The 71,725-nt window shown below is 37.0% G+C and overlaps 5 protein-coding genes and 1 pseudogene across 6 annotated transcripts; 3 read left to right on the top strand and 3 right to left on the bottom strand.

Annotated features, from left to right (window-relative positions):
* Window positions 1-14,096: 14,096 nt before the first annotated feature.
* LOC113272675 lies at window positions 14,097-15,467 on the bottom strand. Its single transcript, XM_026522481.1, has one exon. The coding sequence runs from the start codon at window positions 15,465-15,467 to the stop codon at window positions 14,097-14,099; it is 1,371 nt and encodes a 456-aa protein (XP_026378266.1).
* A 1,663-nt stretch (window positions 15,468-17,130) lies between these two features.
* LOC113275854 (chaperone protein ClpB3, chloroplastic-like) lies at window positions 17,131-23,301 on the top strand. The gene is made up of 10 exons (XM_026525420.1): window positions 17,131-17,569; window positions 18,283-18,501; window positions 18,676-18,913; window positions 19,399-19,594; window positions 19,786-19,840; window positions 20,466-20,616; window positions 20,734-21,042; window positions 21,347-21,612; window positions 21,748-22,674; window positions 22,792-23,301. The coding sequence occupies exons 1-10, from the start codon at window positions 17,291-17,293 to the stop codon at window positions 23,119-23,121; spliced, it is 2,970 nt and encodes a 989-aa protein (XP_026381205.1). The 5' UTR covers window positions 17,131-17,290; the 3' UTR covers window positions 23,122-23,301.
* Window positions 23,302-23,925: 624 nt separating this feature from the next.
* On the top strand, window positions 23,926-31,002 carry LOC113275855. Of its 2 annotated transcripts, XM_026525422.1 has the most exons (9): window positions 23,926-24,132; window positions 24,254-24,327; window positions 24,556-26,070; window positions 26,212-28,026; window positions 28,255-29,265; window positions 29,428-29,532; window positions 29,680-29,769; window positions 29,944-30,054; window positions 30,154-31,002. In XM_026525422.1, the coding sequence occupies exons 2-9, from the start codon at window positions 24,265-24,267 to the stop codon at window positions 30,709-30,711; spliced, it is 5,268 nt and encodes a 1,755-aa protein (XP_026381207.1). In that variant the 5' UTR covers window positions 23,926-24,132; window positions 24,254-24,264; the 3' UTR covers window positions 30,712-31,002. The 2 variants fall into 2 exon arrangements, with proteins under 2 accessions (XP_026381207.1, XP_026381206.1); XM_026525421.1 differs by having other exon boundaries at window positions 23,926-24,327.
* On the bottom strand, window positions 30,963-33,551 carry LOC113275857 (pentatricopeptide repeat-containing protein At3g29290-like). The gene is made up of 3 exons (XM_026525423.1): window positions 33,437-33,551; window positions 31,756-33,309; window positions 30,963-31,426 (listed from the first exon to the last, which is right to left on the bottom strand). Exons 2-3 carry the CDS (start codon window positions 33,301-33,303, stop codon window positions 31,202-31,204), a joined length of 1,773 nt encoding a protein of 590 aa, XP_026381208.1. The 5' UTR covers window positions 33,304-33,309; window positions 33,437-33,551; the 3' UTR covers window positions 30,963-31,201.
* Window positions 33,552-33,764: 213 nt separating this feature from the next.
* On the top strand, window positions 33,765-35,264 carry LOC113273975. The gene is made up of 5 exons (XM_026523532.1): window positions 33,765-33,922; window positions 34,090-34,163; window positions 34,253-34,332; window positions 34,576-34,730; window positions 34,829-35,264. The coding sequence occupies exons 1-5, from the start codon at window positions 33,808-33,810 to the stop codon at window positions 35,128-35,130; spliced, it is 726 nt and encodes a 241-aa protein (XP_026379317.1). The 5' UTR covers window positions 33,765-33,807; the 3' UTR covers window positions 35,131-35,264.
* An 11,100-nt stretch (window positions 35,265-46,364) lies between these two features.
* LOC113272676 lies at window positions 46,365-55,084 on the bottom strand (annotated as a pseudogene).
* Between the last annotated feature and the right edge of the window lie 16,641 nt (window positions 55,085-71,725).

Genomic DNA, 71,725 nt, shown 5'->3' on the forward strand with positions numbered 1-71,725 from the left:
CCTAGTACTATCATCCATGAATGTGATAAAATAATTTTTACCACCTCTACTTTGAGCCATTTTCAAATCACATAAATCTACGTGAATTAAGTCTAATGGCTCTGTATTTCTTTCAACATCAGAAAATGGGGGCTTTGAGAATTTAGATTCAACACAAACTTCACATTTTTGTGTTGTATCTACGTCAAACTTAGGCAAGTGCTCCATATTCATTAAATTTCTTAAAAATCATAATGAACATGGCCTAACCTTTCATGCCAAACAGCGCATGATGAGTCGACAATGTACGCAGAATGTAAGACTTTATTAACTGTAGGCATAACAGATACTACATTGGCCTTAAACATGCCCCCATCTAAATACCCCTTTCCCACATACATTGCATTATTTGATATTACAAAGTTACTTCCTTCAAATACTAGTTTGAAATCATGTTTCACAAGCAAACCGCCAGAAATCAAGTTTCTGCGGATATCGATCGGGAACATGTAACACTTCTATCAAAGTAATTTTATTACCCGATGTAAACTCGAGCACTATATTTCCCTTTCCTTGCACTATCGAAGTCGCGGCATTACCCATGTATACATTTTCACCATTTTCAATGGTCTCATAGGTAGAAAACATAGAGCGGTCAAAGAAGACATGTCTAGTTGCTCCGGTATCAACCTACCACTCATGTGGATTGCTCGCCATATTAATTTTTGTTACAACAGAAATTAAACTCAAGAATTCAGAATTCATGGTTCACTGTAATAAAAATAGTCAATATGCAACGAAGGTATATTGTCAACAAAATATGTCACGGTGGCTGAATTTCGACTACACACAGTAACAAGACTAAACTAATAATAATTGCGTTTTAAGATTATTGTTTCTTAGTTACTATATGTATAAAACTTGTACTAATCTAATCAAAGGCAATACTAGAAAATTAGAACAAACGAGATATTCCTTACAAAAGTTATTGTGCCGCTAAACAAATCTCTAAGTTGCACAATCAGTAGATGATAGTGTATATTAATTGTTCAATGCAATTCTATCATACAGTGTACATACTGAATTTACTACAGGCACAAAAGAAACTTTAAGAATTATTATTTAGAGACAATAAGACAAGTACCTTGTGATCCTGATCGAAATATCCTCTTGATATAATAACTTCAAAATCTAGATGACCCAATCTTAGTATCAGTTTGCATACCGTGAACACAAAATAAACTCAGATTAAATTAGCAACCAATATCAATTAATCAGGCAGTATTGCAAATAACATTTCTGCACACAAGGTTAATTCTATGGATACTCTATAAAACAAAATTCAATAAACAAGAAATTGATTCAACAGAAAGTAAGACAGGAGATCATAAATCAAACTCAAATAACCGAGGCGAGGATCGCTCTTTCCTTAAACCGCAATTCACCATGTATACTATGCTGAACAGTTAAAGGTGATGGTTTCCCAGGATACAACGGTTCCTTTCTAAGTAACACAACACTTGAATACTTCGAAAGCAGCGAACGCAAGATGAAGAACAAACTCTCAGACTTTTTAAGAAGATATTTAACAATGACAATTTTCAGTGAATGAAAACCGAAAAGAGATGGGTTTTTATGCAGTTATTTGCGCCTCTTGGTTTTGGACTAAATCTCATTTCGTACGTGACGTTTAAAGTGGCACCCTTTCACAATGGTCACAAAGAAATGGGTGTCTTTAGTCGTTAAATTCAAACTCTGGGAAGAGGCACGATCCAACAAAAATGACCCAGGTCATTGTTCGATCAAAACCCATACTTCTCATTCATATAACCAACAAGAGGGTACACAAAGTGTTTGGTAGAAGACAGAGTGGAGAAAAATCAAGTTGCACAATTTCTGTTGTTGCTGGGAAGAACACAAAGAACATAGGCTGCACAGAGCAGTCGTTTATTTAGAAGTGTCGTTTATTTAAAAAATCTTGTATAAATGTAATTGCAACATATATCTTCATTCTGTGTCATTTATTGTAAAAGTTGGTTCTACAACGCCTATACATCATTGTGAGTTCTCTGTGTTAGTATTTTTCCATTTTGTAAACACCATTTGAGCTACGAAAAATCATTTTGAGTGTGTTTTCAACATGAGGAGCTAAACCCCATTTTGAGTATTTTTCAATAAATATGTAGTATTTTCTATTCAATTAATTTTTTACTATTTTTTTATAATTATTTGCATTGAATTAAAATTGAAGAAATGATTTTATTAATTAGTTGTGGTTTCTCTTGATGGAGCATGCTTAGTTTAGGGTTTTGATGTTCCATGCTTGCGATTAGCATCTATTGTTTTAAAAATCTACCGCATGAAATACTTTAGAATCATTTTAAACGTAAGAATTGCATGAATATTGTTATTAACTGAATCACAACAAAAATGGTTAATGATGAAATCCTTTATCTCGGCTCTTTCATATAATCCTGATATCATCTTTGTCAGAGTTTTATTTTATTTTCAGGGTTATAATTTAAGTCTGAAACAAAAATCTTCACAAGCCTTGAACAAATCCTTTTTATCACTTTTTATAACACATCAATTTTTGGCGCTGCCGACGCGGACTTGTTTTTAGGTTAGGTTTTTAGAATATATTTTATTTTTTTAGGCTTAGTTTTTAGTAGTATTTCTTTCTTATTATTATTTTTAGATTTTTATTATTTTGTTCTATTTTTTGTCTTTGGTTGTTGTACAGGTTTTGCATGAAACTGAAGGTGGAAGTTGGACTTGCCTACAAAAGAGCAGAAAATCCAAAAGTTTATCTCGTAATTAAATTTTATTTATTTTTGTTAGTTTTTCTTTTCTTTACTTTCTTGTTTATAGACTTTATATCTTTTTTCTTGCTTATTAATTTTTAGTATTTTATTTATTATATAAGAAAAAACACCCGCACATCATTATTGCATCTTCTAGCACCGATAATTGAAAAACAAGATCAGGATACACGAACTATCAAGCTAAAGAAAGTCGGACCTGGCTTCACGAATCCCCAAAGTGAAGTCTTATAGTCGTGAACCTAATTATGTTTCTCAGAAGAAACCTAGGTTCATAGAGGATGACTATAACTATCAACTATGACACAAAGTGTCGGGGATTGAATTTCCAAGTTGAAAGAGAATCTCTATTTATAGATTTTCAAGACCGAGGATTGCTTAAAATTCAAGCTAAGATAACTTGAGAATCAAGGAAACACTTTATCTGTTTAAGTAAGACTGTAATTAGGGTTTCAATTAAAACATATGAGAGTTAATCTTGGAAATACAGTGGAAGAATGTACACAGTGATCCGGTTACGAACCGTGTATAATGACCATTCTGATTTGGAAAATACTCCTTCAAACTATAAGTGAATTGACGTTCATTTAAACATTTAGGAGTTTAATCATGATGCACACACATAAGTATTTTAGTGATCAATGAAGTCTTAGAAGTGTATCATATGGAAAATTTAATTCATGTTAATGTTGAATCCGGACCAGCTGTACTACTATAAAGACCACCAAGTCCATTTTCCACCTAGAGCATTAATTCCCATTTCATCACCTCCATTTATAAGTTCAAACATCCAACAATAACAACAACAAATTATGGTGATTTATTTGTTATTTGTTGATGGGATTTACTCTGTTTTGGTTTCCATTAACTTTGGCACTGAATAACCAAAACAAGAAATCCTCGGTAAAAAAACATTTAATATTAGTTTGTTCATCATCGTGATTTATCTACCACTTTTTGTTATTAAACATGTAGAATATATGGCATAATGGATGCACAAAAGGAAAAGGAAAGAGATATTCACGGAGATAAGTAAATTGTACAAGCTATCTTTTCTATTTTCAACATAATACAAGGAAAAAAACCAAAATTAAATAGGGAATAAAAGTATAAAACGGTTCACTATAACTTAAAGCCTAATACTAATGGCCAGAATGTGCATCTTGGTTTTGAGGGGTTGCATAAATTTGGACTCTTGCTACTCTCATATGGAAGATAATAAATTTTTGGTTTTCCCTTAAAAATATAGTTGGAACTACAGAATGCTATAAAAAGTGAAACTTTTCACATGGACACTTTGTTACGATACAAGTCTAACTTTAGAGAAAATAAAAAAACACTACTGTGATTAATGGGTGCCTATTATATAAGAAAAGTGTTTCCAATCTGCGTTTTTCATACATTGTGAGGTTACAAAGTAGATATGAAACTTCTTCTAAGGTGTTGTTTCGGGACTGTATTAAAGCTATGTTGTGGGTATGGAGAATAAAGAAGCGCAAAAACAAAAAGGAGAAGTTTTATGGCTTTATCCCATTTGCTATCTGGTAGACGATTTGGTCATAAAGAAATAGGAGAACTTTTTAGGGAAAATATTTTTTTTTGATACTGAACTGAATTTATTGATTTAATCAGAATGAGAGTTTTGATCTTGGGCTAAAAGATCACAAAGTTCATGCCCAAAATTGTCAAACTTAATCAAATATGTAGCTGAAACTCGAACTCTTTTTTCTATGGACTTAGCTACTTGATTATCATCTCTAGGAACAAAAGTAAAATTGCAGGAATTGAAAGAGAACTTAAATGTTTAATATCTCTAACTAAGTTTCTGTTTTTCCAATGAGCTACCCATGGGTCTTCTGTAAAAGCTTTTATTACTACTTGAGCATCAGACTCAACTTGTATATCATCCAGGTTCATCTCTTTAGCCCATAAAAGAGCATCTCGTACATCTAGACACTCTCCTTTCTCTGGATTCAGGACTCCATGTTTGAAACTTCCTCTGATCCCATCGCAGTTGCCTGCATGATCACGTAAAACAACACCACTGCCATTTTGATTAGTATCATAATCGAAAGAAGTGTAAACATTAAATTTAGCAATGCCTTGTGCAGGTGGTAACCAATTAGACTTGGCATTATAAGTATTATACGGACCACAAATTAAATTTTCATGCAAATGAGCACTTAAATGATATTGTATCCTATTGGCTGTAGAAATAGGGTTTAGATTAACTCCCTGGAATATCTTCTCACACCTGTCTTTCCATATGATCCAAGCACCAATCATACATGTGAATAAAAATCGTTCACTAATGTCAGTATTACTTCCATTGAACCAGCTTAATACCATTCAGAGACACTCTCACAGTTAGCTTTAACTGCATCTATGTCTATGTTAATATTTCTCCACACTGATCTGACATGACTGCAATCAAAGATTAGGTGCTCTATTGTCCCTTCTTCTCTACCACAAACTCCACATTGTGTTTCCATGTCATGATTATGTGTTGCAAGTTTATATCTTGTTGGATGACATTCATGTATGCACTTCCATGAAAAAAGCTTGACCCTAAGCGAAGCACTGCAGCTCCACAATGCCTTCGACACTTGAGACTGAACAACATCTCCATTAACCAGAATATCATTGGAACTTCTAGTGAGATGGTTGTAAGCACTTTTAACTGAGAATTTTCCATATTTTGCAGGAGTCCAGAGCATGATATCTTCTTTGGATGTGTCAATGAAGATTTCTTGAATTTGACTAGAAGTATTGGCATCAAATAAGATATTTAAGTGAGTAACATTCCAGGAATTTGTATCTGAGTTGATTAGCTCATATACACTTTCATAGAATTTGTGCATATCATTCAAAGGGATGTGTGGATGATTCAATCTTGGAACCCACTTATCCTTCCATATTTTGGTTTTTCTTCCATTATTAACCTCCATAAAGTAGTTATCTTGAATGATTTTAAGACCTTTAGTGATGCCATTCCACATGTAAGAGCAATTTGTAGCTTCCATTATGTGATGAAGAATATTACCATATTTGAAGTATTTACTCCTTAGAATTTGAACCTAGAGTTGATCTTCTTCAGTGAAAACCCTCCAGACCAGTTTTGTGAGTAATTCCAGATTAAGTTTTTCCATGTCTATGAAAGCAAGACCTCTATGATCCTTTGACTTACAAAGTTTAGAATAAGAAACAGGATTAAAACCTCTATTAGAAGAGTGACCCCAGAAAAAATTCCTTTGTATGGTTGTTAATTTCTTCATAAGCTGATCAGGTAACTTGAAAGAGCCCATTTGGTAAACAGGTAGTGAATTAAGAACATGCTTAATCATTGTAGATGTACCTGATTGAGAGAGTGAAGTAGAGGACCATATAGACAATTTGTTATTGAAATTATCTTCAATAGACTTGAAAGCTTCTTGTTTAGAATGCCCAAGAATAAGTGGAGATCCTAAATACATCTCTTTCAAGGTCATAGTCTTGACTCCCAATATTTGAGTGAGTATTGTTGCTACTTCTGGCTTAGTTTTTTTACTGAAATGCATTGCAGATTTCTCAAAATTGATTACCTGTCCCGATTGGATGCTGAAGTTGTTAAGAAGTTGAAGTAGATTGTGAACTGAGTCCAAGTTTGCTTGAGCGAAAATCAAGCAGTCATATGCAAATAACAGATGATTAATGGCTGGAGAATTTGCAGCCACTTTAATGCCTTTGATGTTGTTGCTTTGTTGAGCAGCTATGAGTTGTCTTGAGAGAAACTCCATAACTAAAATTAACAAATAAGGTGAGAGTGGATCACCTTTCCTTATGCCTCTTGAAGGATGAAACTCTTCACAAGGAGAGCCATTGAGAATAACAGACAGTGTAGTTGTTCTGATGCATTGATAAATGAGTTCACATAATTCCTCACCGTAGCCAAAATATCTTAAGACTTTAATAAGAAAATCCCATTCCAATCTATCAAAAGCTTTGGACATATCTAACTTGAGAGCTAGCCATCCAATTTGACCTCTTTTTTTCTTCATAGAGTGAATAATTTCTTGGGCGATCACTGTATTATCACTGATAAGTCTGCCTGAGACATAAACAGCTTGATATGGTGAAATAATCTTCTCCATTAGAGCTTCATTATGTTCACAAGAATTTTAGAGATGACCTTGTAAGAAGTATTGCACAATCCTATGGGCCTGTAATCTGCAGCACAAAGAGGTTTCTTTTTCTTTGGTATAAGAGAAATATATGTCTTGTTGATTTGTTTAAAAATGTGTCTTGTTTGAAAGAATCTGGTAACTATAAGACATACATCCTCCCCTACAACATTCCATTGACTTTTGTAGAAACCAGCTTGAAAACCTTCAGGCCCTGGAGCACTCCAATTCCCCATACTTTTGAGAATGTTGTACATTTTTTCATTTCCTGGGATTCTTGTAAGACAGAGATTGTCTTCATGAGAAACAATAGTTGGCAGTACTGAATAAAGACTTTCTTCAAGATGATGAGAGGAAGAAGTACTGATGTCTTGAAAGTGCTTTGTCAAGTGTGATCCAATGTCTTCTCTAGAATGCAGCCAATTACCAGTGTGGTCTTGAATAGAATCAATGTTGTTTCTAGATCTTTTCCTGTTAATTTTGGTGTGGAAGTACTTTGAATTGTTGTCCATGTCTTTGATGGAGTTGTCTCTAGCTTTCTGCTGCAAGAAATCCTTTTGAATCTTGTGCCACTTATTTAAATCAGTGTTAATTCTCAGAATATGCTCACTGACTTCACTACTAGGTGGTTGATTTTGAGCAAAGTTGAGTTCCTGCTGAAGATTATCAATATTTTGGTTGATGTTCCCAAAATGTTGTTTATTCCATATGGAAAATTCTTTCCTTGCTGACTGTAATTTAGTAACAAGCTGAAAACCTGGAGAACCACTAACACTGACATTCCAAGCATTAGCTACAATAGTAGAGAAAGAGTCATCATTGAGCCAGGTTAGAAAAAATTTAAAGGGCCTCCAACATGGTTCACACTCAGTATCAGTGACAAGTAGAATAGGTGTATGGTCACTTCCTACTTGATTGAGATGTAAAAGCTTGGATTTAGAGAAATGCCTACTCCACTCACTATTGCCTAAAGCAAGATCTATTCTGGATCTTCTAGAACCAATACCAAGATTATTGCTGGTCCAGGTGTAATTTTTTCCTACATATCCTATGTCTTCGAGGCAACTATCAGCAACAGTTTTATTAACCCAACCATCTAGAGAGGAAGAGGTTTTGTTACTATCATCCAAAAGATGGAAATTTAAATCCCCTAGAAGAATCCAAGGATAGTTACTAGTTTCACTAGTTTGTTTAATATAGTTACATTGTTCTTTTTTCTTAGCATAAGGAGAGAAACCATATATACAAGTGAGTAAAAATTCTGGCTTACTAGGATCACTTTGAACCACAACATTAAACATATTTTGTTCATCACTTAAAATCTCACAGGTAAAACCATTTTTCCTTAAAGAACTAGTCCTCCAGATATACCAAAAGATTCTATGAAGGAACTATTAGGATAGTGGTATTGATTAAGTAAGGGCTTACTTTTAACTTGAGAGATTTTTGTTTCACAAAGGAAGACAATATCAGGGTTATGCACTCGCACTAAATCACTAAGATGATTTCCAGTGGATGGGTTTGTAAAGCCTTGAACGTTCCAGGAGAGAATCTTCATTGGAATAAGATAAGTATTTAAAGTGTAAGAGTGCACTGAAACTGATAGAGATTGGGCTGTAATAATGATGCTGAGAATTAAAACAGTTGTATGCAATGATTTAAAATAAATGCTAAACCTAGAAAAACTTAAAAGTACAATTAAATGGAAAAATTTAGAAAGATGTATAATTAAAGCAGTAGAGTTGAGAAATTTTTGTACATGGTTCCCCTTATTTGCATGTACTTTTGGAATATCTCCAGTTGAAATCATATGAGTATTCTTAGAGGCTTGGATTGGATTCAAAATGGTGCTCTGGGAAGATGAATCAGCAGAAGAAGAAACATTTGTTGCAGCTTCACCCACTCTGCGTCTCTTGCCAATTCTTTTATCCTCTTCCATAATAACTCCTTCATTTTTAAGCACATCTTCTAAGTTTATGGCTTCACCATCTTTGGGAGGTACAAATTAGGTTAATTTGATAAACTTTTTCTGGGACATCTTTACGGCTGGAGCTTTTGTAGTTGAAGTTACAGAGCTGGTGGAGATGATGCTTATATTCTTACGAATGTTATTAATATTACCAACAAAGTAAGGTTTTTCATGTGCTTTCTTCAAGAAATTTGTCGCATATCCACACACAGTTTTCGAATGATTGACAATATAACAATCAATACAGATACTTTTTGGCTGACGTTCAAAGAAGTATCGTTGCCACTTAGTTACACCAGCATTGGTGGAACATTTGACTCGTCTTCTCATGGGCATGAACAGGTCAACATTAACACACACTTTCACAGGAACACTTCCAATAGGTATTGCATCCTTGGGTTCGATTGCAATGACTTCCCCCATCACTTGTCCTATTTTTGTTACAGAGGTGACGTTCATATGCTTTGGCAATAGATATTTAAGTTGGATCCAAAAAATCTGAAAACCACAATGATTCTCTGTATACACCATTGTTGGGATGTAATCATGAAAAAATAGGAGATGCTTATTAATGCTCCATGGTCATTCATCAATTACCTTGTTCAGTAATTCCCATTGATTAAATTTGAAGATAAAAATATTTGGTTCCACTTTAATGATTCTTAAGTTTTCCAAAGTTAGGAAGGGGTATGTGAAAGTGATACCTTTCTCAACCATGTCATAACTCATTCTACCTTCTACAATGACCTTTCCGATAGCACTGGCTTCCCATTTATCTTCAGTTTCATCTTCCTTGTTGTTTCTCTTAATAACTTCTATTTCATTAATATCACCCAAATCCAATGTAGCCTTCTTAAACTTGTTGACCAAATCCACAACATTACTGGAACTGGTTTCCTCCATTGTTATAAATGATTGTGAGTTAGGATCAGGTTTTATGAGGGAAAGGGTTACCGTGTGTTTAAGTTGGGTGAAATTGGGTTCACAAGAGATGCAGGAAAAAGGATGAGTTTTTCTAGGTTTATGAAGATAAAAGTCTGCAAAAAATAAGTTATGAGTTGACTGCGGATAATCTTCAATCCTACTAAAAAGGTAACAATATTGACGAAAATCTTCCTTGTATTGAAATGTTGTATAGCTGTCTATAGTAAACCAACTAGCCAATATAAGGTAACTAATTAACCGCATGCAGCTGAGTCTGCAGTTTTTGAAATTTGAATTCCTTGATTGGCGGGATGAAGAAACACTGAGTTGCTTAGAGATGATACCGATTTGAAACATATTTCCTTGAGCACCGTTAGCAAAAGCTTTGAATCCAATCCATTTTGAACCTGTAAGCAAAAGCTTGTAGGTATACTCAGCAAAAGTTATGATTACAACAACAAAAGTGGCAAAAGCCATTAGAGAAAACTCCATAAGCAAAAGCAATAAGAGGAAAAAAATAGTTAGAAAGCCATTAATCAAGATAATAGAAAAAGAAAACTGTAAAGACCAAAAGAATAATCAAAAAAAAAAAAAACTAAGAATAGAAAAAGAGGGTTTATGATTTCCTAAGAAAGGTACTCATAACAGTAAGCAAAAATCAGATCAGAGGTTGATTAAGCATTTATGAAAAACGAAAATCGGAAAACTGATCTTCAAATCTTTCTGCCAAAAGATTTGATTTTTTTTAGGGAAAATATAGAACCATTGAAAGTGAGATCGATGATGTAAACTTCTTATTGTTCAAAAATTTATTTGAATCTAGTCATTAATAACTAATAATCTTTGACTTGTATCTTTTCTTCTTAACTCTATCACAATTGATAAGGCTCGGTAAGAATTCATAATTCACAATTGACATGCAAAAATTATGTTAATCTTCTTATCCAAAAATTTAGAATTCATTGGATTAAAGAAGGCTCGGCAAATACCGGTTTCTACCATGCAAATTTAAAAATTAGAAGAGCTCAAAATACCATTGGTGAACTTGGAAAAGAAGATGGTTTTATAATCACTAATCAAAATGAGATTGTTAACTTGCTTGCCGAACATTTTAGTAGTAAGTTTAAGTTTCAAAATGTTAATGATGCCTGTTATTCCTGATATAGTCACTGAAGATGAGAATGTCATGATGACGGAAGTGCCTGATGGAATTGAAATCAAGAATGTTGTTTTTGGATTAAATGCTGATGAAGCTCCGGATCCTGACAATTTCACTAGAATTATTTTTATAGAAGAATTTGTAATATTATTGGTTATCGGATGGTAAATGTAAGGAAAGAAAATTGATGCCACATGTTGGCACATAATTTGAGGAACATGAGGGCACACGTAAAATTTAGGACTTTTAACCAGAATAATGCTACTTTATGAGCCTGTTTAACTGGGGGCCCTGAAAAGAATTAGGGGCCCTGCACTACAGGACAAAAAGGGACATGAAATAGAAATTATGGGTTATCCCTTATCCCAATTTTTTTTGAAATGGCTAAACTACCCCTAAATTATTAGTGTTAATTAAGTTAATTAGTTTAGTTAAATTAAAATCAGATTTTGGATAAATTTTATGATAAAAGAAAAATTGTGTTTTTATGTTGTAGGGAAGGAGAAGTTGAGTTTTTGGGGAAAAGTTAGGGTTATTTGAAATGAGTGATTCTAGTGGAGGAAATGATGTTGGTGAAGCTTCAAATAACAAACATGATTGTGTTGATGGTGAGATTGTCTCAACTAATCCTATGGATTGGATGTTTGATGAAGAGATGTTAATAGAGGAAGCCATGAATATTGGTGCAAATAAAGATCCAATTGCTCAAAATGAAGGAACCAACCCTCAAAATGAGGAACCCGAATCTCAAAACAATCAGGTAAACATCTTATACCCTTCGATTTATCTGTTTGTTGCTCCAAGTGGTCGAATCATCCACACTATGGAACAACTCAGTGTAAGGGTTGTCATAGTCGGGGGTGTATACCCAAACAAATCTCTAATGTCGTCATTTTATCGACACTACCAATGACGACTCAAACCTGCAACTTTTCGAGGTTATGAAAAATCGTTAGGTAGCATGATAAACATTAACGACCCTTTTTAGCTAGGTCACTTAGAGTCGTTATGTTGTTTTGTTTACACAAGAACGACTCTAAAACTAAAACTCTCTGTAAAATATAACATTTAGGGTCGTCATATATGTAGTCACATGAAATGATGATTCTTAAATACACAATGACGATTCTACTAAATTAAGATAACGATCCTTCCATTTTTTTAGACAGAAAGGTAGTTTTTGGTCATATAGAGTCGTTAGTGTATAAAAAAGGGTCATCAGAGTAGGATCGTCAATTGGTTCTATAATACATTTACGACTCTATTCTAGGAAAAAAAAAACTTTAAAACTCAGAAAAAGATCGTTATCTCCTACACCTTAGACATCAACGATTTTTCATACCTTAAAACCCAGAAAAAGGGTCGTTAGGGTATATAACTATCGAGGTTGGCGACCCTTATTCTGTAACTGTTATTTTTCAGTTAGAAATTGAATTTTACAAACAAAAAACTTCATATTAAACGCAAATAGGAAGTAGATTAGTAAGTTTTAGTTCACTTACTTTATAATTGGGTGAAAAAAAAATCTAATCGGGTGAAGAAAAAAAAATCTTGGAGTCATTAATGGAGTCGTGATGGAGAGGCGAGAAAGAAGATATAACTGATTTTTTTTTTGTTTAGAAATGAAAATGAATTAGGGCTTAGAGTTAACGATTAATAGTTTTTTTCTTTTATTATTAGGAAAGGGCAAAATAGACCTTTCACTGAATTTTGGAAACCCCCTATGATTTATGGTGTGGGTATAAATTGATCAGGGCCCCTGATTATTTTTTGGGGCTCCCAATTAAACGAGGTTTATGAGCATCATTTAAAAGATCGTTTAGAGGCTTATTGATCCATAATTGCAAATACTACACCCACAAATGCATCTCCATGCCATTGCTAAGTGAACAGAACGAATGTATGGCTATACTTCTAAGTCGTTGAGTGCGTCATTTTGCTCGTCCTTTTCCTCCTTTTATAGTCAGTGTTGAGATTATTAGTCCCACATTGTCTGGGCAACCTAAGATCCTGCGATTTATAATTTTTAGGGCCTCTCCACTCATTGCCAATTGGTTTTGAGTTGGATGCCCGTATTCTAACATGAGTCTTTTGTCTAGGCTGTTTTCCTATTTTTCGTATAAAAAAAACAAAAAAATTATATCATAAAATTGTAGCAGAACTTTTTTCACGCCGACTTGTCTACCTAGAAACAACCTGTACAGAGGCAACATATTTAACATATTTAAATATGATCCAACACTATCAGGAAAAGAATTTAATCCAACGACATATTTAATGTTATGGTAATACATATAATGCTTGCTCAAGTTAAATAGATTGATTAAAATGTGGCTCAGATTTAAAAATTAGTTTGTAATGTTGTAGATCAAAAATGTTCGAATGACTCGATACTAGAAAAACAAAGCTGGTATAACCGTGGAAGATCTACTTTTTATGGGACAAAGGTAGTATTACAACAAGATTAAAACCTAAAAATCTTTGGCTTAAGAAATTGGTTTCATAAAATAGTTAGTGGAAATTTGTTCGGAAGTTCCCTAAGTTAGACTAACCGTGTACACATGACTTAAGCGCAAGTTGGGCTTTAAAATCTCTAATTGCAGAAAACGTGACGCGTTTTTTGTATTTGTTTTGTTTCTATTTACTGTCATTGTTTAACTACTTGGTTTGCTGACTGTTGAGATTATAAGTCCCACATTGTCTGGGAAATTTAAGATCATGTCGTTTATAATCCATAGGGTCTCTCCACTCATCGCCAATTGGTTTTGAGTTGGATGAGTGGAGAGGCCAACTATTTAAGATCCTGCGGTTTAGAATACGTGCATCCAACTCAAAACCAATTGGAAATGAGTGGAGAGGCCCTAAGAGATTATAAACTGCAGGATCTTAGATAACCCAACAATGTGGGACTAATAATCTCAACACGCCCCCTCACGTGTAGCCTCGTTGGGTCTAACACGTGGATAATAAATCGGGTGACGCGGAGTAAAGGCGCGGTCATTGACTCGTTGTAAATAGCCCGCTCTGACTGAATCCTCTATGATATTGAGTTGGTTCATCAGTTGTCTAAGTTCATCATTTTTTCATCTATCTAAAGTGATAGATTTGTTAAAATAAATAGCTAGATTTGCAGTCAGTGCATTGTTTTGTCTGTTAATTAAAATAAAAGAAGTAGCTTTAAAATTTAGGGGTTTGTTGTACTGGCTTCCGAAAAAAGAACTGTCTTTGAATCTGTTTGCTCTGGATTTAGCGTACATTCCAATCAGCAACATTAAAGTTGGTTCCGAGTCGCATTGAAATTCAATATTGTAGCCATTTAGTTCTGTTTCCCACTGGAAGGCTGATTCTGCTCCATTTAGTTCAAGAAGTTCCTTGGAGTTCCATCCCGATGATTCTCCTCTGGCTTCCTTGAAAGTGCCTGTATCGTCCACTAGAGTTAGAGCTATTGCGGAGTCACAGACATCAGTTATCATTGATAAAGCTATGTTTATTCTATATCTCATGAAGCAAGGATAGTGCCAAGTTGTCAATTTGGTTATATGAAGATTCTGGTCTATAAGTGGATCATAGTACATGCTTTGAATGATATCGTAATCCCTGCTGTTTATCGATAAATATGAATTTATATACTTCACAATAGTTTTGGCAGTCTTCCAACTATTTTGGTCTTTCTTGCTTAGGAGTTTGTTACATCGGGCCTTCCAAATGTGCCATGATATTGTGCTACAAAGATCTTCCCAGCTCATAGCCGTGCCATCTTTTTCAGTATTGATAAACCAATTATTCATCCATTCATGACAGTCAATGACATTCCCTCTAACATATGAAATACTAAAGTTTAAGTGGTTCCACACTTGAGTGACAAACTTACATTCAAGGAACATATGTGTCATCGTTTCATTGTGTTCATTACACAATTGACAAGTTTTATTTATGTTAGGTAGGATAGCAGCAACCTGCATACTGTTGGGAAGTATGGAGTTAGCTAGTTTCCATACAAACATCTTAATTGAAGGTGAAACTTGCAAGTTCCAGATTTTATTCCAGTCTCTGCCATCTGTTTCGTAAGAATTTAGGTTGTTATAGAGAGATTTAACCGTGAATTTGCCATTACTTGTTAAGTTCCAGACAAATTTGTCATCCCTGTTATCAACTGGTATTGGAATTTGTTGGATTTTTATGATTGTATCAGCATTGAAACATCTTCTAAGTATATTATTATCCCATGTTTTGTTTGAGTTGATGAGATCTTTTACGTAATTTATGTTCTCAGTGTTATTGTTAGGATCTGGGATTGGTGGCTTTACCCCTGGAATCCAATAGTCGGACCATATGCTGATTTTGTCTCCTTTTCCTAGATTCCAAAAACAGTTCTTTTGGATTTGTTCTATGCCACTTTTTATTCCTTTCCACACCCAGAGAGAATCTGTGTTTTCTTTAAGTCTCCAACCCATTTTAGCTATCATAGCCGAGTTAAAATGTTGGATATTCTGAATTCCTAGACCTCCATCTTCTTTAGATTTGCCAAAACTATCCCAGGCTTTAAGGTATACCCCTTTTGGTGTTTCAATATATTTTACTCACCAAAAGTCTCTTTGGATTTTATTTAGGTCTTTACAAGTTTGTTTTGGAATGCGAAAACAGTTCATTTGGAATATGCTCATCGTGGATGTGACATGTTTTATGAGAATAGTTTTCCCTGAAGTAGTAAGATTTTCTTTCCTCCAACCAATTATTCTGTTTTTCATTTTTTTACAAGTGGTTCAAAACATTTTATTTTGGATCTGTTGGTAAAAAGAGGGGATCCTAAGTATTTATCTTCTAGGGGGATTGGTTGGACATTAAGGATATTTTGTATTTGGTTTTTTGTGTTTGGATCAAGTCTTGGACTATAGAAAACTCCAGATTTAGTTAGATTAATAAGTTGGCCAGATGTTTCTCCAAAGTCATGGAGGATTTTTAACAGGTTAGTACTAGCTTCAGGAGAGGCTTTACAGAACATAAGACAGTCATTCGCAAATAGCAGATGACTGATAAAAGGGGCTTGATTAGAGATTTTGTGTCCCTGTATTAGATTTAGATTTTCAACATGAAGAATAGTTCTGGATAGGGATTCCATACAAATCAGAAAGAGGTAGGAGGACAGAGGATCTCCCTGCCTCAGTCCTCTTGTTGGTTTAAAGAATCCACAAGGAGATCCATTGAGGAGAATTGCTATGTTAGTAGTAGATATATATTGAAAAATGATATCACACCAATAATTAGAAAAACCCATTTTTTTCATGATTCTTATTAGAAATTTCCATTCGACTCTGTCAAACGCTTTTGACATATCGATTTTTAGTCCCATTAAATTTGTTTTCTTTCGCATATTATGAATTATTTCGTGCGCCACTGCAATGTTGTCGGAGATCTGCCTTCCAGGAATGAAGGCAGATTGGAAAGGGGATATTATCTTATTTAGCAGGGGTTTTATTCTGTTAGCTATGAGTTTCAAAATGATTTTATATGAAGTGTTACAAAGGGCTATAGGTCTAAATTCAGCAGGGGTTAGAGGTTTCTCAGTTTTAGGAATGAGCGAGATGAAAGAAGAATTGATTTCTTTCAGAATGTGACCAGTTTTGAAAAAGGTTTGGACCATATCTACAAGTTCTTCATTTATGATGTTCCAGTTTTTTTGATAGAAATTAGATGGGAATCCATCTGGTCCCGGACTTTTATTAGGTTGCATTTCAAATAAGGTGGTTTTTATTTCTTCATAAATTGATATGATTTTTTTTGTGAGATAAACTCTCTAGCCTACCGGGAACTTGTTTCTGAAGTCTGAACAGAAGACTCCGGTTCTCAGTGTCGGATCGGTGTTATACCCGAATGCCTCTTGCTGCCGAGTCCCCCCATGTATTTCACCAGCAGTAGAGGTCGGTCGAAGATGGCCCTGCAAGACTGCACCCATCCATTCCGTTCAATTCTAATCCAAGTGAAAATAAGAGGGACCCACAAAGATCTTTCTAATGAACCAAACATACACACGTGGAAGATGCGTAATACGCACCCTGCCTATCTTATTGGGATCCTATGTGCCGAAGAAGAGTTCTTGAACAATCTAGTACTCTTCTTCTTCTTCTTTCTTCTCTTTGTCTTCTCTTTCTCCCACAGTTCTTTTTAAGGAACACTCTACTTTCCTCTAATTACACGCAAAGTCCCCACATTTACTCCATATTTACATACATACAGAGAGTTTCATTTCAGTGAGTAAACCCTTTGAAGGTTTTCTTTGATGGAGACAATCTTCTCAGGTATTCAGTTAAGAGTTCCTCCTTCATCAACTAAGAATAGTAATGGAAGTATATTGCTTACTCACCCACAATTGTCTCTGGGTTATAATTTAAACCCTAAAAGAACGACACTTAAATTATCAAAAGCATTGGAAAAAGATGATGGTTTTATTAGTAATAAAGGGTTTAAGAGATTTGGTATCGGTAATGGTTCTTCTACTTCTACTTCAAGGCGTTCTTCTTCTTTTGTTGTTAGATGTGAAGCTCCTAAAGATGGAAAGGTAAACTCTTTCAAACACTTTTAGGTGAAATTCTGCAGATTTCGTTTAGTTTTTTGATGATTAATTTTTATGTTATGTTTTTGCTAGTGTGGATTGGGTACAATTGGGTTAATTTTGATGAATCTCGTTTGAATTTTTATTGGTTAATGCTGAATTTGAGTTAGGTTCCTTTGACTTAGTGATCACCAATGTGAAAAGTGCCTTGAATGCTCCTTCTGTTGGTTGCTGCTGCTGTCATTACCAGTTTTGCAGCGATTTAAACATCAAACTCTTGTTTATTCTTACCTTGTACCGTGCATTTTCATTGGCAACTTTCAATGTGATTGACTTTAACAAATAAGAAAACTGTTGCTTATTTGAAGAAAGATGGGAAAGGTAGAATATTTGATGGATGGAACAGCTCGGTGTACCATTGTTTTGTATGTTAGGTAGCGGATAGTTGTTCGTCTTTCCCATGGGGTAGTGATTTAAATTATTTTGATATTTATTCTATTTCGGTGCTTGTGGTACAAATGTTGCTAATAAGTTCAACTTCCATGGGCATGGGTGATTTGTAGGTTTTTCAAGTGGCTTTTATGTTTCCAGTGTTTATTGTGATAAGTGGAAAGCATATAGGTTAATAAGATGGTCTAGGATATTCTTCCCTTTCTCTTCCATAATAGGCGTTTAAAAATGATTTTTGTGCATTGATGTCAATCTTTGTTTCTTCACAGATTACCCAGCAAGAATTTACAGAGATGGCATGGCAAGCTATTGTTTCGTCGCCGGAAGTGGCAAAAGACAGCAAACATCAAATTGTAGAGACTGAGCATTTGATGAAAGCCCTACTGGAGCAGAAAAATGGCCTGGCTCGACGCATATTTGCCAAGGTGGGAGTTGATAATACCCGCCTTCTGGAAGCTACTGATAAATTCATCCAACGGCAACCAAAGGTAAATTGCTAATACTTTGGCCATGATTGGGTTTTCTAGGGATATATGAATTGGCTAGACATATAAGATATCTTTAAACAACATATCTTTAAACAACAACATGCTGGTATGTCGGCATATGAGTCGTATTCAACTGTTATACTTATCACTTCCATAACTTTTCCACTGTTTCAGGTTTTTGGTGAATCAGCTGGTTCTATGTTAGGGAGGGATTTGGAAGCTCTCATTCAGCGATCCAGGGACTACAAGAAAGAGTACAATGATTCCTTTGTATCAGTTGAACATTTGTTACTTGGTTATGTACAAGATCAACGTTTTGGGAAACAATTGTTTAAGGATTTCCAGATTTCGCTCAAGAGTCTGAAATCTGCAATTGAAGCTATAAGGGGTAGCCAGAAGGTTATGGACCAAGGTAAATATGGACCCTTAACTTTCCCTCTTTCAGTGACTTATTTCTCTTTGTTAGCATGAGTAATAAATCTCTTCTGAAGAAGGATTCTCATTTTCTTACTGAGTTGTCCACATGCATGTGACTGAACCACCATTTTCATTTTCTGCTGAGCCACCTGGTCGGCATGGATACCCTTACACTATTTATAAGTCATTGCCCGCAGCAATTCATTACAGTTTTTGAGCTGTAGAACAGTGTGCACTGTAAAATTGTTCTAGAAGATTGTGGTCTAGTGATGTCTTCGCGGTGGTCTTTCACAAGTTTTGGGTATTAATAGTTACATATGATGCTTGATTTCAGTTCCTTTTCAATTTGTCTTGTCAAATCAGTCTTCTTGACTGTTACGTCATCCTTCCAAGTAGAAATTTAATCGGTTAGTTGTCAAACATGTATGAGCTTAGCGGCTCCAGTGTAATGCTAAGGGTCACATTTTGAGTTTGCAACAGATCCCGAAGGGAAGTATGAAGCCTTAGAGAAGTATGGAAAAGATTTGACAGCTATGGCACGGGCGGGAAAGCTTGATCCAGTCATAGGAAGAGATGATGAGATACGCAGATGCATACAGATCCTATCAAGGAGAACTAAGAATAATCCTGTTCTTATTGGTGAACCCGGTGTTGGGAAAACTGCAATATCAGAAGGGTAAGTGATTTGCGATGACATCTTATGCAGGGATGGGCCTACTTGACTTGGCATGACTGGAAAGTTATATCATGCTCAAGTGGTCTTGGGTGTTGAGGCTCAGGAATGTCAAAGCCGTAAGCCCAACCTCGCCGAACATTTGTTGGACTTCTCAATTAAGTTTGCTTAATCAAATTATATTCTGTGTACAGGCTTGCCCAAAGAATTGTGCAAGGAGATGTTCCTCAAGCTCTTATGAACCGCAAGGTATGCATTATCGGAAGTTTTCCTAATGATGTTTGTTGCTCATTTTTTATTTTGTTGAAACTTGCTGGTCTGGGTAAACCGTTTGTTCCTAAACCATGAAATGTATGATAGTAGAGCCATAACTCGATTGGTCACGTGGAGATGCCAAGCCTTTTTTTTTGAACTGGGAACCCCCTACGCGGAGGGGGAACCTTTTTGATTGAAAATTAAATTATTACAGTAGGTACAGTGCCAAGCCATTGAATTAGATAGAGACACATGCTAATTTCCAGAAATTTTGGTAATATATTGAACCATAAGGAGAATTATTGTTCTGTCTCATCAGCTGCTGAGAAAGAAGATGGATTATTGGAAGACTTATATTCCGTTCTACCTACCCATATTAGTACTATGGGTTGCAACCATGACAACTGTTTATGATTTTGGCTTAGTGTCTCAGGCTCTCAGCTGTGTTGGTGTGACCACTGGCTAAAACCTGACAAATGATCAGTAGTCTTCAACATGATCAATATTACGTGAAGATGGTTGCTGTTTTTCCTGAACTAGTTCGATGAGCCAAAATGCTTATTTTTCCTGTGACGACCCTATGAAATTAAATCTTTCTTTCTCTAAACAACTTTTGCAGTTGGTTTCGCTTGACATGGGTGCACTAATAGCTGGTGCAAAATTTCGTGGAGAATTTGAGGATAGATTGAAAGCTGTACTCAGAGAAGTAACTGAATCAGACGGCCAGACAGTGCTGTTCATTGATGAGATCCACACAGTCGTTGGTGCAGGTAGAATTTTCGTACCATCCTTGTTCGCAAAGAGTATCTAAAAGTTTGTTCTTCAGTCCTCGGCCAAGTCTTTCTATTTAAATTTTGGTTGCTGATCTCCCTGGTATTTCTGGTTAGGTGCCACGAATGGTGCCATGGATGCAGGGAATTTGTTGAAGCCTATGCTTGGCCGTGGAGAACTGCGATGCATAGGTGCAACAACACTCGATGAATATCGCAAATATATTGAAAAAGATCCTGCCTTGGAACGTCGCTTCCAGCAAGTTTATGTTGATCAACCTACAGTTGAAGATACGATATCTATATTACGAGGGCTGCGTGAAAGGTACGAGCTACATCACGGTGTCCGGATATCTGACAATGCACTTGTTGAGGCTGCCATTCTGTCTGATCGCTACATCAGTGGACGTTTTTTGCCGGATAAAGGTAATCCATGCTATCTATTACCTATTACACCTCTTCTAGTAGGAAAAATTTAAGACTAACTTAATAGTGAACATTTTATCTCGGCTTTCTTGTGGAAATACTGCACCTCATACTTTCACTCGCCATCCAGGAATAGATGACTTTATTGTCAAATATATGGAACCACCTGCTAGATGTTTATTTTAATATCCCATTTGTGTTGAGCTTATATTGGTAGCATAAGTTTCTCTATATTCAACTCAATTGATTACGTTTTCCTGTAGTTTGTCCGGGTTGAAGTGCTAACAATTCATGGTTTTTACAGCTATTGACCTAGTTGACGAGGCAGCAGCTAAACTGAAAATGGAAATTACTTCCAAACCTACTGCCCTAGATGAGATCAATCGGACCGTGTTAAAGTTGGAAATGGAACGCCTCTCTCTTGTTAATGACACAGACAAAGCATCAAAAGACAGATTAAGTCGTCTTGATACCGAGCTATCTATCTTAAAAGAGAAACAAACTGAACTGACTGAGCAGTGGGAGCATGAAAAAAATGTCATGACACGTATTCAATCCATTAAAGAGGAGGTATCCGGTTTTATGCTCGTATTATCTTGATGTATTTTGGTAGTTCATCTTTGGTTCCTTGATTTTAATAGTCGATGGACTGCACCGATAGTAGTACAAGGGTTATTCATCTTTGGTCCTCATTTCTCAATGCAGGTTGACAGGGTTAATCTGGAGATTCAGCAAGCAGAGAGAGAGTATGACCTCAATCGTGCTGCTGAGTTGAAGTATGGAAGTCTCAATGCTTTGCAACGCCAGCTTGAAGTTGCTGAGCAAGAGTTGAGTGAATATCTTAAATCAGGGAAATCCATGTTGAGGGAAGAGGTTGCCGGAAGTGACATTGCTGAAATAGTTAGTAAATGGACTGGAATTCCTGTTTCAAAGCTGCAGCAGTCGGAGAGACAAAAACTATTACATCTAGAGGAAGAGTTGCATAAACGTGTTGTTGGTCAAGACCCAGCCGTGCGAGCAGTAGCTGAGGCCATCCAACGGTCTCGAGCAGGTCTTTCAGATCCTCACCGCCCCATTGCCAGTTTCATGTTCATGGGTCCTACTGGTGTGGGCAAGACGGAGCTAGCTAAAACCCTTTCTTCCTACATGTTCAACACTGAAGAGTCCCTCGTCAGAATTGACATGAGTGAGTACATGGAGAAACATTCGGTCTCAAGATTGATAGGAGCACCACCTGGCTACGTTGGGTATGAAGAGGGTGGGCAGCTCACAGAGACAGTACGAAGGAGGCCCTATGCTGTAATCCTGTTTGACGAAATTGAGAAGGCTCATTCTGACGTGTTCAACGTATTCCTTCAGATTTTGGATGATGGAAGGGTCACCGACTCACAAGGTCGAACCATAAACTTCAACAACACTGTCATTATTATGACTTCAAACGTGGGGTCGCAGTACTTGCTCAACACAGATGATGAAACTTCGTCAAAGGGTTCTGCATACGAAACCATTAAGCAAAGGGTGATGGATGCTGCCAGGTCTGTCTTCCGTCCTGAATTCATGAACCGTGTGGATGAGTACATAGTCTTCCAGCCCCTTGACCGCGAGCAGATCAACAGTATTGTGAAATTACAGGTAAGCTGTTTTACCTAGTTAGGCGGTTTTCTATTCGTTCTTCTTTCAAGTGTTTTTCTCCTTAGATTAATTCTTTTATTCCTTCCTACGACTGACTTTTACTTCATAACATTCCAGTTGGAACGAGTACAGAAGAGAATTGCAGATCGAAAGATGAAAATCAAGGTAGCAGAAGCTGCAGTACAACTTTTAGGAAGTCTTGGGTATGACCCCAGCTATGGAGCCAGACCAGTGAAGCGAGTAATCCAACAAAACGTGGAGACCGAGCTTGCCAAGGGTATCTTGAGGGGAGATTTCAAAGACGAAGACACAATCTTAATAGACACGGAAGTTTCTGTCTCAAATGGCCAATTGCCTCAACAGAAGCTTATCTTTAGAAGAGTAGACTCCTCTGACTCAACCGTATCTTCACCGGACGACCACAAATCGTTCTCTGAAGCTGTATAATTTCATTACTGAACCATATGCTCTCTCTCTAGGAACATATAAATAAAAGTCTGTCACAAGGTACAGTAGGTTTCTAGTTTGTACACAGTTTACTTTTACTTTCTTGTAGAAACAATAGCAGATTCGTTTCAGTAAGAATTTAATGGTTTTATAGAAGCATGGTGTGTCATTTTGTTCCAAGAATGAAAATGTAGATGTGTATGTTATTGTGCAAAACCAATGGACCTTGGAATCACGATGGATCTCAAAGCAACCCGAGTACAGTATTTGATGAGATTTGAAGGCATTGTCATGACTCATGAGCACCCCTTTGCACTTTCTTGCTTAAAAAATGAATAAACAAAACACATCATGGGAAACCACTCTCTCTCTCCCTCGAGTAAAGGAAGAATTGAATGATTTTCTCTCAACAAAATATTTATTCAGCTGGGCAAGCCATGTGTCTTAGGTACTATTCGGTGCTGACTTTAACATACGAAATTGGTGGATCCTCAATAAATTGCTGTTTGTTGTGAAATTAGGTAGGAGTAGTTGTACAAAAAAATATTATGCCGAATTCAACATGGAAAGCTGCAAGTTTCCAGGACGGAAAATGTGAAAGTGATTCCGCTATATCAAAAAATGCAATAACAAAGTGAGAGAGTACAAGCAGTAAACAGTAAAAGTGTAAAAACAGTGACATATGGTTGTAAAAAAGTAGAGGACAAAGATGTCATTAAATGAATTAACAAGAAGAGATCCGTAAATATCCCGTATCCTGTCCCTTCCTCCTAAACAACAACCCCTCTCCTCTTTCAGCTTCTGTTTTTCTCTCCTCTCCCTTTCTATAACATTCAAAAAAAGGAAAAAAAAAATGTTTCATCTGTGAAACCCTAATTTGGAATACTGGAAGAAATTCTAATTGTAAATGCAAACTCCAGGGTTTAATGATTTCTACTGTTGGACCTTCGAGCTGATGATTGAGTGAAATTGCTGGTTTATTTATTTATCAGAAATGTAGAAAAAACTTAGGTAAAATTCACAATTTTTGGGTGATAATTTCAAGTAAATGTGAGTGAGATTTTGATTAAAGTGTTTGATTGTTACTGTGTTTTTATTTTTGAATCTTTCGGTTGGTTATTATGATGATTAGTTAATGAATGAATGATGGATAGCAACTGTGAAGCTGGAGATGATCAAGGTTCAGGATGGTTAGAAGTCAAAAAGGTATTGTTTTCCTCTTCTTATCACTTCTCATAATTGATCATACTAGTGTTGATTTGTAAATGCTGATTTCCTTTTTATTGGTTTTCTTGTGCAATTCTAGGATTTTAATGTTGAAATAACTAAATTGAGATAATAATTCGATGTGAATTTTAACTGATAATTATCCAGGATTAAGAAATGTAACTAACTTGGTTGCATGTTTCGTTGTTGTTTTGGTTCTTTGTACAGAAACATAGATCTAGTCCGAAATACGCTTCCCAAGGTTCAGTAGGGGGGTTTTCTAATAGACGGCCGTCCAGCTCTTCACACAATCAGTCTTCGGGGAGTGGCCGAAATGGAAATGTTCATTCTAAACAAGGTGGCAAATGTTCTAGAGTTGGACAAGAATTTACCAGGCATGGTCAGGTAATTGGTGACTATTCATGTTCGGGTTTAAAACAATTAGAGAAGGCTGGTGACGATTCTTGTTCGGGTTCAAAACAAGGTGATAAAAGTTCTAGAGTTACGCAAGAATTTGCTAGACATGGTCACGATTCATGTTCGGGTTTAAAACAATTAGAGAAGGCTGGTGACGATTCTTCTTCGGGTTTAAAGCAAGTAGAGAAGGCCATTGGCAATTCTTGTTCGAGTTTAAAAGAAGTGGAGAAGGCTAGTGACAATTCTTGTTCGGGTTCAAAAGAGGTAGAGAAGGTTGTTGATTGTCTTGATAAATGTGTTGTTAATGAAGCTGGTGAACTCCCTAAGTCATCTCCATTTGGAACTGAACCTAGTATGGATACGACCGGGGAAACAGGAATTACTCAAAAGGGAAAGTTGGATGTAGTTATTCCCAAAATCAAGTGGGGTGACCTTGAAGATGATGCTCTGCTTTTGTGTGGTGCGAATTCTGAGAAAATTACATTTGGTAATCTTGGACATGATGATACTCTGTTGGTGGAAAAGAATGGAGATGGTTCTTCTTCTAATGCTTGCCAAGAGGACAAAGCAGTGCTGACTTCATTGGATATGAGCAACAACGGTTATGAAAATAATTCTACAGAAATCAGTGGCATATCTTCCCATGATGTTGCAATAGCAGATTCAGACGAGAAACTGGCTGGTCGAAACAATGTAGTCTTGCCAATTAACAGTGATGCTCCAGACGGTTTGGACTTCGAAAATGTAGTTACTGAAAAGAATCTTTCTACTGATGCTAATGGGGTCTCTAAGATAGTGGTAAATCAACCTGAGGATAAATTTGAAGATGGTTATCAGGAAATAGCTGAGATAGTTACATGTGGAAATGATACAGTTTTATCCCCAATTCTGAAGAGTAGTTCAGAAGCTTCAGATGCTGTACCCGAAGCTTCAGATGATTCGTCAGTCGTTCCCGTTGAAGACTTGAATCAGTCACAGGATGGAACAGAAAATGTTGACCTATCCGAGGTTCCATTTATGAATGCTATGGGAGATGGTGATTCAGGTGAAAGCAAAGAAAGGTTTAGGGAACGACTATGGTGCTTTCTCTTTGAGAATCTTAACAGAGCAGTTGATGAACTGTATCTTCTTTGTGAACTGGAATGTGACTTGGAGCAGATGAAAGAAGCTCTTCTTGTCCTGGAAGAAGCTGGTTCGGATTTTCGGGAACTAAAATCTAGAGTTGAAGGATTTGAGAAAGCAAAAAAATCTTCCCAGCCTTCTATGGATGGGCTGCCGATGAGTGTGACAGCTGACCACCGTAGGCCGCATACTTTCTCATGGGAGGTTAGTATGGTTTACTCTTTTCTCTTTACTGACTTCTAAATGTTTGCTTTAATAGCATAGAAGTACTTGCTTGTGATTTCTGGTTTGGTTCAAGTGCTTAATGTACAAGATAAAGTCTTAAGTGGTATTTTCTGAACGCAGGTTAGAAGAGTGACATCTTCAGCTCACAGAGCGGAAATACTGTCTTCATCTCTTGAGGCTTTTAAGAAAATACAGAATGAAAGAGCTACAATGAATCCAATTTACAATGTAAAGACCTCAAACCCTGTTTGTGAAAATCCTAATGTTCGTAACGATCCTTTGAGGAAGTCATCTGGAAGGGATATTGTCACACAAAGTGCTACGGAATCAGTAACCAAGTTAAGAAAAAAGAGCCGTGTTTCAGATCATGGTCTAGGGAACATGATTACAGAGAAAAGAAACATAGATGGAGGAAGGTCGAGCAAAGCATCTTTAGTACAACATAGCTGCCACACAAAAAACAGTTTATCCATTTGTGGCCCTGGTGCATCTCACTTATCTCTGAAGGATAGTTCTGCAGCAGGAAAATGTAACAATGAACCACTTGGATCAGCTTCCGATTTGATGAAGCAGCAGCCGAGAAAGGATAAAATATCGACAGAAATTAAGGCTGAAAAAACCCTGAAGTATATGGATCCCCTGAAAAGGCATATTCCTCTTCCAGATAAGGAGAAGGAAAAGGATAAGAGGAATACACCATCATGGAAAGTCTTGGATGCCTGGAAGGAGAAGAGAAACTGGGAAGATATACTTGCATCTCCGTTGCGAGGCTCTTCTCGAGTTTCACATTCACCGGGCATGAGCAGGAAAAGCGTGGAGCGTGCACGTGTTTTGCATGATAAACTAATGTCTCCTGAAAAGAAGAAAAAAACTGCTTTGGATCTGAAAAAGGAAGCAGAAGAGAAGCATGCTCGTGCGATGAGAATTAGGAATGAGTTAGAGAACGAGAGAGCCCAAAAACTTCAGCGTACATCGGAGAAATTGAACCGTGTCAACGAGTGGCAGGCTGTTCGTAATTTGAAGTTACGAGAAGGGATGCATGCTCGCCATCAACGTGGTGAGTCCCGGCATGAAGCTCATCTGGCTCAAGTTGTGAGAAGAGCTGGTGATGAAAGCAGTAAGGTTAATGAGGTACGATTCATTACTTCTTTAAATGAAGATCATAAAAAGTTCATATTGCGCCAGAAACTTCAAGAATCAGAGCAAAGGAGAGCTGAAAAGATGCAAATCATTAAGAGCAAGCAGAAGGAGGATATGGCAAGAGAAGAGGCTGTGATAGAACGAAGGAGGCTTCTTGAAGCCGAAAAGTTGCAACGCCTCGCTGAGATGCAACGGAAAAAAGAAGAGGCTCAAGTAAGAAAAGAAGAAGAACGCAAGGCATCAAGTGCAGCCCGTGAGGCAAGAGCCATAGAACAATTACGGAGAAAAGAAGTTAGGGCAAAAGCACAACAAGAAGAAGCCGAACTCTTAGCACAGAAGTTAGCTGAGAGACTACGTGAAAGTGAACAGCGTCGGAAAGTTTACTTGGAGCAGATAAGGGAGAGAGCCTCCATGGATTTTAGAGACCAATCTTCACCTTTACTGCGCCGTTCTCTGAACAAGGAGAGCCTGGGTAGATCAATATCCGCAAGCAACATTGAAGATTACCAATCAAGCATCTCAGGTACAGGATGTTCTTCTATTGGGTCGGGCAATACAACCATGCAGAATCCTCTGAAGCGGAGGATCAAAAAGATCAGGCAAAGGCTAATGGCTCTAAAATATGAATTCCCTGATCCCCCAGTTAGTGCTGAAAGCACGGGCATTGGATACAGAGCCCAACTAGGAACTGCAAGGGCAAAAATTGGAAGATGGGTACAAGAGCTCCAGAGGCTTCGACAAGCCAGAAAAGAAGGGGCTGCAAGTATAGGATTAATAGTAGCCGATATGATTAAGGTACCCTTTTTTCTACTCATAAGAGTTTACCTGTGTATATTCATCCAGCAATTACAGCTGAGGTCGACTAAACTACTTTGGCTTCTCCATGCTTGCAACACTAGCATGGAGGACCATCACACCCACACTTAATTTATGGTTGAAGAAACTAGCTACCATGTTGTTATTACATTAATTTGGATCATTTCATTGAATAATCATACTGACTTTCATATATTCGTGATTTAGTACATGGAGGGGAAAGAACCAGAGCTTAATGCATCTCGCCAAGCACGTTTACTTGATTTTATTGCTTCTGCACTGCCTGCTTCTCACACATCAAAGCCTGAAGCTTGTCAGGTGACTATATACCTTTTAAGACTTCTGAAAGTGGTGTTGTCTGTTGCTTCGAACCGGAGTTATTTTCTCGCGCAGAATCTTCTGCCTCCAATCATCCCGATGCTGTCTGCAGCTCTTGAGAACTATATCAAGATTGCAGCATCATCGGGTGTCCCTGGGACCACCAACCCATTGTCAAGCAAAACATCTCCAGAGAATTTCGAGACCGTCTCTGAGGTACTAGAAGGGTTCGTATGGACTGTCACGACAATTATTGGTCATGTTAGCTCTGATGAAAAGCAGCTTCAGATGCAGGATGGCCTACTTGAGCTAGTGATTGCTTATCAAGTTATTCATCGGTTGCGAGATCTCTTTGCCCTCTATGATAGGCCCCAAGTTGAAGGGTCCCCCTTTTCTTCTTCTATTATTTTAAGTCTAAATCTGTTGGCTGTTTTGACATCGAAGCCGAGACCAACATCTTCAATTGATTGGGAATCTTTTCCATCTAAAACCGATGAAACTCAAGAATCTAAACTCATAGATTTTGCTGATCTCGGGGATACCCCTTTGAATGCGGCAACTGGAGATAATAGATATTCGTTATCTGTACTAGAAGTTATTGCAGAACAACCCCTTTTGGATGGGGCAGAGGACTGCAAATTGGATGGTATGGAAAAAGAGCTGATGGATGCTCCAGGCGAAGCTCGTAAAAGTCCGGTGGGAAGACATGTCAAACTCCCATCCCAGAAGGATGAAATAAATTCCAGGGACATTAGTGCACAAAAGAGTGAAAACAACCAAGGTGTAAAGCAGCCTGTAGCATTTCTTCTCTCCGTGGTCGCTGAAACAGGACTCGTCAGCCTTCCTTCATTGTTAACAGCTGTGCTGTTACAGGCAAACACCAGATTGTCCACTGACCAGGTAATTCTGCTGCCAGCTGTAATTTGATCACCAGTCTTGGTAACCTCATCTGTATGGGCTCTCATGCATATTAAGGATCTTCAGACTCATAATTAATAGTTGTGATCCCTTCTTGCTTGTTTATTATCTCATCTCATACTGACTCAAGTTAATAAATCTCAGGCCTTATATGTTCTTCCATCAAATTTTGAAGAAGTTGCAACTGGTGTTCTTAAGGTGTTGAACAATTTGGCGCTCTTGGATATCAAGTTGATGCAAAGGATGCTTGTAAGTTGCTGTTTCTCACTTCACATCTTAGAGTTGGTTATACCGTGGTAAAGCACCTTAGTGGACTTTACTTCTTAAAAAAGAAATCAACTGCTCATGTGGCTTACGTCAGTTTGACATGACAGCATTTTGTATGAATATGAACAGGCTAGGCCAGACTTGAAAATGGAATTCTTCCACTTGATGAGTTTCCTTCTCACACACTGCACAAATAAGTGGAGAGCAGCTAGTGATCAGGTGAGTATTCTAAATTCACTAGATTTCAATGTTCTCTTGACATTCCTGTTCAGTTGTTTTACTTCTAAAAATTATGTGCATTCTTGCATAAAGTTGATACAGAGAGTTTTTTCTTTTTTGAAATATTGTTTGTGTTGTTCACATCCTTTCATTTGATTCCATTTTGATTCTCAGGTGGGTCTACTTCTGCTCGAGTCTCTGTTGCTTCTTGGCTACTTTGCCTTGTTTCATTCTGGGAATCAAGCAGTCCTTCGGTGGGGCAAGAGTCCAACCATTCTCCACAAGGTTAGTTCGTTCCTCATAGATGAGGATCTAACTTGTTAAGCATTAGAGCCTGAGCTTATGTCAAGGAAATCTAACTTGCCTTCTGATGGTTGGGAGCAGGTTTGTGATCTCCCTTTCATGTTCTTCAGCGACCCAGAGTTGATGCCCATCTTGGCTGGAACATTAGTCGCTGCTTGTTATGGTTGTGAGCAGAACAAGGACGTGGTTCAACAAGAGCTCAGTATAGATATGCTGCTGTCGTTGCTCAAATCATGCAAAAATGGGTTGTTTGCACTTCAATCTGATCTCTCGCCACCTTTAGATAACATTTCTACAGCAGATGATCCATGTGAGGTTAGTCATCAGTCGGGATCTGAACCTAAAAGGTTTCAGGGTGAATTATCTGCTGCAAGATCTAGCCGTTGCAATTCGAGAAACATTCGCTTGCAATCTTCAGGAAAAGCAGGGCCTGTTGGCAGCAGTAGCAGAGGGGGGAAGATGAGAAACCAAAAGGATAACAACAAACCAACCAAAACTTGTGAAGACTGGGCTGTCAAGCACAATCTACCAGCAGCAGAAACATCCTCTTCATTCATGTTGCATAGTAGATTCCCCAGCGCCTTTATTGATAAAGCAGAGGAGTTTTTTTCAAGCTCCAGTGATGCATCTATTGTCTGACAGTAATGGTTCAGCACACATGTATATTTTTGCAAGTACTGGGACTATTCTGTTATCAGGGAAACCAAGGTTAATAATTTAATCAAGTTCAAAGAAACTAGTTCTTTTTGCCACCTTGTCTTACTTCTTCCAGTTTTGTTCACTAAGTAACACAAATTCGCAGGCTGGGTAGAGTCCTGAAAATGTATTTTCTTCTGATGTCTGGGCACTATTGTCCTGAAACATACATATTGTTCTCTCTTCTCTGTATGTAATTAAAATAAAATTAATTAATGATATAAAGATTACAGATGATGTGAATGTGTTATCCATCCTCTCTTGCGAATCAAGGATTTGCAACAATTAATAGAGAAAAGGGAGCATCCCGTACAAGTTTTCCGGTGAGGGAGGGAGGAGCAACTCATCATAATTAATCCCAGTGCAAAAGTTATCAGTGTACAGCTCTAATATGTATAGTATATTCTTATGTACCAATTAAAGCTAAAATAAGCTACAACTGTCTTTCATCCAAGGAACGACGACGAGCTGGGTACCTCTTCCGCAGTCTAACTGAATCTCTTTTCAAGTTTTGAAGCATTAGTGCTCGTGTTTTACCATCAGGCTGGAGGCCTCTGTCACGCATTTTCATATATAGCTTCTTTGCTGACATGATCTTCCCTCGTAAACACATCCCATGAATTGCTGCGTTGTAAAGTGATACGTCTGGCGGAACACTCTGGTTGATGTCAAAAGATGAGATAAACAAGTTGTTAGAATTAGAATAATTTGGTGCTTATAATCCACAACAACCATAGAATACAAGATCTTTCTTGAAAGTTCGAAGACGGTTAACATGAAGTTGGAATGACAAAATTGAAAAATAAGCACATATTTTTGAGGTGAACTCAAATCATCAATTGCTAACATAGAACTTGGCTAGTCTTTCTCTTTCGCCTATATATCTTTCAGTGCAGAGACAAACGATTCCTATCTTGATACAGAATGATGCATAACAGAAATATTATTAAGTTTAAACGTACGAACTCATGAGATAAGAGAACTTACATCTACGATTTGTTCTACTTCAGGCCAAAGGGAACCCCAGATGCATGATCTTATCAATGATAAGTAAGTGAATGTGTTTGGCATACAACCTTTGTGAACCATGTGTTCATAAACCTGCAAAGCAACTTTTGGTGTCCTTGCAACCTCACAAGTATCAATTACAAGATTGTACGATTCAACAGAAACCACCATACCACCAGATTCCATTTGCCACAAAATCTGCACCGATTTATCCCATAAACCAATCCTCTGACAGCACATGAGGGCAGTGTTATATAAATGAGAATTTAACTGTGATTTTTGCTTCATTTTGATGCTCTCGAATAGCCAAAGAGCATCTGAATATCTGCCCCCCTTGTATAAAGCATTGAGCAATGCGTTCCATGTGTATTCATCAGGTTTTTTATCAGAAGATTTCATGTGATCAAAAACCCAGAAGGCTAATTTGATTTCCCCAGCTTTCCCAAGTGAGTTGATCAAGGAATTATACGCAACACTGTTCGGACTGAACCCACAATCCAACATGCTTTTAAATACGCTAAGCGCTAAACTCCAGTTCCCTTCTTTAGTACTTGCAGAAATTATAGCTTGCATCATATCCTCCCTAGGTTCCAATTTGTTTTCAATCATCTCATTGTAGACATCTATAACGAGTTCACTTTGACCTGAACGCATAAAAATGCTAACTAACAGACCATAAGTAACTGTTGTGGCTTGATGACCATTCTCATTAAGACTTCTCCACATTTTCTCCGCTTCAATCCAATTGTTATCCATCCCGCAAATTGATATCATAGTATTATAGACAATCACATCAAAATCCTTTCTTAGTCTACTTTCACTCTCCAATTCCACAAACATTTCAACTGCTGAATCACAACCTTTAACGCGTGCAACCGCTTTGAGAATCAAACTGTAAGTATGTGCTGAAGTTGCTCCATTTTTCTTCATCAACTCAAAAACTTTCAATGCTTCCCCTAAAAACTCATTCCTCAAAAAACAAGCAATAAGTGAGTTACATGCATGTAAATTTGGTTGAAGACCTGATACTTCCATTGACATGTACAAATCAAATGCACTGTTAACCTTATTAGTCCTACTAAGGTTCAAGATTCTGTTTGACAAAACCTCTTCATCCCTTTCCTCCAAGAAATGCAACCTTGGTTCAAGAACACAACTTACCCTCCCAGAATTAGAAGGAACTGTATCTATTTTAGCCTCTAAGCTTTCATCTAGATTTCCCCAAGGTGGCACCAAAAACTTTTCATCTTTACGACCCATCCTACTTCTTTCATCATTCGGAATCAACATTTGGTTGTTGTTTTCTTCATCAACTAACTCATGTTCTAACTGACTTAACACAACCCTATTCACCTTTTTTCTACCAATATAATAAATTTTTGGAACATAAATTCTTCTCTGCTTAGCTAAACCAAATTCAAGCTTACAACGAAAACAATTTCTACAAAATTTATTTTCTGGGTATTGGATATCCAACCTATGCAATGGAAGTTGAACTGCAATTGGACTCCTCAACATACCCACCATTGTGCACTACACAAAAGCAAAGTAATTATACAAGATAACTTTTCACAAACAATTAGAGTGCAAACTCTTCTAAACTAGTATATGAATATATGAAGTTAAATCATGATTTGATTGTTAAATTTCAAAAACCCACCTCAATTTAGCCATTCTGAGCTGAAAAGTTGAAGAAATTTCATTTACTCGGCAAACCCAAACATCTATTCAATGAATTTGTCAAAAAGGTGTGAGCTTTTTCATGGTAGGCATAAACCTAGTAGACTTGAAGTGTCTAAAAATTCAGACACTGGTTGAATTATATCCATCTTCATTGTATTTGTCCTATGTGAAGATTTTAAATGCTCAAATCTAGACCGTTGATATATTGAGAAAAATAAGTTGGTACATCAAAAGTTTGATGTTTTTCGTTTTGTGTACACTTATAGGTGTCCCCTTATAATTCCAAAAGTTACAGAACACAACCACCAAAGAAAGTTTGTCGTCTACTCTTATTTTGTTCCGTCATCAATGGCAAAGGATATAATGGAAGGAATAGCTTCAATAGCTTTGCTTCCATGTGGATCCATATCAGGAAACTTCATTCAAATTCCTGGTTCTATATGTTATGGTCTTCAAGGCACTGGTATGTACATGGAGTTTTTTAGTCCACTGTTTTCACCCTCTTGATTATGCTAGGTAACTGTTTGATGGTTTTCCTCAACCAAAAATGGGAACATATTGCATCTTCTTTTTTGGTATTGGTTTAAAACTTTAAGTAAATTCATTGTCGTTTTGTTTATGTTTTGTAAGAACTTGCTTGTGAAATGGAATGCAGCAGAGGCGAGGATTATCGCTTAATCAAGCTAACAATTATCGACTACATTGTAAGACCATCTTCAAATTTTTGGGGTGTTCTATCTCTACTCACAATTGAGTTTTGTGCTTAACTATAATAATAACTGTATACTTGTAGAGGAAGAAAGAAAGGGTTGTTGTAGTGGAATGCAGAGGCCATGATGCTGCAAGGCTGCGCAATGTTGACCAGGCACATGGGTAACCTACTATGTCAAATTACCTTACTTCAGATGGTTTTTGGGTTTATATTATAACATCTGTCAAGGTTCTTTCTATCTTCTTATGTCATTTAAAGGAAGTTAAACCCATGATACTGAACCACCATACAAACAAAAACACGGATTCTAAGCATAGGATGTTAAACACTTCACATATCTTATTTGGATGTGAATCTCTATTCTCACCTTATCAGTAGTTTCTTCTTGTGAATTTGTTAAACAGATGGGAGAAAGATGTCATCGGGATGGTTGAAAAAAAGAATGTAGAGCACAAAATCTCAGTTTCGTTCAACTGTGAAACACTTAAAGCTGATAAAGCTGCAGAAGATCATATCAGACAATTCATGCCCAATCTAGTTGGACTAGAAGATATTGTCGGTAAGTTGCACGCTTCCCTTCTTTTCATTTTCGACAAAGAGTCGGTCAGTGTTGTCATGTTTATTCTTGGTTGTAACAAGACTTGTTATCACTTGCAGCAAATGTAGGAAAGATGACTATAACTGGGCTCAATTTAGAAGCTGAAAATGCTAAACATGAAGAAGAAACTTTTGAAGCAGATTTCAAACTTGCAGAAGAAACTTCTGAAGCTGATGTCAAACTTGAAGACAATGTTAAACTTGAAGAAAAAACCTTTGAGACCAACCTTGCAGAAGAAAATTTTGAAGCAGCAGACAATGTTAAACTTGAACAAGAAACTTTTGAAGCAGATATCAAACTTAAAGAAGAAACTTCTGAAGCAGATGTCAAATTCGAGGACAAAACAGAAGATTGCAGCTAGTGCTGATTGGATAAAGTTGTCTGTTTTACTCAGTTGTTATTTACGACTCCTTTTACATGGCATGAACCTTTTTCTTATTTATATATACTAAGCATCTCTCAAAACTGGAATCATGTATATAGTAGCTTTGCTAAGAGGATGAAGGGGTATTTTAGTCATGCCAAAACTTATATTACCGGTTTTTGGTATATACAATCCGATCGGTTTTAGGAACAACCTTATTATAGGTGCGGCAAGGTTTATCAGAGTAGCGGCATTCCAATAGGATAAAAAGGTTCATTACATGATCATTCAAGGTGTCCCTTATAAAAAACAAATGAAAATAACAAATTAACCCTCATAATTGATAACCTAGTTTAGTGATGATAATCAAGTTTAATGTTAATGATTAATTTCACTTATATTAACTCAAAATCAAAACAAAAACAGATTTTAGAGTTTTAAAAAAAAAAGTATGGAGACGTTAGAGAAGTTTTAACCCAAAATGAAGGTCAATCTCGATCAATTGAAGACATTAACCAACAAAGTGAAAACTCAATGCCTGAAAATGACCAGGTATACTTCTAAATTAGTCCCAGCTAGCTTTTTGTTGCTCAAATACGTAAAAAAATTCAATTTCTTACATTTTCAGAGCTAATTACGGTTGGCATTTTGCTCATAACCAACCGTAATTCATAGTTACGGTTCGTAAAAGATGAACTACCAACCGTAACTGGTTAAATTTGGGGAAAACCCAATTGTAAAACCAGTTACGGTTGGTAACCAAATGCTATATACCAACCGTAACTGAATAAAATTCTCAGATACAAAAACATACGGTTGGTAGTTGAACTATTACCAACCGTAACAACATCAAAATCTCCAGTTAAGGTTCGTAATAGAGTTAAAATCAAGTAACTCACATAAATCCAGAAACTTTAATTTCAATTTTCATCTAAAACCCTAATTTTTGATAGATATTAAACTTAAATCGAACAAGATAAACTAAACCCTAATTGGATTTTTCAAAACATACTTCATATAAGTCATTACACTACACTTGATTAATTTTCGAATCGTCGATTAATTGAAGACGATGAAATTTTGAGTTTTAATGGAGGTTATGGTTGATGGGAAGAGGAGAAGAGAAGAAGAAAGAAAACCAATTTTCAATTTAGTTTTGATTTAGGATAAAAAATGGGGAGGGTAACCTAGTCAATTTACATCCTTTAGGAGATCCCTAACCAATTAAAGAGACACTACTATCACACTACCGCCCCTCTGATAAAACACGTCGCCCCTATAATAAGCTTGTTTAGGAAACTCCAGATATTTCAAGACTATATATATATGCACAAGCCCTCTGGGTGTCCCGCGCTTCACAGTTTTGAAGTATGAAGATTATCAACCCTAGCGTACCGATGCCGGATCTCCCAGGTTATATCGTTGACTACATACTATTGAAGTCGCATGCAAAATCAGTATGTAGATTCAGGTGCGTTTGTGATAGACGCATTTATGTGTCTAGTATATATTAATTGTATACATTGTTAGTGCTCGAATTTGTACTTATTTGGTTATTTCATTTATTTGTAGGTGGTTTTGGAAAAATAAGGCTTTGCGGCGAAATTGGCTAAAAATGTGGCATTTGGACCTCCGTTGATAGTGTACCGGAAGCGCCCCAGAAGTGTACCGGAAATACCCCGGAGGAACCCCAAAGAAGTGCGGAAAACATCCCGGAAGAATTGCTAAAGGCACCACTAAGTTGGATAAGGGGCACCCCATTTCAGGGCATGTGCTAAAGGGACTCTCGAACTGGATAAGGGGAGGTCATCTTCATAGTTTCAAACTGAAAAAATGGCGGGAAAATGCATGCAAGAACTGGCAGATTTTGTGTTCGATCTTGGAGTTGTTTTAGAGCGATTCAATGGGTGTATTTGGTATGTATGGACTCTATAAGACATAAGGGGCCTGTTTAAATCGTCTAGACCCATCCAATTGGGCTGGATAAGTCGGAAAAATCACACGAAGTCCAAACAGGGACACGTACTTTCTGTTGAAGTTTCAAAGATTTTTTGAGAGAGTTTTGGGCGAGTCTCACGCTGGATAGACTCTCTATAGTATTATTCAAGTCCTGGGAGAGTCTTGGGGAAATTTTATAGCTAACAAACGCGTACGGGGAGATGACATGAGAGATATTCTCTCAACAGCGCAGAGAAGAGAAAAAAAAAGAAGAAGTCGGATTCACTCGAGATTTTTGGGGGTTTGATAGCTATATAAGTGTTGGTTCGAGTCATAAGAAGGGTTAGAAAGTTTTAGGAGAGAGTTAGGAGGAGTTTAGAGACGAGAAGAAGAAGTTACATGAGGTATTGTTGCTGCTGCTGATGCTGCTCGAGGAGGAAGAAGAAGACGAAGAACAGACTCGCAGAGTCCGTCGCTCTTTGACAGTCTTAAAAGCAGAACAAGTATCGTTCTTATACAGCAGTAAGGGCTTATCGTTTACAGCAGTCTCAAAAACACTTACCCCTTTGTAACAGTGACGCTGTAACACTTATACAGCGTTGCTAATTCCTGTTTCATCTTATATACATCAATAAAAACACCTATTTTAGCCATGAATACATCTTTTGAGTGTGTTTTTGGGATGAGGAGCTAAACCCAATCCCAGGGGTGACAAAGGAAGCCATTCTCACAATAATTATGTGGTAATCTCTATTTTATTAATTTATGCAATATTTTTATATGATTAATTGCATTGGTAAAAATGATTTAAATGGTTTTTATTAATCAATTGTGTTTTCCCTTGATAATGCATGCTTAGTTTTAGACTCTTGATGTATTATACTTGTGATTAACATTTGATTTTTTTTGGAAAATCTTCTTTTGGCAATATTTAGAATCAACCCAATTATTTAAATTGCATAGTAAAAAAATATTAGATCACATAAGTATTGTTGAATGGTGGAATCTTAACTCCTATTTCTCCATAAAATTTTACGTCAGTTTGCTATTTCCCTAAATTTTATTTAAATCTAGAAATTTTGTTACCTTCACAAGTCTGAAAAGAACCTTTTTACCACTATCTCTACAACCATTTGAAAATACATCAAATTTTTGGCGCCGCCGACGCGGACCTGTTTTTAGTTAGCATTTTTTTTAGATTTTTTTTTTAATTTATTTGTTCTTCTTTACGTTTCTGTTTTTTTGTCTTTTTCTTTCAGATTCTTGAAGTTGGAGCGAAAGAAATTTTTTCCAAAGTTTTTGGTGGACATTTAAAGACTTGGAGTAAAAGGCAAAGCAAAAGGAGCAAAAGAAGAAGAATTTTATTTATTTTTTTGATAAAAAGAGAAAAAAAAAAAGAGAGACATTTTTATTTTTGTAATTTTTTTTTTTAGACTTTCTTTTCTTTTTTTTTGTATTTTTTTATGGACTTTGGACATTAATTTTGGGACATTTTTATTTTTATTTTTAAACCCTACGGAAGGGTATCCTTAAATACAAACTGTTTGCAGGGAAGGACGGTGATTACAATATCACCTCGGCCCCTTGGGTTCGCACACGACATAGGAGTCGTGGCCCGAGTCGACAACAACGGTTCATCGCCCGTCTGGTACGGGAGGTAAGTCTAATCGAAACACTCGCGAATCCCATGCAAGCGAGTTATTGTATTCCTTAAGGTGATAATTGTTTGAGGACGAACCGGACTGTTTTTATATTCCTAGTAAAGGGCAAGGCCTGGCCTAAACAAGATAAGGGTTCGGATTTCATCACCACTCCCTTCTTGCCCGTCTTAGGAAAACAAAACCTAACGCGAACCCAAGCTTTAAAATCTGATTAGAAAGAGACCTATAGGGTATCGAGCTTAACAGGACAATCATTCGAAAAATATTGGTTACTCTTTTAAGCACACCTCGAAGTTCTTGACGGTTTCTGCGAGTTGAATGCGTGACTGCGCCGCATTGGATCAGTGAGGTTTTGGGTATCAAAGCTCCACTGAGCTTCCCTCGCCTCGATTCAACTTGCTTTAACTCGGATTGATTCCAGAGGGGTTTGCTTAAATTGTAACGAATTCCCTTTCGAAGGATTAAAAGCTAGTCTAGAAACAATCTAAGTGAGCCATCATGCTTGTTGTTGGTTTGCTGTGGTAAAGTCGAGTCAGCCTGCTGTGTGATTGCTAGAACCTTCTTGTTAGGATTTTTATTTCTTTTTGAATTTTTTTTAGTGTATGCCCGATTTTGTTAATAGGGCTTGGAAAAGAGATATTATAGGTCGATTGATTAGCGAAAAACCTAGTAGTTCTTCTGATTTAAGCAGGGAGCTCGAAGACTCTTCTTTGGAGAGCCCTGTTCTTGGAAACTTCAGTTTTGAGAATTTATCTCTGAGTGACAAAAGTACCCCTAGTACTCCAGTTGTGCCAACGATGGCAACTTTGAAAGATTACATGTTCCCAACTAGGACCAACCGAGCTTCATGCATTAAATTGCCAGCCACTACGGCTAATTTCGAGATAAAACCTAGTATTCTTCAAATGATCCCTATATTCTTAGGAAAAGATGATGAGAACCCTTATTTTCATATTAGGGACTTTGAGGAAATCTGTGGGACAATTAGGATAAAGGACCTTACCGATGAAGTCTTGAAACTTAAGATGTTTCCCTTTTCTTTGAGAGACAAAGCCAAGACCTGGATGAACAACCTACCGTCTGAATCCATAGAAACATGGAAGGAACTTATCGCTGCCTTCTATATGAAATTCTACCCTAAGCATAAAACTGCAGCTGTTAGGCAGAAAATTAGTGTTAGTGTGCAACAAGAGGGAGAGTCTCTTTATAGGTTTTTCAATGATCTCCTATCTCAGTGTCCTCACCATGGATTTGATAATATGAAACTCGTACAGATTATTTATGATGGTTTAGACTATTCGACCAAAGCCATGGTTGAGTCTATGTGCGCTGGTGAGTTCACTAGTAAAAATGTTGATGATGCTTTTACCTTCTTAGGAGCTATCGCTGAAAAATCCCAACAGTGGGAATCTTGTGTTGAACCCCCTAAAAGAATCTTGGTCAATAGAAGTAGAACCAATATGGTAGATACGAGTTTTGCGTCAGATGCTAAGTTTGCTGCTTTGTCCAGAAGGTTAGAAGCTTTGTAAATGGGTCAGTCTAAAAATAGGTCCCTTGTTGAACCTAATAGAGCCTCTCAAGTCTCTAGTTGTGGAATAGAGCCCGATAATTCATTATGGGAAGGTCAGGTTAGTGAAGAACAAGCCCATGCTGTCTATAACAATGCTAGGTATGAGAACCGTCAGAAGTTTGACCCATACTCAGAAACCTACAACCCTGGTTGGAGAAACCATCCTAATTTCTCTTGGTCTAAGGGCCAGAGTCAAGGCCAGTCTAGCAATTCTCAGCCTCCCCCAGGTTTTGGTTTTAAGAACTCTTCAGGTCAAACCCAGTTTCAGAACACTTCCGAGAAAAAGATCTCTACCTTAGAGGAAGCTATCACTATGTTAGTAAGTAACCATGACATGCTATCAAGGAACCACATGAGCTTTCAACAAGAAACTAGGCAGGAATTGAAGAATACTTCCCAGAGTCTTGCCAAGTTAGAACTTCAAGTAGGACAAATATCTAAGTTTATAAGTGAGAGAGAAGATGGAAGGTTCCCTAGTCATACTGATCCTAACCCTAGAGGAGAGAAATCGTACAATCATGTGAATGCTGTCACGACCCTTAGGAGTGGAAAGAAAGTTGATAATAAGGTCGACATACCTGAAAGTGAACATGCTGTAGTTCACCCTTATGAGCCAGAAAATGAGGAGACTGATAGAGTCTCTAAAGAGACCAATGAGGGTCCTGTTGAGCCTGGTTTTGTCCCCAGAGCCCCATTTCCCCGGTTATTGGCACCAACAAAAAATGAATCAAACTTTAATGACATAATGGAGGTTTTTAAGAAAGTTACCATAAACCTTCTGTTACTAGAAGCAATTAGGAAACTACCATATTATTCCAAGTTCCTTAAGGATCTTTGTACACGAAAACGTAAGATTAATGTCCATAAGAAAGCCTTTTTAGCTGGTCAAGTAAGTTCAATTCTTCTGAACCAAACACTCCCTAAGTACAAGGACCCTGGATGCCCTACCATATCTTGTGCAATTGGTAATCACATGGTCGATAAGGCATTACTTGACTTAGGAGCTAGTGTTAACTTACTCCCGTATCATGTATACACCCAGCTAGGTCTTGGTAAGCTGAAACCGACCAACATGACACTACAATTAGCTGATAGGTCTGTCAAAGTCCCTCGTGGTGTCATAGAGGATGTTCTAATTGAGGTTGATAAGTTTGTTTATCCAGTTGATTTTGTTGTTCTAGACACCCAGCCAGTTCAGGACCCAAGTGCTCACGTCCCGGTGATTTTAGGTCGCCCATTCTTAGCCACATCTAATGCTATCATCAATTGTAGGACTGGACTCATGAACATATCCTTTGGTAATATGACCACTGAACTGAATGTTTTTAATGTTACTAGACAACCTTCCAATGATTTAGAGGAAGTGAATATGATTAGCACTTTAGTTCAAATTCAGGATAATTGGGATGACACTTTATTTAATGATTGTTTGGATGCATTTGATGAGACAATCTTACTAAGACAGATAGGTGAACCGACTGTAGAACTACAAGAAGCTCTTGAGCATTTCAAGGACTCCGAAGATTCAGAAATCCAAGCAATAATTAAAGGTTTGACTGAGAGTAGTGAAAACCCTATGTTTGGGGGTAGTAATGATTCTTGTGATAGTCAAGTATCCCCATTGGAAGTCCCTAACTTGGGACTCGAGCCTAGTGAGGTATTCCCTGAGTCTATTCAGACTCCACAACCCGATCTTCCTGATACTGTCCAGGAGAAAATCCATATGTTAGAGGCCCGTTTTTCGGATGAATCTGTTTGTCGAGACACTCATATGAAGCCCAATTGGGTACTCCAGATAAATCCATTTGTCTTGCGAGAAACTTTAGATCAGGTTGTGCTCTTTCTGCTCATTTTTCTGATCTTGACCATTTGTCTCCTATTAGTGGCAGTTCTATTTGGTCTTATGGACCCACAATTGTTTCGACTATTGGTATACGACTTTGGAATGTGACAATTCTTTTAGAGGTATTTGATGTCTAGCTAATGACTATAAATTTAGCATTTACTGGGAGGCTCCCGCGTTCATGTGATACGGTAATATCCTTCCTTATTTCTTTTCCCTCCAGTGGTAATAGTTTCTCCTTGTTCATGTTTTTAGTTTCATCTTTAGAACATTGAGGACAATGTAAGATTTAAGTTTGGGGGTGGGGAAGAAACACTTTTTGTCACCTTTTTGCAATAAATAAACTCCAGAGCCTAGAAATTTATGCGTATTTAGGATTGCACTAACTAATCTAAGTGGATGGAAGAATTTTGGTTGTAGGAGTTGAGGAACCAATCTGATTAGATGGAAACATCTAGAAGAGTCTATTCATAAAAGGACAGAGCTCAGGTGTTAGAAATAACATGATAGTTTCACCATATCTCGTTGAGTCCTTTTCACTTATATTTTTATTCTATTTTGTTTTTAAACAATGTTACTCTAAGTGATTAGGTGGGGCTCACGATTCAATTTGTTACCAATGCTAGGGTGAATTAGAGTGATTGAGATACCAAAAAAAAAAAATGTTGAAAAAAAAATGTTGAAAAAAAAAAAGTTGAAAAAGAAAAAAAGAAAAAAAAAAGAAAAGATAAAGAAATTGAGACCAGACCATTTGACCAAAAGGAATAAATTCAATAAAGTCGACCACTGGTACCCTTGTATATGCCAGTTGTGTTGACCTAGAGTTAGGTTATCGACCACTGGTACCCTTGTATATGCCAGTGTGTTGATATTAGTCAGACTAGTATCTCAATCCATTAGGATAGGTTCATTTTGGCGGAGGCCTTCAGACAGATATGGGAAACGCCGTTCACTTAGTAAACATCAAAACCATCTATGTTTTTCTATATCCATCTCTTAATCTTTCCATGTGATTAGTTTGACTCCGAATATGATGTCCATAATACAACTATCAGAGTAGAGCTCTGTCACTTTATATGAATTTTAGTATGCTTGAGTGCAAACTCATGTACATCAATTGGAATTTCGCATCAGGGTACTTCTTCCTGTAGTCAATAAGTATGCCAACCAAGGAGATTCTTTAGTGCCTTCCAAGGTTCTGCGTAGATAGCTAAGCTCTGGAGTACTAAGGTTTTGTGGGTACACCTATGGTAAACCCCCCGGAGACAACACTCCGCAACTAGGGCCACCTAGTGGTTTAACGGCTTACTGCAGTGCTAAGTGTAGTCATTTTATTTTAGATTAGATTTGCTCGAGGACTAGCAAATAATAAGTTTGGGGGTATTTGATAGACGCATTTATGTGTCTAGTATATATTAATTGTATACATTGTTAGTGCTCGAATTTGTACTTATTTGGTTATTTCATTTATTTGTAGGTGGTTTTGGAAAAATAAGGCTTTGCGGCGAAATTGGCTAAAAATGTGGCATTTGGACCTCCGTTGATAGTGTACCGGAAGCGCCCCAGAAGTGTACCGGAAATACCCCGGAGGAACCCCAAAGAAGTGCGGAAAACATCCCGGAAGAATTGCTAAAGGCACCACTAAGTTGGATAAGGGGCACCCCATTTCAGGGCATGTGCTAAAGGGACTCTCGAACTGGATAAGGGGAGGTCATCTTCATAGTTTCAAACTGAAAAAATGGCGGGAAAATGCATGCAAGAACTGGCAAATTTTGTGTTCGATCTTGGAGCTGTTTTAGAGCGATTCAATGGGTGTATTTGGTATGTATGAACTCTACAAGACATAAGGGGCCTGTTTAAATCGTCTAGACCCAGCCAATTGGGCTGGATAAGTCGGAAAAATCACACGAAGTCCAAACAGGGACACGTACTTTCTATTGAAGTTTCAAAGATTTTTTGAGAGAGTTTTGGGCGAGTCTCACGCTGGATAGACTCTCTATAGTATTATTCAAGTCCTGGGAGAGTCTTGGGGAAATTTTATAGCTAACAAACGCGTACAGGGAGATGACAGGAGAGATATTCTCTCAACAACGCAGAGAAGAGAGAAAAAAGAAGAAGTCGGATTCACTCGAGATTTTTGGGGGTTTGATAGCTATATAAGTGTTGGTTCGAGTCATAAGAAGGGTTAGAAAGTTTTAGGAGAGAGTTAGGAGGAGTTTAGAGACGAGAAGAAGAAGTTACAGGAGGTATTGTTGCTGCTGCTGCTGCTGCTCGAGGAGGAAGAAGAAGACGAAGAACAGACTCGCAGAGTCCGTCGCTCTTTGACAGTCTTAAAAGCAGAACAAGTATCGTTCTTATACAGCAGTAAGGGCTTATCGTTTACAGCAGTCTCAAAAACACTTACCCCTTTGTAACAGTGACGCTGTAACACTTATACAGCGTTGCTAATTCCTGTTTCATCTTATATACATCAATAAAAACACCTATTTTAGCCATGAATACATCTTTTGAGTGTGTTTTTGGGATGAGGAGCTAAACCCAATCCCAGGGGTGACAAAGGAAGCCATTCTCACAATAATTATGTGGTAATCTCTATTTTATTAATTTATGCAATATTTTTATATGATTAATTGCATTGGTAAAAATGATTTAAATGGTTTTTATTAATCAATTGTGTTTTCCCTTGATAATGCATGCTTAGTTTTAGACTCTTGATGCATTATACTTGTGATTAACATTTGATTTTTTCTTGGAAAATCTTCTTTTGGCAATATTTAGAATCAACCCAATTATTTAAATTGCATAGTAAAAAAATATTAGATCACATAAGTATTGTTGAATGGTGGAATCTTAACCCCTATTTCTCCATAAAATTTTACGTCAGTTTGCTATTTCCCTAAATTTTATTTAAATCTAAAAATTTTGTTACCTTCACAAGTCTGAAAAGAACCTTTTTACCACTATCTCTACAACCATTTGAAAATACATCAGTTTGCAAACATCGGTACGAGTTATTCAAAAACCCTGATTTTATGAATAGTCGTCTTAAACACAGCTTTGAAACCGAAAAGTTAAAAGTGTTTTTCAATAGAAAATAATTATGAATTTCGCATGCATGTCATAGAATCCTCATCATTATATACAGCATGTGAAAATAAGTGTTGCGAGTATGTTAAGATTGATTCTCCGTTGGGAGATAATCAAATTGTTGGATCCGATAATGGTTTGATTTTGATGAAAGATGGGATGACAAGGCATTGGCTTTGGAATCCATATAGTAAAGAGTTGAAAAAAATATTAATTCTCCAGAAGCAGAAGCATATGGACCAGCGGGTTATCGAAGTTGGGCATGCGATGTTATAATTGCCATACCGGTGATTACAATATTGTGGTAGCTTCCAACTATGCTTACAGGGGAAATGTTTGTTATGGTTGTAGAATTCAGGTTTATACATCAGAATCGAATTCATGGAAAACCTTTCCCAGACTCTTTCCTTATATGTGTGATGGGGTACGTCAAGTAATATTTGTTCGTGGAGCTTTTCATTGGAGAGGGATGCGACTTCCATCCAAGATATCATGTATTGTTTCTTTTGATATCCATGACGACAATTTCAACGAAGTACCAGTCACCCCACAAATCTTCAATGACTATACTAATAATGTATTGGGTGTTTTAAGAGGGTGCCTTTGCATAATACGATCATACGGTGGTTATACTATTGATTGAATCGTGGACTAAATTGTTCATTTTCCGGATTCCAAAAGGTGTAATGCGCATAGACAATGTGAAAATACTATGGGAATTCAAGAATGGTGAAGTTTTATTCGTAACAACCAGGGGATCCACGTTCTGTTGTTACCAAGATCTGGCATAATGCAAAACGAAAATGGAATATTGAAGCTTATGTTGAGCAGAGTCTTGTGCCATTAAACTCAACCAACGGGAGATCCAAGAACATGCTGCACACAGCAAGATCAAGAAATTTACAACCATTATTTAACATCTTATTGAAGGAATTGGCACTTGTAATTTTGAAAAAGTTGGGCACAACCAATAAGTAAATGTGCAGTTCCATTGGTCCCGGAGACTTCCTCTCCAATATGAGAGTTAGACACCTTGTCTATTATTGAGACCTCAAGTTTGACCCGTGACCAGATTTGAACAAAAGTATCCTTCCCACACCTGTCTGCCTTTCATGGCATGATTCACATTTCATTCTCAAAAACTTTGTAACCGATTTCACTATATGAATATGACAATGAGTTACAAATCATAATACATATTCCCGTTGTAAGGGCTTCTATCATAATTGCAAAGCAAAAATATACAAAACGGAAGAAGTTATAGATAATGGTGTGATACTCAACATTTTACTCAGCTTCGTCTTGATTTTCTTGGTTGCTTACTGTAACAGTATCTGTCGCCCGAGAATAATCACTACCAGGCACGTCAATCATTAATAAATCATCTTCATCTTCCTTGTTTCTGGTTTCTATGTCATCTTGTTCCTGAACACAAACACACAATTTATGAGCTTACAGCTGAGCAAGGAAATCAATCTCTTCTACCCAAATTCTTAACTCATTATTTCTTTCTAACTTTTACCTTCGAATTATGCTCCCTGCTACTACCAAGTTTGAGGCCTTTTAAGATATCTCTGACTCGATCTTTACCCCTCTTGTTCCTTAAGCGACGTTCTTTCGATTGAGCTTTGGTAACGTCCGAATGACAAGCCACGCATAAAGTTCTCATGTTATCAAGATTACACTCCCCTAACCAAAAAATAAAAGTTTAAAAGTATCAGACATTTTGTCATTCCAGTTTATTTGTTCAGGTTACACAGTTAACTCTTAATTCAACCCAGTACAAATTTGAGTGGTTATGTTTAAAGTCCAGATCTGAGTTGGTAAACTTAACTAATATACCAAGAATAATCTTTAACATTGAGCTCATATTAGCGTTTCATACCTCCTCCTCGGTAAACAGGTATTATGTGGTCTGCATGCCATGCATTGCCTTCTCTTGGGTAATTGATAAGTTTATCAAGTCTGCATGCAAAACACAAAATGATAAATCTTTCAACTCATGACTGTAAGTTGTTAACAAGAAATTCTGGAAAATGTGCAGTTATGTTACTTCGGCCTTACAAAAAATACTTACAGTTTCTTACTTCTTGCCAAATTTGGAGCTACCTTCTCCACATGTTCTCTTCCCCGTGCAACATATCTTAATGGCCTTATGTAATTCACAAGTTCATGGCAGTCCAACTTGCAAGCAACACAAACACCATGTTCCATTTTAAAAAGTTCCTGGAATGCGGAGGGGTTTACTCTATAGATGTAATATAAAGCATAAAAGATGCAGAAATGAAATTTATGTAGACATAGTCGGAAAGATTAATCCTTGATCTGAGTTTGGAATCTTCAGATATAAAAAGAGCAAGTACAAGTACTTTGACTGCAATTGAAATGGTTCACTTCCTAACCTCCCGTAGTGATCCTTGGCTAGTTTTTACGCGATATTCTTGAAAGCATGCCATTTCACAGAACAAATCTTCGAAATATTCAGGTGTCTTTGAAAGTTTCCCCCTGCAAAAAGATGTCAATTCAATATGATGCAAACAATATTTCTGAGCAACTACCAAAAGCAACTTACTTGCAAGGTTTCTGACATAGTTTACAAAGTGGTTCACCCGTAACAGTCCACCCCTGTGTGTACTCTTTCTCTTTTTTGCGGCCCCTACATAAAGAAATCTTCTTCCACGAAGCATTTGCTGGCAGTGGCTGGCTTATTTCACTCAAAGGTGTATTACGTTGTTTACTTCCACCTTTCAGCAGACCCTGCGGCATTAAATCATTAGCCTAGCAAGAAAAGAGAAAAAAACTTTTTTTTCCCCTTTGACTCATTAGATTCGTACCTCACTTCCATGGTTAATGCTTTCTTTAAGATACCACAGCTCAGAAGTTAAAGGAAGTTGCAGGGGCTTCCTAAGCAATTTCTTTTGATCGACGGGTCTTAGACCATTCCGCTCCTTCATGAATGCCTGAAGAATATTCTGCCATGCTTCGTTTTCCATCATAAACTTTCCATCTGTTTTCTTGTTTATATCAGCAGCAGAAAAGTTCAGTGAATCTATTTCCTCCGGGCGGAAATTTTTGCACAATATATTGGATCCTTCCAATATATTGGCTTATCTGCAAAGTCAGATGAAACTTATAATGATTTACCCAATATAGAAAGTTGCTTCAACAATGTTCTTGGTCAATTAGCAAGTTCCAACTACAGGAGATCTAGTACTTACTCCCCCAAAGGCAGAAAAAAGAAAAAAGGAAAAAGAAAGAAAGAGATCAGGGTCTTATTCCTACCTCGAACCTCAGATCTCCTGCTTGGAGAGAATAACATTCATCTGCATTAGCCAATGCAGCTGGTTCATCTTCATCGCTTTCAGATGTCTCCTTGTGTGATTTGCTGGCTTCCATTTGTTTTTGCACCTTAGTACATTCAAAAATGGTTGTCTCTGCACTACGGTCTGATATCCCTTCAACTGCGACGGCTTCTAATCCATCCACTTTCACGATTGTGTTGTCCATTTTACAAACAAAATTTGTTTCCAGAATTCCAGTGTGCATAGCTTCAGATATAGGTTGTACCATCTATGTGAACGTTCAAAAGGTAAGGGGGGTAACTCACAAAACTCTCGACCTTAAAAATGAAAAAGAAAAACAAAAGTCCAAATCTACCTCAACAGTGGGAGAACATGATTGCTTTGAACTATTTCTATCGTCTTTGGCGCACTTATATAATGTATACTTGGTCTTCTCAGATGCATCTTCATTCATTCCAACAGGTTGCCTTGCCCAGCTTACAGCAGTCTCACGAGAGATTGAATGGTCAACTTTAAATAGTTCATCGCAATTATGGTTCTCGCTTGATCCATTTTCACTAGTGACTTCAGAAACAAGGTTCAGACATGATCTAGTATATGAATCTTCAGCATCATTTCCGTCTAAGTAAATCGAGCAACATCTGATTCAAAATCTAGATCAGAAAATTTATGCACCTGCCAATCAATCAAGTAGAATTTCTGATTAGAAACTGAACCTTTTTTGTCTGAAGAGAATCAGCGTGAAACAAAAAAACATTGGAAAGGAATGAGGCATTTTTCCTTCACTTTATTCATGAATTCATGCTGCCTACAAAAATATTTAATGCTTTCCACTAGTCAGAAGATACATGTAATGAGAACCTAGAGTTAATAATCTCAACCCTCAAACAATAAGCCAAGAAAGGTATTTTACCTCAATTTCTTGAACGGAATCGTACTTCCCATTCATAACAGATGAAACCCTGCACAGAGTCTTGTTAAGATTTTGATTCATCTGACGTATCCTGGAAAAATTATCCCATTTAGATGAAGGAGTAAAATAGAATAGATAAATATTAGTCAAAGCTGTGTCAAGCACCTTCGCGCAAAATATGTATATGTTGACAGCATTGGTTTGCCCTCGCCTATGAGCTCTATCCTCGGCCTTGGGAGTACGGAAACAAAAGTAAAAGAGCTTGGATAAGTTAAAAAGTTCGAAAAATGCAAAAGAAAAGGAGGAACTTGACTGCCTAATTTTGTAAGGCTTGCCAACACGATATATGGATGCACAGATAAGTACTAATTATGTACTTTAAAATGAGAATCATATGGGATGTTGTAGAAGTTTTGTTCAGACATTCACTGCGCAAGTGAGGTACGCACTCTGATTGAACTTCAGTTCTTTTTTTGCTCATATTTACTTGGACCAGATGTAACAAGGTTTCAGATTATAAAACCTGAAGCATATCCGATGAGGTCATAGGCAGCTCCAAGAAGATAACATTTCTTGCTGATGAAAAATCTAGCCCAACTCCTCCAGCAGTAATTCCAATTATTGCAACCTTAACCTGATATGCAGAAGATAAATTAATCTTCAAATTTTACTGAGGATTCTATATGGAGAATTCCAATCTGCTTCAGAAGTTCCCATGGCAATAATATCCTAATACACAAAACCAAATAAATTTTGTAAAAGAAACATGATTTTAAGCTCTGCTGATGATCGGAATGCTTGTACAGCTGATTGTCTATCTCTAGCAAGTGTGTGCCCATCAATCCTGACAAATCCAATTCCTTTCTCACATACGATCTCCTGAAGAGTTGCAGCGTTGAAATTCAACTTAGAAGTAACTCGTGAAAGAATGAAAACTCCATGTTGGCTTCCAAGATAAATCCATAATTAGGAGAGATGTAATCCAGAAAAAAACAGGCACAAAATAAACTAATCAACCCGTAACAGAAAGGTGATAACCCTCCTCCAATTTGTGCTTTCTGTCTTATACAAGAAGATAACAGGTAACTTAAGCTTATTTACCTGTGCTCCGTCAAGCACCTTCAAGTGATGAGCAAAAACTAACATTTTCTGAGAACCGGTATTAACATCTATATCTGTTGAGCTGTCAGACTCTGCAACAATGGGATGGATAGAAAGCCATTCGCGGAACCCAGAAAGCTTTGCTATTCCAAGTTGCTGATTAGAAAGCAACCTTGAACTCTTACGACGATCTTTTTTATCTGCAATGACGAAACCAGTATGATCTGATGATTATGAACGGAATTTGTTTTAGACAACAGTTTTTCCACTCTGCATTCAACAACATTTGGATTTACCACTGTAGTCACTGGATATCTCTGGAGGCTCTTCTTCTTCATCATCAGTTTCAGAAGTGCAATCATTCACAGGATCATTTTGTTGATCAATTTCCGTGGAACTGATGTTATCCCTCCTTGTAGCAACAAATGCTGAGTCGATATCAGCTCTGCTTAACTTCAATCTGATGACTTGCCGACGTTTGGGAGGTAATTGTGGCAACAAATGCTCCTTCAAACGCCTTATCTATCATAAGCAAAAAATCAACTCCAAATTACAAAAATGTGCCACCATTGATAAGAGAAAGATTTCAATATAACATCAAGCTCATTTCCACAAAGACGAGAAAAGAACGAGGAATCAAAGGCTCAATTCTAGAATTGTCACCACAACTTGATCCAAAAGTCCAACAGGATCCCTTAAACAACTTATAAGATTTAGAGAACATTTACTTCCAATTTCCAAGATGCATAAATAAATAAATACCAGTTAGTTGCAAAGTAAGGAGAAAGGGCAGACCATGACAGTTTGCTTTAGTAGCACTTTTAACTCCTCCAAGCGAATACCTTGCGAATAATCCTGCAGAAATGAAACAATGCATTGTTTCTACAATATCAAACATAAGAAATGCTGGAGAAAAAGGTGCTAATCTCCATTAGCAACGACCAATCTTGTCATGTTATGTTACAGATTAACTAGGGATATCAAAAGGCAGCAAAACGGGTACAAAATAATAGTAGCAATTTACTGCTGCCTGCCATGAGGACATGTAACTAACATTTAACTTATTTAACACACTTCCGATGCTCACCCCTAAGGCTAAATCTAGTGGTTCTTCAAGTCAAGCTTTTTTGGAAACCGTGGCCTAAGTCTTCCTTCAAGCTGTGGTTCAAGAGGAAGCTTAAATGAAAGCTTGAAGGAAAACAAAAAACGTGAAATAGTTTCGCGTAAAAGAATTATGCTTTTGCACTAACCATTTAGCCCAAATGATTTCATCCATTTGATTGATTAAGTGGTTGGCCCACTATTGGAGATAAGGGTTGAAATTATTTGCACTAAACGATTTAGCGCATATGGGCGTAATGATTTCACGCTTTCATCTCCAACCTACCAAAACCATTGAACTCATCCCCCTCTTTAAGCTGACGTGGAGCTTGACTTGAATGCGCATCTTAAAGCTCCACTAGACTCAGCATAACTGAAACAATGCAGTGTTGACACTGGCTAACTTTTCTTCTTCTGTTTTTTTATTTATTTTTAATTTATTAATTATCATACGCAGATTCGACTTGAAGAGATAAAATGTAGCAAAGATAATATGACTTTGCCCGAAAGAGATGCCTGGAAAATCCTTCCTTGAGGATCATAACGAGATTTTACAGCACAGTATTTCTTTGCAAAATCATATTTGTCCTTCCCCAATAAACAAGGCCTGGGGAAAGTGTACACATCAGCAAGAAAATATAAAGAACTTTCACAATTACTAGAGTGAAGCCCCAGATATTACTACTTACCACAATATATTTATTTGGTTAAAAATGTCGAAGGGCCTGTAATCAGCTAGGTGAAAACAGAAAACCAACCGTTAAATGAATCAATTAGTACAAAAATTCCAGCAGAATAAATTGAGATTCAATAATATATAGATGTTAGTCAAGGTATTCCTATAGGTAGAAAATGCATCAGCAATATAGTCATTAATGCATGATAACCATCAACGTTTAACATTAAGAGTCATTGGCAGTTGCTAAGCTAATGTTAATCAGAGTGAAGTACGCCACGGTATCAAACAGTTAAACAAGGCAAATGTTTTAATTATTACAGAAGAGCCCATACTGAGTAAAGTAAAATAAGGGAATACCCTTGATATGTTGCAAAAACATTCATAAAATGGTAAAGAAGGGCCAAAAAATAACTCTAGTTACCCCAAAAGTTCCCCAATTTTTTCCTTGTTAGTAAAAGCACAAGTAAGTAGGAATGGAGACAGATGCTAAAATGCATGGGCAATCAATAGAACACTGATAAAAGTACAAACAACTATCTTGTTCATAGTTATCCTTCAGAAATAAGAAGCAAGAGATTATGACCACAACCTAGACAGAGAAGGCGTGCCAGAGAGCAGAACATTGTGTTTGACTTTCATTGCGACATCGAGAGCAGCTTGTATCTGAGGGAGAGACCAAAAGTAAAGCATGTAAATGATGCAGATTGGAAACCCGAATCAGAAGAGATTCAATCATATCTAAAGCTCCACATTTATCTTTATAAACTATTTGATTTGACTACTTAAAGTAAAAGAATAAAATAAGGGACGTTCACCATCTATACCTCGTACGGTTCTGCTGTCTTTTTAGAAGACCGTAGATGATGAGATTCATCAATAATCAGAAGAGACCATTCTTGTTCTAGGATACTCTTCCGCAGAATGTTAAGCATTCTATATGAAATAACAACGATCCTCGGAAATCTTTGTAAACGAACAGGATTATCTTGATGACCAAAGACTGAAAACAGTTCAAAAGAAATAGAAAAGGTAAAAAAACTTACTTTTTCCAGTGAAAATAGAGGACAAAGCACTGGTTATCATCGGCATCATTTTTTATAGTAAAGATCATGCATTAGTACACTGGAACCTTCCATACCATATAGAAGTATAAAATTATTTAATCCAAAAGCTTAGAAAAGAGAAAATATAAATTACAACAAAACAATTTCTACTGCAACCACAACCCCCAAAATTTCAATGAACAGTCAGTAAATAATATTAAGAGGGCTAGCAGAAACACCAGAGTGGCTGGGGGACCTAACTTGAGCAACACATTTGAACATTGAGAGACATATTAAGCTGCAGTTGAGGAGTCAAGAAACAATGCATTACAGTGTCGCTCTCAGAAAAGGATCACCATTTTAAAATCCTATCTGATACGTATGACTTGTCCGACAACAGCTTTCTGGTTCTCATACGTTTTCTATGTTTCTAGTGGTATATCTATGTTCCACAGTACAAACCCAACTCAGCACCAACAGTGACATACTAAAAAACAAACATAAATAGCATGATATACATTTTATGACATGGCTCTAAACAAAGCAAAATCGCTGCAAATTCTGTACCAAGATGGATATCAGTCGGTGAAAAAAAAGGAAGCCAGCGCTCTAGTTCTTCTGCCCATGAGAACCGCAAAATAGCTGGACACACAACAAGAATAGGGCCTTCATCTATAAAACAGCATGCAATTGCAATTGCCAGACAACAACAGAATATGTACATTATTAGATATAAAATAGGCAACAGTACACTGTAAGACAATAACTAGAAAATCCACAACCTGTAGAGTTTTCCCCAGACCCATTTCATCCGCTATGAGACAGCGTCCACCTCTTCGCAAACCAAACCTTACACCATCAACTTGAAATGGTAGAAGAGCATCGTATAAGACTCTAGGCAGTTTCTCAATCAACCCATCAACTTCATCATCAGACAAATGTTCTGGACTCCGGGACGCAATAATCAAGAAATTTCTGCATAACACTAAGGGTTGTATATGGAATCTCTTGCAATTCAATTCCTTTAGACTTCTTTAAACATTTCAACACCATTTCATAATCCCCTAGCTTATAAACAGAAGCCTTTCCTCCACTATGGTTTTGAGTATAATGTGACGGCATGACCTATTAACAAAAAGAATCCATATTCATATACAAATCTCACAGTCTTGAAAAACCCACACTTAATTTACACTATAATTACACAAAATAGAGAAAAGTACTCACAAATGCAAGCAAATCACCGAGTCTCCTTAAGCACTCAGCTTTCCCTGGATAAATAAAGTTCTGCAGCGGTTCAGGCGTGATGGCAAATGAATCAGGAGAACAAATTTCAAGTCTAACCTGAAATCTTTCAGGGGGTTTTGGTAATGCATTTGGTTTTTGGCATTTGTATAACCTAAATGCATCTTCTCTGATTGATGATAAAGCTTTACGCTTCTCAAGAGCAGCTAACCGGTTCGCTTCTGCTCTCTTCCTTTGTTCTTCTGTGATTTCCATGGATTCATAGAAGAAGAAAAAAATTGGGTTTTTAAATTGAGATTGGTTAGATTGGTTCTAAAAGTGGTTTTGGGGTTTTGGTGAATTAGGTCAGAGGAATCGGATCAGAAAGGGGATAGAGAGACTTTCAAAGGTACGTCAGGCGGGAAGGGATTGCTCAGGATCGTATCAAGATTCTATTTTTCCTATGGAAAAGGCCTGGGTAGGCGCCTAGGGCGTTCGCAGTGGCAGCCTGAAAACCTTCTTTGGATCTGCCCAAGATCTTTAACCTAACTCTCTGGGGTCGCCTGCTTTGGGTTTGTCGCATTTCACATAACAGGCTTGTACAGTTGTACGGTCCTGGATATGGGTGCTCGAAACTTATGGACTGACCGGAAAAACATGCGACCTTTTGGGTGTTGAAGATCATGTTCTCAATTATGTGACTTTTGATTGTCTAGGCTTAGTATGTCGCTGTCGGCTCATGGTTTTGTTCCGGTCCAGCGGTCAAATACTAATAGCTTGTTTTGGATACATGAAACAGAAGTCAGAAGCAAAATCACAAAAAGATAAAATTTTTGTTTTTATAAGTTACTCTGAAATTATATACCCAAACTAACTTTTATTTTTTTTTTCTTCCATAAATCAAAAAACAAATTCTGAATAACATCCACACAGATTATAAATGTCTTGGCTCTTGAGACCAGTTAATGGTTTGAACGAGAATTTCTGGGGTTGAGTAGCCAAAATCGAAATCTTGGCTTCCTGTTGTTTCGGTTTAGGACTTTGTCCTTGACTCATGCGAACTTCGGACCTCTATCTAACGCCCAGGGACATTTATTGGCCACATTTATTTGATTTATAATTTTAGAAACTAGGAAGCAAGAGACGAAACTTTTAGTGCATTACATGCTAACCCTTTCAGGCGCGTATAAACCTTCTTGTCGCGTCTATCCCTTTCAGGCGTCAGAGGAGAAGAAGGTGATGTAACTTCTGGAAATCCGCATTAATGATCACCGTAAGTAAAACAATCAGAAACTCCTAACCCTCTTAATCTCTAACTGATACTAGGCTGATGATTTGGAATAGGGGGATGAGAGAAAGATAAAGTCGAGATAGCCCTCCACTCCAATAATCATGATGCACCACCAGTGCACCAACAACAACACTTACCTGAAAACCCTCATAAACAGTACCCAACAGTTGAATCCACTCTATGGTATAAGTAGGATCTTCATAGAAAGGGCTAGAACTATTATTATTCATAATGAATCTCTAGAGAGGGGAGTTGAGAGTATTTGAACCATACTCTCACCTCTCTCAACATTACTCTCACTTCTATTACCATCATCTACGGACATAATGAAAAAATTTATAAGTTATATATCTTATATCTTCTGTTCTATGTTGACTTTGGATCCCTAAATTACATTATAAATATGTTGAGGGACTCCTTTCCTGTCATTGGTTATATCAACTGTATTTATGATAGGGAGATAAATCGATTCAATAATATTAATGCTACCTAAATCCAATTAACCTTATCCTTCAATTTCAATCCAATGAGTACACAACAATTTCAGTTTCTCAACGATGATAATACATAAAATCTTGGAAAATCTCAGAATTGGATTCAGGATCGGAACAACCTAAACCGGAAAGTTGAACTGGTAAACTTTGGGACCCAGAGACATATGGCCCATACAACGGTTTAATACTAACGTATAATCAACGTCTCTTTGATCTTTCACGTGTCCACACCCAATATTTCGTTAGGAAATCTGTATCGACTAACTCCAATATTATCCCAAGAGATTCAACTAGACAGTCAGACTCAATCAAGAAAAATATATCCAAGAGTTATATCTCTGTTTCTCAATGTAATCAGCAAATCAAACAGATAGGAATCCGTGACCCTGATTATTATGAGAAATAACTTGAACGGTACCAAAGACCAATGTTCAAGTGTCAATAATTTCAATCAACAACCAAAGGTTGGATTTACCAATTGATTGAACTACGCACACCCTGTGATATTTCAATTATATATAAAATATAATGCGGAAAAGAAATAACACAGACACCAGAATTTTTGTTAACGAGGGAACCGCAAATGCAAAAAAAACCTGGGACCTAGTCCAGATTTGAATACCACACTATATTAAGACGCTACAGACTCTAGCCTATTACAAGTTACCTTCGGACTGGAATGTAGTTGAGATCTAACCAATCTCACACCAATCAAGGTACAATCGCGTTCCTTACGCCTCTGAATCCCAATAGGACTCTACGCACTTGATTCCCTTAGCTGATCTCACCCACAACTAAGAGTTTCTACGACCCAAAGTAGAAAACTTGATAAACAAATCTGTCTCCCGCAAAGTCTATTCTGATAGATAAATCTATCTCCCACATAAATACCTACGAAGTTTTTGTTCATTCTTTTGATAAATCAAGGTTGTTAGAGAATAGATCGGTTGAACCCACCAAGCGTTGGTATGTCAAGTTTGGTTGTCATATTTTAGTGAACAAAAACTCATTTAAAGAGTCGCTTGATTATTTACTTGAGTCAACTTCGTATAGGTTAGCTTGAAAGTATTAGGATATGAGACATTACAAGTATCACGTGAAAACTTGAAGAATGTGAAGAAGTAAGAAGATACAACGACAACATCATCCTTCCACTTGAGGTTAGTAATATTTGACTTGAACTGTTTCATTCCCTAACGTATCTTTCAAGTCGTGCATATTGAAAACATAACTGCGAAGCCATGAATGATTATACTCTAGTTATATATAGTATTAAGGAACACAATATGAAGTATAACGCTTATCTTTTGAACTTCGTATATAAGACATCGACATAATCGTTTGAATGCTATTGTGATTATGTATGGGTATGAGGTGAAGATTTCATCCTAGGAAACAATATTTTACATTCGCTTAGAGGAAGTACATTCATAAACTTGTTTTGTGAATTGAAAGGGAAATCGTTAGGCTTATTGGTATTTGTTATTCATTGCAAATATTTTGAATTACCAATATGTGTGTTTAGTATAACCGCTCATGACTTGCTTATGTTCTTGGTAAAACTATTTACAAGGCCTGACTTTTGTATTGGTATGACTTTTATTAGTGAAACCGATCTTAAGTAAAAACCTGAGATGGTATGATCGGTTTGTTGTAATTGGTATGACCAACTCTAGGAAAAGGGGAACTGATCCTAGTAAGAGGCGCAACCGAGAACAAAAGGTGAATCGATCCTTGTAAGAGGTGCAACAAGTTTCTAGTTATTGGGAACCGATCCTATGAACATGTGCAACACGTTTTTAGTTATTGGGAACCGATCCTATGGACATGTGCACTAAATACAAGTTAGATACCATATATATGTGGGAACCGATCCTAGTACCTAGTCAACCAACTTTTGGTAACTAGCGTGACTAATTCTAGTACCCACATAGAGGTAGAACCGAAACTTTTTTTGGGAGAACCGTGAAACCCATGTTTGGTGATTTGATAGGATAATCAATCACGTAGTTCTTGGAAGTCAAATGAACCAATTCTAAACTTGTTTGGAAGTGTGGAAAATCGGTTCCAAGATTATAAGTATGAAAAAGGACTTACAAAGTAAAGATGTCGACATACTTTGAACATGTGCAGTAACACTTATCTTTTATTGTTCAAAGATATTCCTTAATAGCTAAAGGAGAATCCCGGATCGAAATAAATTGTGAATCTTTTAATTAAGGTTTTTAGTTTTATATGCTTTTAATTTCCAGCAATTAAAATGCATATCTTTAGAAAATAAAAATTGGTAATGTGCATTTACTAATTTGAGATTTTCTAATGAGATTTTCGGTCAATATTTGGACAAAAACTTTCCATGAATTATGGAAACCAAATTTGGAAATATATTGCATATCTTGAGAATATTTCCGGTTTTGGAAATTCCTTGGTGTCCAAACTCCTTTGGTTTATAAATATTGAAGTTTGCATTTCGAGCAAACTAATCCTCAGAGCCAACAAAGCTACCTAGTTGTGTTGTTACTGGTGGAGCCGCCTATTCGGAGAGGAAAGTAACCTAATTAGGCGAAATCTCTTACGTCCGCTCAGTTTAAAGACTTCTTTGGGATTGAGAAGCTTTATTAGTACCGTTGGTGGGAAACTAGATAATTGCGGTTTATTATTAGTTTTCGATTGATTTGATTGACTTACGGTTGTTGAACTTTGATTGCACCTAGTTTGTTTATGCTTTAGAATCTTTTCTTCTAATATAAGATTCACTCAAACTAGATCGAAGTTTCGACGGGGATCTTTAGACTGTTTGTAAATCTAAAGACGTCTTGTGATAATTCATTGTTAACAGACTCTGTTCTGTGTGTGATTGATCACAAGATATTCAAGTTGATTGTGTGCAGGTGTTTATTGAAGATCTAAGAATATTTGAAGACGAAGAAGATTTCTTATTTGGGTTCATAATCTTTGGTGTGCACAATACTTGTTTCGGCTGGAAAAGGATCCAACTATAATCGGTTTATCTTTGTGATAGATTTGATTGATTAGTTGAGTAGATCGGCATCAATACAATTCTTTGTGATTCGAAGTATTGATTGCAAAATCTAGACAATTACTTTTGTAATTGTTATTAGATAGATCTAAGAACCTGACAAAGGAGTTTATTGGGATGAACGAAAGAGTCTTTTGTCGAACTCATATCACTTGATTGAAAAGAGTTGTTACCGAACAGGTTTGTTGTTCCTTTACGTTTTGGAATACGAACCAAAGGAATTGTTCCAAGTGCGTGACTTATTAACAAGTTGGAGGCGCAGGGATACAGACATAACTAGGTGAACTATAGGTTTATTTGCTTGGTCTAAACTATACGAAGTTGGTCTTAATTTTGTATAGCGGCTTAATCCTGAGAGTATTCAATTCTGGACAAGGTTCTGAGGTTTTTCTGCATTTGCGGTTTCCTTGTTAACAAAATCTTGCTGTGTCATTTACTTTTATTTTTCGCAATTATAATTATTGTTATTATAATTTAAAGTAAATTACACAAACGTTAATTCATATTTACTTGATATCAATCCTATTGTGTTTGGTTAAGTCCGAACCTATTATCAAGTAAATATACTTCGTTGTTGTATTGTATCGATCTTGTATCCATATTCAATCACACAAGTTATCTTGTTGTCGTATTGTCTCGATCTCGTATCCATAGACGATCACACAAAGTGTGAACCGGTTAGTTGTATTGTCTCGACTCGTTCCATAGACAATCACTTTCGGAGAAAGGACTTATAGGTGGAAAAGTTTTAGATTGAGGTATATTTGGGTACCCTCGTATTTTCAAAGGTGAACAAGAACCAATTGATAATCCAGTATTATATTCCCGAAAAACAACCTGGAAATATCAATCACCTCACAATAACTTAACTATATGGTAGTATAACAAGTTATTGTGGAATCACAAAGAATGAGAAGAAGATCTTTGTGATTACTTTTTATATCTTACCTATCAGAGATAAATCTCGAGAAAATCTTAGAGAAGATAGTTCTCAATACAATAGAACAAGTAAGATCAGAACACGCAACTACAGAGAAAATAGTTGGGCCTGGATTCATAATCCAAATGAAGTCTTTAAGTCGTTAACCTATAATGGTTTTAGGAAAATCCTAGGTTAAAGGATAATTGACTCTAGTCGCAACTAGTATCACACATGAGGTGTGGGGATTAGGTTTCCCAGTTGGTAGAGTTCTCCCTTATATAATCTTCAAATCATGGTTTGATAACTTTGGAACAAAGCAATCAATATTCACCGTAGGATGAAACCCTGATTTAAGATGCAAGCTAAGATTGCTTAAATCAATGCAATATCTCTCCACTGTTAGATGGTCTTAGTTTGCTACACACAAATGAAATACTCCTTCATTTAGATATGGGTAACCGTACCTAAATGTGTATATTGAGTTGGCTCAATAACAGTTACCCGAAGTTAGCCATATGAACACTTTTGTATTAACCTTATTCATCTTATCACTTCTAGATCAAATGATAATCGAATGAATCTAATTGTGTAACTGTTGATCTCTCTAACGATTATGGTCCAAGATACTAGGTGGTTTTAGTTTTAGTTATTTAGGGAGCAATGAGACTTTAAAGAATATATACAAGAACACACCGCAGTGGCGTATCCAGTTGATTCTATCCATGCAAAGTGTTTATGGGTAAAAACTGTTTCTGCCGGTTTTGGTAAATTTGGGTGTGTGGATGAGAAACGAATCTATACCTTAAACAAATGCACTGCACAGGAGTGCTTTAGATTTGAGAGATCAATCTGTACAGTCCTGGCCTAAACCAAGAAATCGTCGTTCCAGTCTTGCTTCGGTCACAAAGTGAAGGAGAAGGGTTGGTCTTAGGGAGGGAAGCGAAGAAGGTGTTGAGATCATAATGGTTAATTCTGAAGGTGTGACTATTTTATGACTTGTATCAGAATTTGGGAACTGGCTTGCAGGATGTAAGTTATCAGTTCTTTGGTGTTTTATGGATACTGTGTCGTTGTTAACCAAATTGTTGTTGTCTGGTCGAAATAGGTAGAAACCTACTTATACAAGTCATATTGAATGCACCCTGATCTCGTAGAAAGTGGGAATGATTGGGTGATGGATAAGTGGGGTAATGTGTAAATGCCAGAGACCACGTTCCCACTATGAAGGAAACGGGTTAGTTTACACCCACTACTTCTTGCCGCCACTAACTACCCTGCTTTCTGACACTTTCTTATAACGGGCGTGTCGCACGCCGCACACTGTAAACCGCCAGACCAATACCCTGATGAGCATCCCCCAGTTTGTGACATGTTTGATGTCTCGAGTGTTTTTATGGAAAACATGTAGCAGATTGCTATGTGTGGCAAGTCAAAGTCAGGAGACTTTCCGCAGTAGAATAGCATGTGATGCTATTAGGCTTGTCTTGGCTGGTCACCTAAGACTTGCCACAAGCCTGTCAATTATGTGGCAAATTTGGACGACTAAGATTTTGACTCATGAGAAAGGGTGGCCATTGATTATGGCCACATTCTGTTGGCGCCTGATAATAGCACAATGGCGCCACTGGCACATGCCAATGGCGAAGTGACATATTTAGCACATGCCAGTGGCACAATGGTATGGTTGGCATAGTTAGTGCATGCCAGTGGCACGGTGGTACAAGTAAAGCCTGGCATAGCCGTGACCTCTAGATTTTGGCACATTGGTGTTAGACCCAAATATGACTTGGATACATTAGTTCTAGTTGCCAGATCAATCCCAACGCTCTGGGTAGTATTACTTGGCAAAACAACTTTACCTATATTAAGGTTTGGCATGCAAAAACCCTAATTAGTGAGTGTGTCATGTGGCCGCGGCACAGTGATGTTTTTATGCAAACGGTGCCATAGCTATGCCAAAGGAACTATATCAAGGTCATAATATGGAAACAGACACATGAGCAAGGGTTTCTATGAGCGTCTATGGTATGGCGCCATTCTTAGGGTTTCCTGGGTCTCTCATGGCTCGTGGCATGTTGTAGGGACCCGAAGTGGCGTAATTTTGGGCCACGACTGGAAATTAGGGTTTCGACTAATGCCACTAAAGCAAGGTCGTGATTCTGATTAGGATTCCCTAATTGAAGTCTGTTATGGCATTGGCCACGAACAGAAGGTGGGTTAGCACGTATGTGCGCTATTTATGGCACGTCGGCACGTTCGGCATGCTGTTGCGGCGAAGTGGCACGTTTGACATGCATGTTTAGTGCATTGACGCGGCATGGCAGGTTTGGCATGCCATTAGCATGTGGAGAAATATGGCACGTTTGGCATGCATACAACACGTTTGGCATGCCACTGGCATGTTGTCGCGGTTTCAGAAATCCAATTTGGCATTGCGACCATCTGGCGCAATTTTGCCTCTTTTAATACTGTGGCAGGTTTATGGTCAATAAAAGGAGGGGCCGGCTAAGCATGGGCGTGGCCACACTTCCAGTGAGCGTAGCGGATTTAAAGAAACTTGATTGATCGATGGGAAATAGGTCCGGTAAGTATGGGCTCAGCCACAACTCATGTGCGTGTGGCGGGTTTAAAGCGATCTGATTGGTCGATGGGAAATAGGGCCGGTTGGGAAACATGGGGTGTGGCCACTTGCAAGTGGCGCCGGCTGGCCTATGGCATGGTCACAACTCCCTTTGTTGCTCCTCCTATTCTGCGACTCCTTTTATTCCTTTTTTTTCTGATTTTGGTTAGGACTCTGCACCTACTAATCCATGGCGGATCAATCGCCTAGTTTGCCTAAGCTTAGTTTCGACCAGAAGGGTCTAATATACTGCGCAGGGTGCAAAACCCTAATTTTTGCAAATTAGTCAGGGTAATATCTGAATCTTGTGAATTATCACAAAATTGATTGAACCCCATGTGCTGACACAGAGTTCTTTAAGTTTATTGCCAGAGAGAAGTATGCTTTCTGATTGAGTACTTTTATGCAAGGACCTTAACCTTGATACTTGGAAATTCGTGCTACTCTGCTGCGAGTGAACACAAATTATCATGCCATATCAATATTAAGGGTTCGGCCAGGGAACATAGCACAGAAAGCATTCAAAGAAACTTATATTAATTGAATAATATAGGCAGGGTGCGGAAATTTACAGAATATGTGGGATTGTTGCTACATGCACCATTTTGGATAAATTTCATGTGAACACACTGAATTTCTTAATAAATGCGCCAGTGAATAGGTTGAACACTCATCACTTTTACATGGATCTGTTTCTTTGCAGAGTGATGGCATATTAAATGCAAGTTTTTACAAATTTAGCCCCGAACTAAAAACCACCATCAACACAAAGAATCCTTGGTTTGAAATAGATTCGTCTTCTATTAGTCTCTTCCCTCTCACTCTTTGGACAGAATATCTACTGAATTGATAGGGTTTGGTTAATTTTTAAGATAACTCTGTGGTTTACTAAAATACTCTTTAACTAATTTAGATGGGTATTTTATTGCAGTTGCATCCCCTTCTGGAGCCCACACTGCGATGCTTTATGAGACTGGATAACACTACGTCACTACCATTGGGATTCAATGAGTTTGGATGAGAAAAGGAAATAGAATGAAGATAATCAAAAAAATTAAGTTGAGAAAAAATTTCACATTTATTTGATAGCGGTAGTTTGTGGATGAGATGCTTCTTTTCATCCTATATGGTTGTGTGTATCCCTCTTTTGACTCATGGTTTCCTGCCTAAGTTTATGTTTTATCAACTTGGTCGAATCTCGATAGAGATTAATAAATTGCCATCTTAGGTTTTGTTTGAAAAAAAAAAAGTTGGTTTGTGAGTTGGGAAGTGGAAAGTGGAATCGAGTTCCAAGAGTTTCAGGCCTAGCCAACCTTGTTGGGTTAGTGTCCTTCGCACACTTTCATCTTCTAGGCCGAGATGTATGCAAATTACCGAAATGTGCATTAACTTATGAGGCTAAATTGTAGGGAAATGGTGGTCCTAAAATTGGGTCAACTTCCATATATAATATGCGTTACCTACATTGACCATGGTTTCCTAGTTAGAGTCGGTTTCCTAAACCAAGGAGGCTAATACCTGGGAACCAAGTTTGTGACTCCTATATAAGGAGGTCTCTCACATAACCACCTCAATAGGTGGGATGAATTCCTCAAATCTCTACGAGAATTACATTGAGGATTCCATGACTAAACACTTAGCCTTTTCCCCATCCATTAGAGTCAAAGAACCCGGAAAAGCTCTATTTTTAATTAAGAAACAAAATTCTTTTATTTAACGTACCCCCTAGATTCACCAATCCTTATATTCTTTAGGAATTATTTGAGTCAGGTACTTTTAATTGCAAAGATACAGACGAGCTGAAACCAATTTTTCTCGGCTATATCATGTCAATCGCCCCTTGCTGCACCACCTATCTTTGAGAAGTGAGACGCACAAAGATCAATACTGATTTAAGAATCACGGCACGACGAGTGAGCACATCCAGGTACGAAATTGAACATGCTTGTTAGAGCACAGCTCGGTCGAACTCGCAAGCGTTGCTATCTAAATCTTGTTTGTCAATATTAGTAATCAAAACTATAAGTCGATTTTTAGTCTACTTATAGCAATGTCTCGGACTAGGATAGATTGTGTAGTTGAGCATTAGACTTCACAGCGTTCATCATTTGAAGACGGAGAACTACTAAGGAGTGCTTGTGGAACTTCATCAACAAAAGTTATGTGGAGACTTAAACTCATCTATCACTTGGAAAATCTATTTCTACTTTATCTCCTATATTGAGACAAAAGTCGTATTGATATATAGTATTTGATTATGCATATTTGAGATTTCGAGCTGAGTTTAACTCGCTTACATATTTCTCGAAATATGTGTTGGTAAGCATTCGCTTCGACTAAGTTCATCTTATATTCTTGACGAAAGTCAAAAGATGATCATGTGAAAATCGCCAAGTAACATCTTACATGGTTTGTGTGATACAATCATTTGGTGTGGACTTGGAATATTTCGTAATGATTATTTCAATAACTTGAAAATTGCTTTGACGTTAATAGTTCGTGAAAACAACTATTGTCATCCTCTATGAATATTTGAATTATTGAAATGGAGTTTAGAACACTTAACCATTATTGGATTATGAACATTGTATGTGTTCTTGCATATATGTGATACATGTCCGGGAACCATATTATGCATACCCGTATGCATACCTGTTGGTTTGAGAAATTCCGGGAGCCTAAGTACACATACTGGTACGCGTCCTGGCGTAAGGTTTGGGTCCGGCCATTTCTACTGAGTTTGGAGGTATGCATACCCGTTCGCATACTGGTGAACCCAAACTCAGTCCGGATACTTAAGTATGCTTACTCGTTCGCATACTTGAGAGGTTAAATTTCTAAAATCGGTTTGTTCATGAACCAATACATTTACATATTAAGGAATGCATTCTATGCAAACCGTGGCTATAATGTTCATGAATTGATTTGAGTGAATCAAACTGATTTTGCTTCAATTTTGTTCTTGTATACTTCTATCAGAATATAGCAATTGAACAACTCTATAACTAGTTTCATTTCAGTCATTTGAACTAGTTGTGGTTAAGATGAATAAGGTTGATATGAGAGTGTTCATATAGCTAACTTCGGTTAACTACCGTTGAGCCAACTTAGTGTACACGCTTAGGTACGGTTACTCAAACCTAAGTGAAGGTACATTTCATTTGTGTGTAATAAGCTAAGTTCGATCTAACGGTTGAAAGATATTATCTTGAATCTAATCAGGTTTTCATCTAACGGTGAATATTGAATGCTTTGTTACTAAGGTAACTTAGATTTCAAACCCTGATTTGAAAACTATATAAGGGAGAACTCTAGCAACTGGGAAACCTAATCCCCACACCTTCTTTGTGATACTAGTTGCGACTAGAGTCGATTCTCCTTTAACCTTAGGTTTTTCACGAAACCCTGTAGGTTAACGACTTGAAGACTTCATTGGGATTTTGAAGCCAGACCCAACTATTTTCTCTGTAGTTGCATGTTCCGATCTTACTTCTATTGTGATTGAGTATTACCTTTTCTAAGATTTGCTTGAGATTTATCTCCGATATGTAAGATTAAAAGCAGTCACAAACATCTTCGTCTCATCGTTTGTGATTCCACAATATCTTGTTTCGCTTCTATACGATTAAGATTATTGTGAGGTGATTGATAATACTAGGATGTTCTTCGGAAATATAAGTCTGGTTTATCAATTGGTTCTTGTGCACCTTGATTTATCATAAGACAGAACAAAACTCATAGGTATTTCTGTGGGAGAAAGATTTATCTATTTCAATAGACTTTTTTGTGTGAGACAGATTTGTTTATCAAGTTTTCGACTTTGGGTATTAGCAACTCTTATTTGTGGGTGAGATCAGCTAAGGGAATCAAGTGCGTAGAATCCTGCTGGGGTTTAGAGACGTAAGGAGTGCAACTGTACCTTGATCAGTGTGAGATTAGTTAAGTCTCAACTACATTCCATTCAGAAGTTCATTGGTAGTAGGCTACTGTTTGCAGCGGCTTAATACAGTGTGGTGTTCAAAGATGGACTAGGTCCCGGGGGTTTTCTGCATTTGCGGTTTCTTCATTAACAAAAGTTATAGTGTCTGTGTTATTTGTTGTGTGCATTATATTTTGTTATATAATAGAAATATCACAGGTTCTGCGTTAAGTTCAATCAGTTCTTGAATCCGACCTTTGGGTTGTTTATTGAATTGATTAACACTTGGATATTGGTTTGTGATACCGTCCAAGTTATTTCTCTTATTCAATCGGGATCACAAATTCCTATTTGTTCGATTGTAGATTGAATTGAGAAATTGAGATATAACTCTTTGATATACTTTCCTATAGATTGAGTCTGACTGTCTAGTTGATTCTCTTGAAAGTATATTGGAGTTTGTCTATTCAGATTGCAGAACGAAATATTGGGTGTGGTTGATAGACCCCCTCTTTTTCAATTGGTATCAGATCAGGCAAACACATTTAAAACCTTATAAGTTTATGTTTGTAGCGATCTGTCTATGTATGATAATTTCTCTGACAACGCATCACCAGTTCAGAAACATTCTAACTTGGTCGAAAGTCTTGTTTTTCCTGAGAAATTTCTCATGTCTTCTCAATCATCTAAAACTGTGTATAACTGGGAAGCACGCGTAGAATAACAGTTGGATGAACTTTCTGATGAAAGTGATTCTGAAGAGGGACAAGATGTTGATGAGTAATTCTCATAGTACATCAAGATTTTCGATCATCTCCTAAAGAAAGAGAAGTCAACATCTTGCTTGGCTGAATTTCTGTGAAAATGAGAAAACTCTTTAAGGGATATGACTGTGGTTATAGTTTGCTACAGTCTATTCTTAAAGATTGAGAGGAAGATTTACGTTCAAAGAATTATAAATGTGATGAACGTCGTCAAAATATCTTTGTGTTGAAAGAAAGACTTACAGAAACCGAAGCAAGGTATGACTCTCAACAAAAATGTTTAAATGACAGAGAAAAAGTTTTTCTCACCCGAGAGAAACAATTGGAGACTGATCTTAGTGCTGCTCTTGAGAAGGTTAAATCTTTGAAAGAGAATTTGAAAAGATTCAATTGTAGCTCTACAAAATTGTATTCTATGCTAGGAGCATGTAAAAAACATCTTGATACCCGTGGTCTGGGCTATAAAGGTATAAAACGCTCCAAGTAATGGTAAGATCAATTTTGTTCATCCTAATAACCTTCGTCAAGTTGAAAATTTCATCGGCAGTAAAAGTGAAAAACACTCTTCAACAGCATATGTCACTAGAAACCAAGAATGTCATCCTTCTAGGACTGCTCAGTTGAGAACGGTTAAAAACATTCCTGTCACCTGCTGTTATTGTGGAAAGAAAGGTCACATTGAAAGAATATGTCATCTTCGTTTACGGAATGAAAAACTTCATAACATTCTTGTCTGGATGTCTAAAGAAGTAATCAAACCCGCTTCTCAGTGTAATGTTAGAAATTCATCTCACAATCAAGAAAAGTGTTGTGATGGGCCAATTCCTGATTATGAATATAACACAACTTATGCTTACAACTGTAAAAAGAACAATCTTATACGGATGACTGATAACTCTGAAAGGTCTGTAAAGAGAAAAAGGTTTTGAAGGAAGGAGAAAACTTCAAATTCCTCTCTTTCCTTCAAATATGATCTTGCTCCTAAAATAGGTGTTCCTGATTATATTCACATCAATAATCGTGTTTCGGAACTCAAGACCAGTATCAACAGTCTCAAGCGCAAGATCAAGAAGGCGAAAAAATCAACTGGTTCAGGTAACTCTTGTCTTTCTCTTGTTAATTCTCTTGAAGATTCACATAAGGATTCTGTTTTATGTCAAGGAAGTGAAACGGAAAATATCAATACCTCTGATGAGATTCATGTTCATCAAATTACAACTTGACCATTTCCTTATGTGTATCCTCTTTAAGATCATGAGAAGATACACATAACTCTCAAGAAGACGCTTCTTTCTTGACAAATGGTATGTGTTGTACTTTGTTTGTTTTGGTTTTGATATTCCTCTCAGAGCCTTGATCCGGAAAGTTGTTGTGTTTTGTCCATCTGATTCTCTATTTAAAACCTTGGTTTGCTTTTCCACAATGACAGTTGATTTCCAACCTTGTGTTGCACTCTTTGTGAGCCAAAGTTTCCTGTAATGTGTTCAGAACTTGTTGTTTTGTCTGTCAAAAACATGTTTCTAAACGTTAGCTCCTTTGGTTCCTTGGTTTTTAATTTTTGGGTCATAACCATGAACTTTGTGCACCCGACCCGTTACTAAACGTTTACAAGTAACCCTAGGGTTTCCTTGTGAAAAACTCTTATAAATATATATACCAAGGATTCCTTTTGATATATACTTGCTCAGTAACGTCAAAACTCCTCTTGGAATTATGGTGTGCACAACGGAAGGATGCAAAAAAGAAGATAAATTTGATGACGCCAAAGTTTTTGAACTTCACGAAGAACCCATCTCCATAATTTGCTTTCAAGCAATTGATCATGAAAAAGATCTTCCAGTCCAGATGTCTCTTCAATTGGTTGGAAATCTTCTTCAAGATTTTGAGATCGTTTGTGAACAACTTGAAATTGCATCAAAGAACCTTGCGTTTCTGAAAAATGAGCTTAAGAAAGCATCTGATGAACTCTCCCTTGTCCGTTCCTTGGTTGCCGACAGCACCTAAGTTTTTCTTAGAGATGTTTTTTCTTTGTTACTAGGAAACTTCTTATGAGAATTTATTCTTGTATTTTTAAGAAGGATAACTAGGGTTTGGAATAGCAATTATTGTGAGTATACATAGCTATTGCCAACGTTTTCATCTTGAAATGTTTTTGGATTTATTTATTTAAATAAGTTATTTGGAAGATGATTTTTGCAGTATTAATCTTTATGGTTTCACATATTCCAAATTGTTATGGGATATGTTGTCTACGTCCGTGAACCTTGATTGTCCCATATGTTCTCAAAAGTTAACTCTATTATATGTCGGTATGAAAATATTGATAAAAGATAGAATGTACTTTTGACAACAAAATTTAAGCCTATTATGTCATTATGCAAATATTGATGGAAGATAGGATGAACTTTTGTTTACAAAGATTAAGTCTATTATATGTCATCGTTTGTGATTCCACAATATCTTGTTTCGCCACCATATGATTAAGATTTTTATGAGGTGATTGATAATACTAGGTTGTATTTCGGGAATATAAGTCCGGGTTATGAATTGGTTCATGTTCATCTTGATTTATCAAAAAACAGAACAAAACTCGTAGGTATTTCTGTGGGAGACAAATTTATCTATTTATATAGACTTTTCTGTGTGAGACAGATTTGTTTATCAAGTCTTCGACTTTGGGTCGTAGCAACTCTTAGTTGTGGGTGAGATCAGCTAAGGGAATCAAGTGTGTAGTATCCTGCTGGGATCAGAGACGTAAGGAGCGCAAATGTACCTTGACTCAGTGTGAGATTGATTAGGGTTAAACAACAGTCCAGTCCGAAGTTCATTGGTAGTAGGCTAGTGTCTGTAGCGGCTTAATACAATGTGGTGTTCAAATATGGAATAGGTCCCGGGGTTTTTCTGCATTTGCAGTTTTCCTCGTTAACAAAATTCTGGTGTCTGTGTTATTTCTTTTCTGCATTATATTTTGTTATATAATTTAAATATCACAGGTTGTGCATTGAATCGATCAGTTTGGAAATCCAACCTTTGGTTGTTGATTGAAATTGATTGATTCTTGAACATTGGTCTTTGGTACCGTTCAAGTTATTTCTCTTATATTCAATCGGGCTCGCGAATTTCCATTTGCTGATTGCAGATTGAATTGAGAGATAGAGATATAAAACTCTTTGATATACTTTTCTCTAGATTGAGTCTAACTTTCTAGTTGATTCTCTTGAAAGTATAGTGGAGTTTGTCTATTCAGATTGCCAAACGAAATATTGGATGTGGTTGTTAGACCCCCGCTTTTTCACTTTGGACATTGATAAATCACATGAAACATGAATTTATTATCCAGAAAACTCAATTAAATTAACCACAAAGGAACCTCAATGATTAATTTAACTGGAAATGCTCAACATAAGAAAACTTACGGAGCCATACAGTACTTTCACATAGAAGTGGATCAGGGAAAGATCAATACTGCGGAATATTCAAAAGTTCATTCTATCTTTTATCAATATTTGCATAATGACATAATAGACTTGTTAGAGCATTGCTCGGTCGAACTCGCAAGCGTTGCTATCTCAAGCTTGTTTGTCAAATTTAGTTGCCAAAACCATAAGTCTTGATTTCTAGTCTACTTAAAGTTAAGTCTCAGATTAGGATATCAAGTGTAGTTGAGCTTTAGACTCCACGACGTTCATCGAAAGAAGACGAAGAACTACTTAAGTGAACTTGTGGAACTTCATCGACAAAAGGTATGTGGAGACTTGAACTTATCTATCACTCAAAAGTATATATACTTTATCTCCTATGTGAGACAAAAGTCGTATTGCTATATAGACTTCGATTATACAAATTTGTTATTTCGAGCCGAGTTTATCTCGCTTATCTATTTCTCGAAATATGTGTTGGTAAGCTTTCTCTTTGGCCAAGTTCATTTTTACTCGTGACGAAAGTCATGTTGATTATTTCAATAACTTGAAAATCGCTTTGATGAAAATAGTTTGTGGATAACAACTATTTTAACATCCTCTAAGAAAGTTTGAATGGTTGAAATGAGAGTTTAGAAAAAGTAACCATGTTTGGATATAA

The sequence above is a fragment of the Papaver somniferum genome, chromosome 4 (assembly GCF_003573695.1).
Source record: "Papaver somniferum cultivar HN1 chromosome 4, ASM357369v1, whole genome shotgun sequence".
NCBI classification, from domain to species: domain Eukaryota; kingdom Viridiplantae; phylum Streptophyta; class Magnoliopsida; order Ranunculales; family Papaveraceae; genus Papaver; species Papaver somniferum.

Excerpts from the sequence above, each read along its gene's own strand:
- LOC113272675 (XM_026522481.1), bottom strand. The coding sequence starts at position 15,467 with ATGGGTTGGAGACTTAAAGAAAACACAGATTCTCTCTGGGTGTGGAAA.
- LOC113275854 (XM_026525420.1), top strand. The coding sequence starts at position 17,291 with ATGGAGACAATCTTCTCAGGTATTCAGTTAAGAGTTCCTCCTTCATCA. Across the intron at positions 18,502-18,675 it reads TCATCCAACGGCAACCAAAG|GTTTTTGGTGAATCAGCTGG; the intron begins GTAAATTGCTAA and ends CCACTGTTTCAG. Across the intron at positions 21,613-21,747 it reads TTCAATCCATTAAAGAGGAG|GTTGACAGGGTTAATCTGGA; the intron begins GTATCCGGTTTT and ends TTCTCAATGCAG.
- LOC113275855 (XM_026525421.1), top strand. The coding sequence starts at position 24,265 with ATGATGGATAGCAACTGTGAAGCTGGAGATGATCAAGGTTCAGGATGG. Across the intron at positions 24,328-24,555 it reads GATGGTTAGAAGTCAAAAAG|AAACATAGATCTAGTCCGAA; the intron begins GTATTGTTTTCC and ends TTCTTTGTACAG. Across the intron at positions 29,770-29,943 it reads GGAGAGCAGCTAGTGATCAG|GTGGGTCTACTTCTGCTCGA; the intron begins GTGAGTATTCTA and ends TTTGATTCTCAG.
- LOC113275857 (XM_026525423.1), bottom strand. The coding sequence starts at position 33,303 with ATGGTGGGTATGTTGAGGAGTCCAATTGCAGTTCAACTTCCATTGCAT. Across the intron at positions 31,427-31,755 it reads AAGTAGAACAAATCGTAGAT|AGTGTTCCGCCAGACGTATC; the intron begins GTAAGTTCTCTT and ends GACATCAACCAG.
- LOC113273975 (XM_026523532.1), top strand. The coding sequence starts at position 33,808 with ATGGCAAAGGATATAATGGAAGGAATAGCTTCAATAGCTTTGCTTCCA. Across the intron at positions 33,923-34,089 it reads TTATGGTCTTCAAGGCACTG|AACTTGCTTGTGAAATGGAA; the intron begins GTATGTACATGG and ends ATGTTTTGTAAG. Across the intron at positions 34,333-34,575 it reads AATGTTGACCAGGCACATGG|ATGGGAGAAAGATGTCATCG; the intron begins GTAACCTACTAT and ends TTTGTTAAACAG.